Source organism: Meles meles, chromosome 13 (assembly GCF_922984935.1).
Source record: "Meles meles chromosome 13, mMelMel3.1 paternal haplotype, whole genome shotgun sequence".
Taxonomy (NCBI): Eukaryota; Metazoa; Chordata; class Mammalia; order Carnivora; family Mustelidae; genus Meles; species Meles meles.
In genome coordinates, this window is record NC_060078.1 from 41,845,400 (window position 1) to 41,917,488 (window position 72,089).

Below are 72,089 nucleotides of genomic sequence, written 5' to 3' on the forward strand. Positions count from 1 at the left end.
AGATTTTGATAATTTATTTTATTAGCAATTTTAATGGACACTTCCCCGGGTTGACTATTCCTAATTTTAACATAAAATATGCAACTAATGATTTTGGAAAAAAACATATTATTTTTTATATTCATTTATATTCCCTTTTGATATTATATATATTTTTGTGATGTTCTTAAATGTTAAGTGTAACTATGTCTTCATTTTTTGCTTTATTTTGTTCTTATGTAAGTAATCCATTCCTTCATTCCTGGGTTAACTATAACTTTCTTACTTTTCTTGCCCAACGTGCGGCTGGAACTCATGATCCCAAGATCCAGAGTTGCCTGCTCTTCCAACTGAGCTAGTCATGTGCCCCCAATTATGTCTTCATGGGTAACTTTTTCCTTTCTTTTGTAAACTTACTATAATATTATTTTTAAAAATACAAGTGTAAGCAAATTAAATTAGGGAAAACCTGAGAATAGTGAATGGATACTTTTTGTATTTATTCTTTTTTAAAAAGGTTTTATTTATTTATTTGACAGAGAGTGTGCTCAAGAGAGAATAAGTGTGGGGAATGTGTGGATAGGCAAAGGACAGAGGGGGAAGCAGGCTCCCTGCTCAGTTGGGAGTTCAATCTTAGGATTCTGGATCATGACTGAGCCAAAGGTAGACACTCAACCAACTGAGTCACCCTGGCACCCCTGTATTTATTCTTTAATGGTGACATACATATTTTTGTAAAGGCAGAAATCTTCTGTGTGCCATTACTCTTTTTGCAAAGGCACAATTAAGAATGGGTGCCTGGGTGGCTCAGTGGTTTAGGCCACTGCCTTCGGCTCGGGTCATGATCTCGGGGTCCTGGGATCGAGTCCCGCATCGGGCTCTCTGCTCGGCAGGGAGCCTGCTTCCCTCTCACTCTCTCTGCTTGCCTCTCTGCCTACTTGTGATCTCTCTCTGTCAAATAAATAAGTAAAATCTTAAAAAAAAAAAAAAAAAGAATTAATGAGAGCACATTACTTTCCAATGGTCAATGAGATTTTTTTAATACAAATTTTGGGGCTTGAAAATCATTAAAGGACAATTTGCTCATCATAATTAAGATGAAATTAAACTTTAAAGTGCTGCATCAAAGTTTGGAGACTGTAGTCAGTAAAAACAGCTATAGGAAAAGTCACCGCAACTGAAAATATGCTGAATAAATGTAACATGGAATTAAGTTGTTATACTCTTTTAGATAAATGGTTCAATTTCATATTAAGTCATGTCTTCTTTAACATATACATAACTAAGGTGATTAATATTAAACCAAACAGATTTAAACTGAACTTCACAGTGAGGATATAAGAATGATACATAGCTGATTCTCTTCTTTTTGCCAGAAAGAAATTTACAATACAGAATATTGGTTCATCCAACACTAACGAGGTCAATATAATGATCGACATTTAGAGTATAGCTAAGGGAGAAAAACTGTCATAGATCTTGACTGAGGACTTACAGTTTTCTTTGACATTATTCAAGAGAATATACAAGGCAACATGGGACATGAAATACTGAGACTGAATTATACAACTGACCCTCATTATTTATGAATTCCATATTTGTGAATTCATCTACTTGCTAAAATTTATTTGTTAAAACCCAAATCAGTACTCACAGAGCATTTGAGATCATCCATGGGCACGTAGAGCAGAGAGAGCCAGTGAGCAAAAGAAAGATGAAAGAATGAAAACAAGCTGCTACAGTTCCCTCTTCATTTTTGGTTCTGTTTCCTTTGGAGGCCTGCTGTACATGCTGGCTCTTGAGTTTTCATGAAACACCCTAACACCCTTGCAATAAATGGTCACTGTTTGCTTAAGATGGAGCATGTGTGCTTTTGTTACTTGTAATCAAATATCTGCTTTAATGAATAGACACACACACACACAAAGAATCCCAAAACTGTAAAAAATAACTGCTTCTCTTAGTAGTTTCAAGCTATTATTTTCATTTATTGGTTTCTAATGAGGCTATTGAGAAGCTCAGTTTATACAAAATTCATTTCCCTATAATTGCTTTAACAACCTTTTCTTCAGAGTTCTACAGTTTTATCATAGTATACCCACTTACTTATTCACTTTTATGCATTTATTTTCATTTATTTTGCCTAGTACTCATTGGCAACTTTCAATAAAGAAAATTTCAAGGTGCCTGGGTGGCTCAGTCGGTTAAGCATCTGTCTTCAGCTCAGGTCATGATCCCAGACTCCTGGGATCAAGTACTGCATCGGGCTTCCTGCTCAGTGAGCCTGCTTCTCCCTCTCCCTCTGCCTGCTGCTCCCCTGCTTTACTCTTTTTCTCTCTCTGTCAAATAAATATATCAAATCTTGAAAGAAGAAGAAAGAAAATTTTCATTCATGTCATTTTCTAATAATTATATATATATCTTCTTTCTATTTTCTCTTTTTGAAAATCAAATTCTTATTAAAGTGTGAATTTTTCATTTCATTCATTTCATTCACCCATTTATATATCCAAATTTCTATTTCAGATTCATAAGTTTTCTTATTGCATTCCGGATAATTGAGCCAGTTTTCTCGATTTTTAATTTCTCTCTCCCTATGTTTAATCTGCTGCAAAATAACCATTGAGTCTATAATTACAAATTTAACAATATTTTTTCACTCTAAGGAAATGTATATTTCTTTAAAAGATGTACCTTTTTTAGTCAGAGTTGAGAGTGTTTTATTCATTAATCATATTTCTGATTTTGTTTTTTTTTTTCTGCTATGGTTTGAATATTTATGTTTCCTCAAAATTTATTGTTGAAATCCTAATGCCCAATATGATGGTATCAAGAAGTGGGGCCATTGGGAAGTTTTATGTCATGAGGGTGAAGCCCTCATGGATAGGATTAATGCTCTTATAAAGGAGACCCCACGGAGCTCCCCAGATCTTCTACAATGTGAAGTCGGTCCGCAACTCAGAAAGGGGCCTTCACCTGAACCTGACTACTCTGGCACTCTGGTCTTGGAAATCCAGCCTCCAGGTCTGCGAGAAAAGAGATCCTGTTTTTTTTTTTTTAAGCTACCCAGTCTGTGGTAAATACATAGGTGTGTGTATGTGTGTGTACATACATGAAAATATATATGACAAGAATATTTAGGAGTAGAAATATCTAAAACTGTGGTTTAAAATATTAATGCAAAGAAACTAGAAGTGTGAATTTCTTTTCCTCCTCAATTCATAGCAAGCAGGAAACAGTGGAAATTGTTGCATTAGGACAAAAAAATAGCTTGCGAGCATCAGACTATAAAGGCAGACAATGACACACAAATAGAATGGGGATTTTTCACTGCAAATAAGTAAGACAGTAGAAGTTAATCAGTATAAGCCACATACTGATTCTTTAAGATTACTGTGGTCAGGGTTGGAAAAAATATATGATGTGAAAATATTATATAAGGAAATAGGGAATATCAAATAAAAGATAAACACACAACAAAAAAAGTCACAAAGTATTTTTAAAAATTATACAATGAAAGAAAGTTGACAAACTTAGCAATCAAAACTGGTATCTGAGAAAATGGAGTTAAAATAATGAGTTAAATGAATTAATAAAAGAATAAAATTGTTATTGTAAATGTGTATATCATATACAGGAAATAAAAAATTGCATTGTGCGAGTTTTCTTAGAAATGAGAAGTAAGAAAGTTAAAGCTAACCCAGGAATGAAGGAATGGATTAATATTAGACAGGCTGTAACTGTAAGCCCAAGTAATTGAAGAGGTTACATATTTTTAAAGCTTATTTATTATTTTCTTTGAGTCAATTCTCCATGGGTCATTCATGTTTCTGCAATCTTATGAGTAGAGACACAGACAGCTTTTATCTGAACACCTTCTCAACCATGCCAATATGGAGATCAGATAGACATACAGTATCTACCAGTAGACTCGTTTGCTATCCACCATATTAAAACATAGTCTCCAGCTAGGGTAAAATTTGGGTCATTTATTTTACATCTCATTATACAAGATTGAATTTCTTGAGCTTAAGAGTCTTTGTGATATAAACTCATTACATGCATAGCATCCATCTGAGTAGCTCTATGTTGCTGGGATAACGCCCAAGATCAAGAGGAACCAAGATGAATATGAAGCTCATGATGACGCTATGACATGACCAATGAAGTTCTCTGTTTTTGAAACAAGAATCTTAGATCCTCTGTCAGCATCCATGAAAACATGGCAGTCTAGCTTAGTAGCCTACAAGCAAGATGAAAAATATTCATGTTATGTGGATATACCTCAGTTTGCTTGTTATTAACCTGTAGAAGGTCATACTGGATATGTCTGGTTTTTTGGTGATTGTGAATAAAGCTGCCATAAACATTTGCAGTCAAGTATCTGCATGTTTTCAATCAGTTGAGTAAATTCCCGGGAATAAAATTGTCAAATCATGTAGCAAGGCAATGTTTAGCTTTGTAAGAAACTGTTTACTGTCTTCCAAAATGTCTGTACCATTTTTCTTTCCCACCAGCATTGAATGAGAGCTCTACTGCTGCTAATCCTTGCCAGCAATTGAAGTTGTCAGGTTTTTGGATTTTAGTCATTTTATTAGGTTTGTACAGGTATATATATCTTCTTTAAGGAAGTGTATATTCAAATCTTCTGTGTATTTTTAAATGCAATCACTGTTTTCCTATTGTTGAGACTTAAGAATTCTTTATATATTTTAGATACAAGACCTTAAACAGATACATGTTTTATATATAATTTGTCCCATTGTGTATATAATTTGTCCCAAGACCTTAAACAGATACATGTTTTGTATATAATTTGTCCCAAGATGAAGCTTTTTTCATCTTCCTAACTATGTTTTTTCATAAAGTTTTTAATTTTCATAAACTCCAAATTACTAGTTTTTTTTTGTTTGTTTTATGTGTTGTGCTGTTGATGTTTTATCTAAACTTTCACTGACAAATACAGTCATTTAGACTTTTTTCCCCATGTTTCCTTTTAGGAAATTTATATAACGTCTATGACCAATTGAAATATGTAATAAAACTTTAAATTCATCAGTTGAAAATGATTAGTGAACTGGAGAGTACAAAGTATTGACTGGATATAGAACACAGGAACACTTTGACTTTACTTTTTACCAAAGGTTTAAAAAATTAATTCCTAAAAATTATTTTATTCAAGTTTTATAACTTGATACTGTATATCAAAATGAAAAAAAAGCAGGGATGACTATAACTACCACTATTTTAGTATGAGATATCCATGCAAATATAAAAGAAAAAGAGAAAAATAAAAAATAATAAACATCAAAGGATAAGAAAAATTATATTATTTGAAGTGAAAATGATTACTTTTATAGAAACTTAAAAATTATTATCACGAGATACCTATACTGTATTGGGAATATATATATATCTATAGTATATATCAGCAATGACCAAGTCGTAAACGGAAAAGAAAAAAAAAATTATAGCTACAAACATTTAGATTAAATTAAATAGAACAGCAGAGAAAAAACTATGCTACTCTTGTGAATAATATTATTTCAATCTCAATAAGAATCTCAACAAAATAGTCAAGAAATTTGGATGGTTATACATATACCATGTATGAAATTCTACTGATGCCATGAAATCAAGATAAGCAATAAGGTCAGACAAGCACTATGATGTGAAAATGTTAAGAGCTGGAGTGATTTTTAACATTCTTGCACTAGCACAGGAATGGATAAATATATGAGTATACTGAATAAGGAGTAGAGAACTCTATTTGCTGACACCAAAGAATGCATTATATGACAACACTCACAGTTCAAATCTATGAGGGAAAATGCTCTAGCAAATAAAAGACTTTGGGAAATTCGTTAGCCACATTATTTCCAATGTTAATAAATCTTATTAAGAAATAACCAGTGGGAATGAAAGAAAATTTCACAGAAAAAAAATAAGAGGTCTAGTAAACTATAAGGTCAACTTCATTAGCACCCAGGAAAATGCAAAAATTGATGTAGGTGTTTTTTTCTCATCAGGCTGGAAAAAATATGAGATATCACAATGAAGATTAATGTGAATATAGTAGGATGCCCCAATACATAGTTAGTGGGAATATAACTTATATCGTCCATGTAACAAAACAATAAAACCATAATAACATGATTTTCTTTTTTACATTTTTATGGCTGGATATAAATACAGATTTAGATAGATAAATAGATACAAATGGTATGGAAATGTTTGAAAACAATACACACTTTATGCAAACACATATTCAGTACCATGAAACATAAATGTGAAGTTGATTGGGGGAAAACGATAGGCAGAATACCCCACAGAAAGTTTGGTTAGTTCTGGCACTGATGCCTCAGGAGAAGGAATTCAGGTGAGACAACTATACCCGATTACAGCACAAATTTATAGGAAAGTTGGAAGGCCTTGCATGGAATGTCTAGTCAAATAATAGAACCCAATGAAAGTTTCCCAGTGGAGCAACAGTCTTTTTCGAAAGAGGAAACTTTGGGAGCTCATTAGTTGATATTAATATCTACTTCTCTTGGGGTTGCTAAGATCTGATGGGCTAAATTAACACCATAAGGAGGAAGGAAGCAAGCTTTCAGGGCTATCCAGATCTGCTCTACTCACACCAAACTGATAATGATGGCCATCTCTGGAGAAAGGTGACGGAGGATGTGCGGGGCGGGATGTGAAGATAAGTTGGCTTCGTACATTACATATGCTACATTTTCTAGGTATTCTATGTACTCTCTGGTTGAATTTGTTTACCAGAATGTTAATATAAGACACTGCTCTTGCCTTGTAGTGATGGGAGGGATAAAAGCATGATTTTCTTTCTAATGATAAATGCTGTGAGCATAAAGATATTCTAAATGTCTGGGTAGATAAGAAATGCTTAAATACGAGGAAATGCATAAAGAATAAATTTAAAAACTTTCCTCAGGGCACTACAAAAGAATCCTTTCAGTGCTCTCAGCTAAAGTCACTCAGCAAAAAAACTGAACCGAACCAAACAAAAAGACCAAACCCAGAACAACCCCACTTTGCCGCCTAACGGGAGCAATCAAAGTCATTGTGTTACCAGGCCAGGCCTTTTGTAACTGTTTTGTCCTACAAATAAATGTATGCTGAATATTTGGCTTCTTGCCAATGGAGACCCATAACAGCTGAGAAAAGATGACAGAAAATAGCCCCTAAGCAGATAAGCAATCCATTGCCTTTTTGCATCTGACCACAGACACTAGACAGAAGTGTTTACTAAATCTGGCAGAATGTAAAACCTTTATGGCTTTTAATGGAAGCTGCATGTAAAGTGAGGTATTTGCAAACACAGATACACTTCTTCACACCTTTGGCTAACAAGCTAGGCATCTCTTGTCGCATCCCTGCTGCATCCGTACCCTGGTGCAGAAAAAACAATTTTTTTCCTCTAACTTTTATCTTTTGAAAGGGGATCTAATTAAATTGTGATTGCTGCATTCATTTTACAGATGTAATATCTGTTTTGCTTCATGGGCTCAGCAGTTGTGACAATGGACCTGCCATCCTGCTCAATAAGTGGATCTCATGAATGCTGTGAAAGAGACCCAACAAAAACCTCAGAACAAGAACAGCTCTGCTGGAAAGGTCCAGAATAATAAATTGTTCCCCAACTCCTAGCTGGGTCTCTGATCACAGTATCAACTTTCTGTCCCATTGAATCCTGCTGTTTTTCTTTCCTTTTTTTATAAATGTTGATTTGTCAACAAACCGTTTATAAAAGGGAGGAGGAGAAAATAAATGTGTGAGTACCAGAGCAAGAGCAAGAGAGTGTCCCCAAGGGATTCCATTTTTGAAGCTCCAGCTTCGAAAATATCAATTACATGACAGATGGGATGTGGTAGATTGTTGAAAAACTGACACTCAACCTATTTCATCAATAAGTGGTTTAGCAATAAACAAAAATAGTAATGGTGTGTTGTGGTAAATGCTATTGCTAATTGCTCTGTTCTAATTACCCAGAACTGTAATAAAATATGGTATTTTTATTTTTTTCTCCAAGGGTTTTCCTGCTGTTCTCTTTTTATGAATTGTCTCTTCTTTAACTCTTCACTTATAGAACTCTTACCAATCTTTCAAGCAAGAAATCTCACTGAATTTCCAGTCCCTGAGAGGCATTCGTTGGTCTTTAGTGTCTACACATCTTGTGTGCCTCTATCACAGTAGGGATTACAGGTGGGCTAGAGATCTTCCCTAGGCTCCCTCCACCATGTCTACTACTTATTTTGGCCCCAGAAGGCTGACTTGTATAAATTACAAGGAACAGTCATAATCTGTACTTTCTGGAGATTTAACTAATTGGAAGCCAGGGCAGGAGATCAGAGGAAGAAAAGAGAATAAGATCAGGGGTTTCATCCCCATGGATTCCTTCTTGGACTAACCATAATCTTCAGTCCCAAACCAGTACTTTCTTCAAGGTGGTCTCCTATAAACATCCACTCATTACAGGTCTATACTAAATCTTCCTCCCCTATCCTTTTAGCAGAGTACTTTTATAAGGCAGCTGTTACTAGCTTTGGGTTATGGCTTTATGTCTTATGATCATGCCACATTCTTATTTCTTTCTTCCTTTATTTATTTATTTTTTTTTTATAGAGAGATGGGGGGGGGACGACAAAGAAAGAGGAAGAGAAATCACCTCATGCAGGGTCCATGCTCAGTAGGCTCCAAGTCAGCATGGCACCTGACTTGGGCTTGATCATAGGACCCTGAGATCTTGACCTGAACTGAAATCAAGAGTCAGATGCTCAATTGACTGAGCCACCTCGGCGTCCCCACATTGTTATTTTTATAAATAGCTCCTCTTCGGGATATCCATTCTACATAACAAACTTCTTCAAGTTTAGCGGCTTTATCAACAAACATTTTACTTTTCCTCATAATGTTTTGAGTTAGGAATTCTGGAAAGTTTTGGTCAGCCAATTTTTTTGTATCATGTAACATTGACTGGCTTCATTTGGTGGCGTTCAGCTGAATATGGACTAGTCTGGGTATCTAAAAGGGCTTCGCTAATATCCCTGGAGCATTGATAATGCCAGCTGGAAGGCTAGGATAGGATGGGTGCTTCCCCTTTCCATGTGGTCTCAGAGCATTTCCACCTTCTGTTTCCAGCAGGGCAGTCAGATTTTTTACATGGTGGATTATACATGGATTGAAGGGATTCTCTCTTATACAGCTTGAATGGAACAAGGAAAAAGCTACTAACACTCTTAAAAATGAGGTGAGTATCTGGCTTCATTAGTTTTCTACTGCTACATGACAAATCTACCTTTATATTCATGTTCATTCATGTTCATCCCGATCACACTCAAAGGGATGAGATTATAAGGCACATGTACACCAAAGGGCAGGAATCTTAGGGACTGCATTAGAAGTTTGCTTAAGACAGTCCTCCCAAGGATTCATATCCCTTTGAAGTGAGAAATACATTCACCTTCCATCCAAAGGCTCTCAAAAGTCTCATTATAGAATTAACTTGGAGTCTAAGAATTCATCATCCAAATAATCTAAATTAGATAACTATGAAACTAATAATAAATAATCCATTAAATTCAGCTTTTAGAGCAAAGTTTCTCCCCATATGTGGATGCGTGAAACTAAAGAGACAATTCTGTAGCCCTAACACTCCCATCATACAATGGTGAGACAAATGTTTGATAAGTGACGGTTATTCCAGTTGAAAGGGGGAAAAAAAACAAGGTACTAAGGAACACCTGGTTCCTGGAAGTTCTGTAATACAGCTGGGCAAATGGTGAGATATTTTTGGACTCAGTTTCAAAGATTCAGAATAATCCTCTGGGCTCCTAGGCTCTGCCCTCTTGGTTATTGTTTCCATTCTGAGTCCTCCTTCCTTTTCCATGAAAAGTAGCAAGTATTTGGGAATGGAGTAGTTTTATCAGCCTGCTTACTGCCAATAAAATTTTGGGTGTCTATGTAAGCTTTCTTTCAAGTTCTGTCTGTCTGTATTCTGATAAAAAAATTTTTTTTTTTCTCAAGAACATTGGAGTCTTCAATGGATTTTACTGGGTTTCACTCCATTAGTCTACAGCTATACTCACCAATCTTTTTTATCTTTCTGAGATTTAGCAGAAGGTTGTAAAGTCACATATTCAGTGTACTGTTTATATTTTTCACTTTCTATATATTATGATGTTTTGACATCTTAAAAACCTTTCTGGTCCAGGAGAGCCTTCCCTTCCCAGGGCTTGCCAATTCTTAGAGCAAAGGAGCATGCCTTTTATATGTAATCTAACCAAGCCAGAGCTGTGCCTCCTCTATCTGGCTCCCACACCCCAGCAGACAATATTTCTCTGCTATATCATCCCAGGGCCAGGTACCAGTCAACTGGGGACCACCCCATAGAGCCCATAGTCTGCTGGACTTATTCAAAAAGCCACTCCTAAGATGTTGATTCTGTCCTGCCTACCTTTCCTGCAGAAATTCCAATGAAGGCTCTGGCCTAAACTTTCCCGTTGCTCCTCTATTCTGTCACCTGACTCAAACCTGGTGCTTCCCCTGTGACCCTGTGTGGCATGTGGTGACCCCCTTTCTAAGAACCCACAAATATAATAAAACTTTTGTTTTCCTGAGCTTCTTGTCTCCTCTTGGGGCCACACCTGATTGACCATCACATGAAAGAACACAGAACATTCAGCCATACTATTATGCCATACTTCTGGTAATACTATTTTACTTTCAGCATTTTATTTTTAGCATTTTTTTTTTTATCTAGAGAGGCTGAGTTTTCAAAATCGTTAAGCCCTGTTTCTTTTTTGCTTAACAAGTTTTCTTCAATTTTTGGCTCTCACATTTTACTATAAGCAGCAAGAAACCAGGCAGAATCTTCCACCATTTCTTAGAAATCTCACCAGTTATATATTTCCATTTATCACTTAGGACTTCTGTCAACATAACTGTAGGGACAATTCTGGGATATTTTGGATGCTATACAACAAAGGACTCTTTTCTTCAATTTCCAGTATTTTTCTCATTGCGCTCTGCATCCTTACAGGTAACATCATTAATGTCCATATAGCTATTAAATGTCTGTTCAAGGCACTGGAGAATTTCTCTCATTGACTTCAATATTCTTCCAGTCTCTACCCATTGCCTGGTTGCCAAGTTGCTAACTTATTTTAGGTTATCTGTTATAGCAGCAACCTATTTTGATGTTAAACTCTGTATTTGTTTTTTATTGCTGTGTAATCAATTACTATAAATTTATGCTGAAAAAACACAAACTTATTATTTCAGAGATCTGTAGGTCAGTCCAGGCACAGCATGGCAGGGTGTCTGCTTAGGGTCTCACAAGGCTGAAATCAAGATATTTTCTGGGTTGGGATCTCATTTGAAGCTCAGGATCCTCTTTGAAGTTATTAAGGTTTTTGGAAGAATTCACTTCTTTATGGGTATAGCACTAAGGTTCTTGTTTTCCTGTTGACTATCACTTGGGCTCATGAGTGCCATGGGTTTCATGTCATATGCCCACTGACAATGCAACTCGCTGTACTTCAAGAACCGGCAAGAGAAGTTCTCGGATGTTTTGAATCTCTTTCTTCATAAAAGACCTTTCCCTTTTCAGATTTACCTGATTAGCTCTGACTCACCCAGGATAGTGTCCTTTTGATTGACTCAAAATCAACTTAATGTGGTGTATTAATTGCATCGCAAAATCCCTTCCCCTCAGTATGTAACAGAATCACAGGCGTGATAGCCCATCATCTTCACAGTTCTCCTCACACCTAAGGGAGGGAAATTATGTATGGTGCCTATAGAAGGAAAGGCTTATATATCTCCTTCACTTACCAGTTGGCAACGTGCAATTTCTATCGAGCTTTTTCAGTCAAAGCAGTCACAGGGTTCACAGGTTCGGGGGAGGAGAAAAGACCTCACCTCGCAACAGCAGTTATCTCAAAGGATGTGTGGCCAGTTCAAACCTACCTCAGTCCACATTCTGGCCACAACTTACTCATATTCCTACAACCTGCAGAATGTTCTTCTAATGATGAAAAATAGTTGGAAGAAAGGCAGGCAGGGATAAGGGATGCTGCCCTAGGAAGAAACCTCCCTTAAGAGGGTTTTCTACCCACCTTGGAAGGAGATCTCCACTGAACACCAAAAAAGAAATAAAATAAAATAAAATAAAATACAAAACAAACAAAAAACCCTGATTGGATGACAAGCACAGGGAGGGTTAATCAGATTAAAACAGCCTGCGAATAAGCGCATAGAAACCCCTAGACTTAGGAACTCTGGTGGCAACCCTCTCGGGTCCCCTCCCTCTTGGAGCTTTATACTATAACTCCACTATCACTCAATAAACTTTGCTCTGCTGCCCACTCCTCTTTGTCTGATCTACCTCTTGGCGTGACCAAGAACCGTGGGCACTAAATGAGTAGGAAATTCTATAACACTAAGAGCCCTAAAGTCTCATTCCATTCTGGCATTGGCTTAAAGAATAGGATCTCATCATCATCTCATTTAGGCCCAGGTAAAGGAAGCTCCTTGAGTGTAGTTCTTTGAGTGTGGTCCCTCCTAGTAGGAAAATGGATATTTTCTACTCACATGTCAAAACTTATTATAAAGGGGTGACCCACCCCCCCAAAAAAAGATAATCATAATCAACACTTCTATTCTAAAAGAGAGGAAATGGAAGGCACATACCAGTTACTGATCCATAAAAATTTTAAAAAACCCAGCAGAGCACATTTGGTCAACTCTTATTTAAGGTCCAGTCCTACTACCTGGGGTTGATTCCCTCTAGCTTTTGTCTCCATCCTGTGAATCATCCATCCTTTCCCATAAGAAATGGTGTTTGCAGCTGAGAAGGTTTCTCAGCTTATTACCTGCCCCTAATAGAGAAAGGGTCTCTCTTTTCATTTTGTTCTGTCCCTGTCCCTTTCAATCTAAATCATTTAAAAAATGTTTTGGCTTCCATTCTTGTCCAGTTGTAATTCACTTCATCAGACACAACCGTACTCACAAATCTCTTAACAGATAACCTTTACTATCCCTGGGCTCCCTGTGAGGTTGGTGTGGGACTGTATTAATTTGCTCCAGCTGTCTTAACAAAGTACCACAGACCAGGAAACTTGAACAACACTTATTGCCCACAATTCCCGAGGCTGGAAGTCCAAGATCAAGGCAGCGTTGCTTCCTTCTGAGATAAGGTAAAGTCTGTTCCCTGCCTCTCCCCGCACTTCCAGTGGTATGCAGGCAATCTTTGGTGTTTATGATTTATATAGGCATCACTGGAATTGCTGCCTTGACATTCACATGTCTGGTGTGTCTTTCTCCAAATTATGTTTTTTTTTTTTTTTTTTTATTTACTTGACAGACGGAGATTACAAGTAGGCAGAGAGGCAGGCAGAGAGACAGAGAGGAGGAAGCAGGCTCCCCGCCAAGCAGAGAGCCCGATGCGGGGCTCGATCCCAGGACCCTGGAATCACGACCCGAGCCCAAGGCAGAGGCCCCAACCCACTGAGTCACCCAGGTGCCCCCTAAATTATGTTTTATAAGGACTCCAGTCATAATAGATTAGGGCCCACCCTAGTGACCTCATTTTAACTTAGTAAAGAGAGTATCTCCAAATAAAGGCACAGTCCTGAAGTACTGCATGTCAGGACGTCCACATTTGAGGGGACCACAATTCAACCCATAGCTGGAACACCGCTCAGTATTCTTACAAGCCCTCATTTATAACTGAAACCACCTAGACGGCATAACTTTAATGCTCTTAAAAGCGAAATCTTCTTAGGGTCTTAAGAAGGGCCTTGGAGCTACACCTTGATTTTATCTTTACCCTGAGTTCCTACTTTAATGCCCTAGATTTGAACTTTGCCTTGAGGCCAGTCCTTACTTCAAGAGCCTTTTGCAAGCTAGAAAGACCATTCCTGCCTTTTATATGCCTTCTAAATCCTGCTTAAAAATTAAAAACTAAGATTTTCTCTTTTTTCTTAAATTCCCCTCTTCTCATAGGTAGCCAGAAAACACAAGTTATCACGTTCAACCTCCACAAGTATGTGAAATATCTTGCATATTTTCCATGCTCCTGTGGGCAACGTGTGTTACCTACAGTCACAACATAAAAATAGTCTTTTTTCCTCCAGCCTTTGATAACATTTTCCTGTGTCCTCTAAGCCTTCATTAACAGGCTCCATGAAGCCCTTCCAACTTGCACAGAATCTCTTGAACTACTCCCAGCTTCCATTCTGCAATTTGTTCTAAGCCAATTTCAAACCTGATCTTGTTTTTTGTCAGGTCAGGGAACCATTTCTTGGGACCAAATCTGTTCCTCTTCTCTGGTTGCTGGATAACAAACCACCCACAAAATTAGCGGATTCAAACAACTATTATGTTATCCTACACAATTTTGTGCATCCAGAATTTGGGTAGGGCTTAGCTGGGCAATTCTTCCGCCCCATGTGACTTCAACTGAATATTAGCCTGGTAGCTGTTCTTATTGTTATGCCCAAATAATGGGTCCGTGATTAAAGGAGGAGACTGATACAAGGCGAAGGTCAAGCAAAGCTTTATTTCGGGCCAAGCATCAAGCATCTAACCGAACGTTTGGGGCCGTACCTCTTACAAGAGAGGTCGACCCTTCTCTGTTTCACAGACTGGCTTTTAAGGGCAAAGGCCATGCGGTCGGGCCTGGCCATGCACAGGTGACCAATGAAATTGTAACACACACAGGAAACTCCACAGTGCTGCTAGGTGAGCAATTGAATTACAATTTACCCTAGTAGACATTAGAACCAGCCTATTACACCTTGATTAGGATTGGTTCCAAAAAAGGCTCCCAGAGGGCGGGGGTCCCTACTCCTTGGTAACCAGGGAGACAGTATGCAAACCCCCACTGATCGGATGTCTCCACCTGGCCTGACCCACCCTTGTATCTGGGCTTTGTTACCTGGAGCTGGTTTCCGGGAATTGTCTCCAAGTAAATCCCCTGGGGGAAGGGGAGCAGGGACAATTTCTAAATAGGTCCTTACACTTATCTGGGATGTCTAAGGTTTTGCTGACATTTCCAACACTTTGACTGGGATGGTTGGAAAGGTGGGCTGACTGAGCCCCTCTTTCTTTCAATGTGTCTCAGAGCATCTATGTGGTCTTTTCTGCAGGCTAGCATTACTTCTTAAACAGTGGTTTGGGGTTCGGTTAAAGTAAGATGGAACCTGCTTATCCTCTTGAAGACCAGGGCCAGAACTCAAATAGCATCATTTTTGCCATACTCTCTTGATCAAAGTTGTCACAGGCTAGTCTAAGTTCAAAGAGAGTGGAAATGAGTGGAAACTCTCAGTGGAGTTTCAAAGAACTGATAACCCTTTTAAATCTACCACAGCCTCTTGTAAATAAACTTTTGAAAAAATGATCCTAATTTGAATATGCCATCTGTTTTCTGTTGAGACCTTGACTGATATAGTAATGGGTATCATAAGAGGCTTCAGGAAATGGATCTCTAAAATGAGATTTTGAATTTTAATTAATCATATATTTGAGGGTACAAAGTGAATCTACTTTTTACAGGAGGAAATGGGATATTAATTATCTAGTGCATATAATTACCACATGATTAATCACAATATCGGGGTAGTGATGTTAGAAGCAAAGCTGGTAGAAGGCAAGGTATTGGAGGATCATTAAATGTGATCATTAGTTCCTATGGCAAGAATAGCAATTATAAACTTGTGGAATCATAAGTTTTCTAATAATGCTAGGGAGCATCTATAAGAGCAAAGAGAAATAAAGCATATGAATAACTAAAAATACATATGAAAACTTTAGTGCTCCATGGTACCTTTGACAAAGTCCCTTATCTTCTACAGTCACATGACAGAAATGATCAAGTCCAGGGTTTGGGGACAGGAGATGCAGACAGTAAGACAAGAATGATGCAAGTTGCACCAGTTCAATCTCACCAAGTCTTTTAAACTAAGTCAAGGAAAAATATGAGATCCTGAAAAAGAGATGGAGATATTTCGGCAGACATAGATAAAGCTGGCACTTGAGTCTACAAAATTTTCTGTAAAACCCTTGTTGGCAGAAGCAACCCTTTCCTCATTTAAAGAAAGCAGCTCTCTCTTGCAAAAGAGCCTTCTAAAATCTGTACCTGGGAAGTTGCCTTACAAGCTCACCAGTATCATCCTTTTGCTTCTCCTTTTAAGAACGGTTAACATGGACTAGATTAAACAATACAGGAAGAAATCACCTATCCACCATAAAAGTTACAAGATCTTACTTTAAGAAATTTTCCAGTAATGTTAGTTTTAATGGCAGAGACAGCAGTGTATGATTTCTGTCACGTCCCAGAGCTATTTCAACATTCTAACTTCTATGTCAAGATAGCGTGCCATGACTTTAATCCTCTGGCTATCCAACAGAATTTAATGCTGGCCGACGTTACTGATGACATTATATATACCATTTGGATCCTTGTTGTAGATTACATTGTTGTCCCCAGTTTTTACCCCTCCTGTTTTGTAAGACTTTCGCCAGTGACTTTTTTGTTTCTTCTGTAAAAGTGGAATATTCTTTGCTACCTATTGACCTTTGACTCAGCCACATCCCTTACCTTGACACAGAAGCAGAAATGACAGAATGCCTGTTCTGACCTACAGTTTAAGAAGCCTTGTGTGCTTCTCCTTGGCATCTTGCTCATCTCCCATCACCAGAACATGCTCCCACTGGCACCTTAAATACCAGGGAAAGGATGAGACAGCTGTGTAGCAGAGGCTGCACTTCAATACTGACACCCTCAAGCTGACACAGGCCAAAGTCGAGCCGCCCCAGTTGATCCTTCAATTGAGCAAGAACGGTTATGCCCTGATAGTTTGTGGTTATTTGGTATGTAGCACTGCTAGGCAATATATTACCGATAGACTCGGTAGACCCAGAGAAAGTTAAGGGTGCTGTCATATCGGTAACATTTCTAAGGACGTAGTAGTCTGGAGCATGACGGAATATTCCTTTCAAAGTGAAAGATAAGTTACCAAACCCTGCTCTGTACACCATAAAGAAAGAGACCGAAGTGTGTGGTGGACCTCTTAATATTTTAGCAGCAACAGACACAGATGTTTCTGGTATACGATACTATATGTGATCTCAATAAAATATATGTTTTACAGAATTGTGCACTAAATACAGCAGATGCACTTTATGTTACTTGATGTTTCTATTCCAGTTTTCTCCCACTTCCATCCCCATGGCTCTTTGCCAAGAAGCCAGTAGTAGATGATTTAAGTTCCAGGGATTAGTAGAACCAAACTGATTCAACTCATAATGTAGAGGATGATGTAGGGGGAAGAAAACTTTTCTCTTTTTCTCTTCTAGATTCTTTGGCTGATCTAATAGTTAATTTGACATAATACAATTTAACAAGAGGAAAATTTAATTTCATAAGTATAGGAGCCACCAAGACCTGAGAGGCTTAAAGATAGTCAGGCCATTGGGGCTTATCTGCCATCCTTATCTAAGGAGAAGAGGGGAGGGATCTGTAGTTTCAGAGGGGAGGAAGAAAATTCACAGGAAGATGGAAAGAAACAATGTTTGGTGAACAAATGTTTGCCATGCCCTGCAGATAAGTTTGTGATAGAAAAAGCATCTCTAGCTTTGGCCCTGATCTAAATTCCTTCAGGCAGTTAAAGAAGAGGTTAAAAAAGAAAAACAAACAGGGGCGCCTGGGTGGCTCAGTGGGTTAGGCCACTGCCTTCGGCTCAGGTCATGATCTCAGGGTCCTGGGATCGAGTCCCGCATCGGGCTCTCTGCTCGGCAGTGAGCCTGCTTCCCTCTCTCTCTCTCTGCCTGCCTCTCTGTCTGCTTCTGATCTCTCTCTGTCAAGTAAATAAATAAAATCTTAAAAAAAAAAAAAGAAAAACAAACAAACAAACAAAAAAAGCAACAACAACAACAAAACAAGAAAAACCAGAAACAAAACAAAGCAACCACCACCAAAAACCCTTCCTGAGTCTATTGGGTTGAATTTGCCTTGGGCTCAAAAATACCCATATGCCAATGTGGTATGATTTGGGGTGACCATACTTTCCCTCCCTGGAACAGATTTTTTGTTGTTGTTGTTAATTAAAAACTTGTCTCCAGATGAGGGGAAAGACAGGATGTCAAGCAGTACAAGGGTAAACTATAAAGGATGTCTTCGATTGCTCTGCATACCTACTCCTCACTTTTCTTCCCTCAGCATACTTCCTAGGTGAAGGACTTGCACAGACACTTGGACCGGCTTTCTTATTCTCTCTTCTGGTCTGCTTCAGCCAATGGGAGTCCCTCCAGGAGATGAGAGGAAGAATGGCCTCTTTTTTATTCCCTGGCTTTCCTTCAAAGTTGTTTTGGACTCTTTTGTTTTACTTTGCCAAAGCCTTTTCTAAATGTTGCCTCTTCTGTGGAATTTTTACCTTCTGTTTCTGTTTGTCATTTACTCTTCTCATCTTTTTGGGTGATAAGAACTATCTTGGTGGCAGCAGGCTGAACCATCAGTGTTGTTTCACCCCGGACTGTACCTCTATAAATGGTCCCTCTGTAAATTAGCCCTCTTCAAATTACCCTAATTTGACTGTGCCATTTGTTTTCTTTTTTTTGTTTTGTTTTGTTTTCTTACAGTAATTGGCTGACTCAACAGTCTACTCTATGTGTTTGATAAAGTGGCTGTTTGATGCCTTGACTGTAAGCTTTTTATAGAAAGTGATCCCATCCTTCTGTCTTTGGTTCAGAGTTAGCATTTAATAAGTTATGACTGAATAAATGAAAGAAGGAATACATGATAAAGATCATCCAAAAACATTTAGAATCGATGTTAAAGGGAACATTTACATAAAGGGCTACAAGCTTCTTCTTTCTAGGGCTCTGGCTGGTATCCACATCATCCAAATAAATCTTTTTCTCTGTGTTCCTTTTCTTTGGAGCCCCTGTCCACTGGATAATCCTTACCCAGGCTTAGTCAGAGTTTATGCATCAGTTCTAATCTCACAGAGGAGGGAGATATAAGTACGCCTAAGGGAAAATCTGGATCACTGTGATTCTAACCTCCGCAAAAAAATGCCATCATTTAAAAAACACCTGGTAGAAGTTTTAGCAAACCAAAATGTTCTTCTTGAAACACTATGGAGCTCAGCAGTGCCACATGAAGTCCTTCTGTTCTGGTGGATGTTAGATAATACCTTGTTTGCATTTACACCAAAATGCTGGAGAACATAGAATGTGATGTTTACAAGCAAAGAGGCTTATGTCAGGATAAGAAATCAGCCAATATCTCTGAAAAGCATAAGACAAAGTTAGGATGAGCTTTTTTTCAATAAATATATTTCCAGAATTAGAGATGGCAAAGGACCTAGACTTTTATGTATGGTGACAACGAATAATTATCATAATAGAAGAACAGTCTGTGCATTTGTACTTCCAGGACATCTGTCCCAAGAAATCTTCCCAACTCCCTTCAAGGAGAGTGATCTTTTGTGGGACTCTGGAACTGAGCGAGTTGACTGTACAATTAATCAGGCATTCACAGATTTCACACATTCCCTCTAGATGGAATGCTCAGAACTCATATTACCTGTATGGGGCTGGAAGGGTACAACTTTGCTCCATTTAAAATATTTTAGGAGATGCTTCCAATTTTTTTTTTTCCTTTTTTATATTGTCACCATGAGAATTCAGTAAGAGCAGAACAACTCCTTAGGAGCTACTTTAAAGTGCTACACAGATCCAAAATATTTTGGATCAATACTTGAGTTATTTGGGGTTAAAAACCAAAAACCACAATAGAGGGCTTACAGAGCCCTTGAAATAATAACACGTGTGTGCTATAGCATCCTTTGTGATATGCCATATTTTTCCAGACACTACACAATTCCAATTTTGGGTTACCTTTGCTTCAGAGCATGCAAAAAGAACAATAAAAACTTTTTTTAAAAATTTTATTTATTTATTTGACAGACAGAGATCACAAGTAGGCAGAGCAACAGGCAGAGAAAGAGGGGGAAGCAGGCTCCCTGCTGAGCGGAGAGCCCAATGAGGGGCTCCATCCCAGGACCCTGGGATCATGACCTGAGCCAAAAGCAGAGGCTTAACCCACTGAGCCACCCAGTCGCCCCAACAATAAAAGCTTTTGACATGATAGTGCATTTATACTACACCTTTTAATGCCTGAACTGACTAAAATAAATCAGAGTTTAAAAATCCAGAGGAAAGTGATGGTGTGGAATCAGGTGAGAGAAAAGTAGAAAAAGAAATTGTAACAACAACAAAAATAAAGAAAACAAAAAGGTAAAAGAAGCCAGACATTCTCTTCCCAGGGGAGAGAAATCCAAGGGGAAAGACTCACGAGATTCAGATATTACATAATTAAGCAATCTGAATAGACTTTTTAAAGATCCAACATGGTAGAGGATAAATATGAATGCAGCCAACAAAGCAGTGCAGTGAGGGGCACGGATTGGCGGTGTGAATTCAGATGGCATCCTGCTTGAGAGGACACAGACTCTTCCTGGCTCTTTCTCTAATGTTTATCTAGAGACTCATCTTTATTTCCTATTTAATGTGTGTTCTTACATGAAATCTTTATTGATTTCAGATATGGCTCTGACAGATAATCTCATACTGGAATGGCAAAGCCCAAGGAACCACCATTATAAAACTATACTCCAAGAAGATGACCCTCCCTTATTAACAGGATAACATGGCCATTGCATGGGGGTATTCAGGTCTCTAAAGAAAGACCCCGCAACAGGCAGTCAACCTCATAACCAACAATTAAAAGTAAGTTGTATGGACCTTGGTATATTAAATGCATAAATTAAATTAATAAGGAACAATTGGCTCTTCTTTACAATTGTATTCTTCAACCAGCATAGGTCATTAAGTGCAGAATGGTTTAGACTGGAGATGGGAAAAGCTACAGAAAAGGGAGAAGGCAGAGGGACCCAGGTGAGTTGAGGGCTCGCTGGTTGAGACATGGGAAACTGGGAAGTAGTTAATGCAGATTCCTCCAAGAAAGCTGAGATGACAGAGAACATGAACACAGAGCCAGAATTTATACATGAAAATATATAAAAGATCATCAGAAAAGAGTTCAGGCAGTCACCTGGGAGGAGAGGAAACCAGAAGATAATTTTGCTTGTTTATTTCAGTAATAGGGAAGGTAAATGAAGGTATGTATATGTTGAGACAGAATCAGTAAGGGAGATGTTGACCAAGGTGTTGAGAGAGACAATGAAAACTAGCTATTCCAATTATTTTGATAACATTGGGAAAATTTCAAGACTTTCTGGTTGAGATGCTTTGCAGATGGATACTTTGTTGTACTATTTATTTATTCCTTATTTTTTTTATTTATTTGAGAATGCACATGCACATGAGCAGGGGGGAAGGACAGAGAGTGAGGGAGAAGCAGATTCCCTGCTAAGCAGAAAGCCCCACTCAGGGTTTAATTCCAGGACCCTAAGATCGTAATCTGAGCCAAAGGCAGATGCTTAACTGACTAAGCCACCCAGGCATACCACCCCTCCTCCCCCATTAATTTTTGTGTTTTTTTAAGTAGAATTTTATTGACTTCAGTTTTCAAAAAAGGCATTTTCTGACCTTGTCTTTCTTTCTATTTTACTCTGTGGTCAAGCATAAAAGAGAAAATATCTGATTTATTCCTGAGTAATTAGAATGGGATTTACAGAAAACTTAAATCATATCTATAATGCAGTTAAAAGAACCATAATTATTAATGGAATTTGGTTATAGAATAGTATAAATACTGGCAAAAATATTGAATAAAATAAATATATATATTATTACTTTTAATCAGGTAATATAAGTAATATTGATTTAATTATGATATCTATCTACTATGCTTAAAAGTGAAAGTGGTGTTGTCATACTTAAAAAATAAATTTTAAAAAATCATCCTGTAGCTTGTTTTGACAATATTCTGCTTTTAGCCTTATATCATCTTCAATAAGCATTTCATTTACCTAATGAGAAACATATTTAAAGTAATGAGTACACAGTGTTTTAATTTGCATATGCAAATATGTTTAATCTCTAGGAATAGCTGGCAGAAGGAAAGTGTATGCATGTAATTATTTCAGTGACTGCCCACCCTTCAAGTTTATGGGAATGCTTTATAGAGGGGGTTAGAGATTAATACTTTTTAAGGGAAAAAGACTAAATTCTTCAATGTGGAAAATGACCATAATGATAACAGCTGCCAGTTACTGAATAATTAGTGCTATGTGCAATCTATAAATTATTTCCATGCCACACAATACCTAAACAAGGCATACATTATTATCCTTGTTTCAGAGATAAAGAAACTGGAGTTCAGTGAACTGAAATGATCTGCTCAAGGACATATATCAAAGTAACAAAGCTGGGAAACAAACTAGATCGCTGACTCTAAAAAAAGTCAATCTAAAGGCTGACTTCTTTCCACTTTTCAAGGAAAGCCTTCAATTACTAATTCATGCTATCACATTCAAAAAAGTTTTCATTTGCTAATGGTTTATAATTAGTTTCCACGTGGGGAGATGAGATTGCCAATGGAAAGTGGCATTTCCAAGAATAAGTGAATGTTGATTAATACCACCTGTTTACATGGATACTAGGAGTGGTTGTTTTCGATCCAATAATATATGTAGAAAATTCCACACATAACTTCTAAATGGAACTTAAAATTAAATATGAATACATTATCAAAATGGTGTTCCTCCGCTCGGAGAATTTGTTCTTCCTCAGTATCAGTCCAATGGAAAGAAATGAAAATCTTTATGGATCAAGATCCAACTGTAGCTCCAAGTCAATGCAGAAGGTACTGTGAGGAGTAAAGGAATGTGCAAATGAGCTTGTGTCCCATTTAAGGAACTGCAGAGAGCCAGAAGGAGACACATGCCATGGTTCCAAAATTCAGCAACCATTTTCCTGTATTATTTTTATGTATTATAAAAGTGGGTAGTTGGGGCGCCTGAGTGGCTCAGACATTAAGCATCTGGCTTTGGCTCAGGTCATGATCCCAGGATCCTGGGATGGAACCCAGTAACCGGGCTCCCTGCTTGGCAGGAAGCCTGATTCTCCCTCTCCCACTCCCCCTGCTTGTGTTCCCTCTCTCGCTGTGTCTCTCTGTGTCAAATAAATAAATAAAATCTCTAAATAAACAAATAAATAAATAAAGTGGGTAGTTAATGTTAAAGAAAACAATTCAAAACCCAAATTCTTAACATATCCTATATGCTTTTTACTTGCCTGAGGGTGTCATTTTACCAATCCTCACCACACGGACTCTTTCAATCATCCTCAACGAGAAACATTTCCCCATTTATCTCTACATCGGTTTGACTCCATACCTCTGTACTTAACTGTTTTTTGTTTCAAAAATCATTCCCTAACCTTACAGGAAGAACTCCTGTACTTTCTTTAAGACTTAATTTTATTTGGAAGCTCTATATCTGACACACCAGTCTTTATTAAAAGTGTATCTCTGATTTACAATTACAACTTATGTAAAAGCCTTCGTAACAACTGTTATATATTTGTAACTGTTGTTGTTTGTCTGAACTGCTGATTTGCCAACTTCCTTAAGGTACAACTTGTATTTTTTTAAAATCTGATTCCTTAGTACCCATCATAACTTAGGGCACATGTTAGGAGTCCAATAAGAATTCTCGAGTTAAAAGTTAAATGAATAAATAAAATCAGAAATATCTGCTGCCTAGTATATTTTCCTTATGCTTATTTAATTTCTATTCCATTTCTATAGCCATATAAATTTTTGTATAGTTGTAACTAGATGCATTCATTTGTTTTCATATGCCTTTGCATCATTAGCATTCATGCATATAGTCCAAATTCTGGTAAGGTTATAACATATCAACTTGACGGACAGCTAGGTTCTATAAGAAATGATCAGGAGGAAGGCAACAGACTCCAACAGGCTTCCAGAAACTCAGGAAGGAAGAGTAAACATGCCAATATCCTTTTGCTGCTCAGTGGAGCCATTATAAGTCTGAATATCTAGAAATCATCAGTATCTCTCATTCAATATCTGGATAGTTTGGGTTTGTATTGCCAATGTATATTTGCCCAGAACCTGGGAAATTACATATGAAGATTTTTCCTTTCTTTTCTTTATTTTTAAAATTTGTTTTATTTTTATTTTTTTGACAGAGAGAGAGACAGCGAGAGAGATAACACAAGCAGGGGGAGTGGGAGAGGGAGAAGCAGGCCTCCAACTGAGCAAGGAGCCTGACACAGGGCTCCATCTCAGGACCCTTGGATCATAACCAGAGGTGAAGGCAAACACTTAACAACTGTGCCACCCAGGTACCCAAGACTTTTCTTTTCTTTTCTGTTAATTATCTCTAGGTTTATAGTCTCTGATTAAGACTATCTGAAAAGGAATGAGAAAGAAACAGAAAACTCCAAAAAAAAAAAAAAAAAAAAGGTGGGGGGGATGCCTGCATGGCTTTGTCGGTTAAGCGTCCAACTCTCAATTTCAGCTCAGGTGATGATCTCAGGGTCGTAAGATCAAGCCCCACATCAGGCTTCATTCTAGGCATGGGGTCTACTTAAAGATTCTTTCTCTCCCTTTCCCTCTGACCTTCTCTCTCTCTTTCAATAAAAATGGAAGGAAGGAAACAGAAAAGAAACATTTGTTCACAGATTCAAATAAGTGAAGAGGAATCTGTTTAATTTCTTCATATTCACCAAAAGAGACCAAATCACTCTTAGGAATATGACTCTTTACATGCCTGGTTAGGGTCCTCCTTTTATCTCTACCTGTCATAATGGTGTCAAATCCTGTGAACATGTTACCCTTACATGGCAAAAAGGGCTTTGCAAAGGCTATCAAGGATCTTGAGGTGAGAATATAAACTTGGTTATCCAGCTGAGCCCAGTGTAATCCTAAAAGCCCTTATCAGAGGGAGGCCAAAGGGTCAGAGAAAGAAAGAGATGTGAAAGCAGGAACAGTGTGTCAGAGTGGCGTGATACAGATTTGAAGATGTTATGCTGTTGGTTTTGAGATGGAAGAAGGGGCCAAAGCCAACAAATGCAGATGGTCTCTAGAAGCTGGACGAGGCAAGGAAACAGACTTCTCTGAGTCTTCAGAGCCTAAAGTACTAGGCAGGCTTAGATGACAGTTTTTGGAACATATAATGGAAAATCATGTACTTGAAGTCGACTGTGTCTGCTTGAGGGAGACTTCAACTTCTAGCTGTGCTCAGTAACTGGCACTGAACTTGCCCTTCTAGCATACACACTGGAAAACCAGACGAAACATATAAAGCAACTATTTCCATCTATTGGCAAAGCAGGAAGCGTGTATCTGTAATTCTCAAAGGAAACTCAGGAATTTTCCCTGTTCTCTAATTAGAGGTATTTCCCTTACTTTGTGCAAGGTGGAGAAGCCCAAGTTGAGGGACTCTTTGGTTAAATGGAGGGAGGATAGATTAGGTTTCTGTGATGCTGAAGCAGTCAGAATCTGTGTGGAATAAGCAGGATTTAGGAGAGCAGAAAGTTGCTGAGCTGTGCATGAACAGAGCGATACTCTGGGAAGCCCAGAAGAAAGGAGCTTCTACGAGGCTGAAAACTCAGTGCTCCAGCCAGAACAGAGAGACTTCAGTGGCCTGGGGCATTCCGTTGCAATACCACATGGGCCATAATCTTTGGAAAGATGAGACATGTCGTAGAGTTTGGGCCATTCTTTAAGACAAAGAACAAAACCAAAAGAGACCTCAGCAATGCTGACAAATAACAAAAACAGCCTTTGACAACTGAAAGCATCAGGCAGGGATACAACTCTGCCAGAATATAAAATAATAGTCTTTAAAGGAAACAATGTAATTCTACAACATATTTCTATATTTAGTATAAAACATATCATTGGTGGGGTGCCTGGGTCGCTCAGAGGGTTAAGCCTCTGCCTTCAGCTCAGGTCATGATCTCAGGGTCCTGGGATCGAGTCCCATATCGGGCTCTCGGCTCAGCAGGGAGCCTGCTTCCCTTTCTCTCTCTACCTGCCTCTCTCGCTGTGTCAAATAAATAAATAAATAAATAAATAAACTTTAAAAAAATTAAAAAAATAAGTGAAACATATCGTTGTATATGTATATAAATAGAGCTAGAAATACATAAAAAGATGCAGAAAAAGTCATAGACAATCAAAATAACAACAAAAAGTAGACAACAGAAACCAGTCCCTAGAAGGATCAGAAGTTCAATTTAACAGAAAAAACTGAAACCAAGAGTCGGATGCTTAGCTTAACCAACTGAATTACCCAGGTGCCCCGCCCCTCACCCCCAACCCCCGCAAAGTTTGTTCTTTGACAAGAGTTCAAAACTGTTAAGCCTCTAAGCAAGACAGATGAAGAGATTTAAAAAAATAATAATAAAATACCAATGTTAGAAATAAAAGATTCTACTGTTCCTCCGGAATAAAAAAGCTAATAATTAAATATCATGAACAGTTTCATGTTAATAAATTCAAAAAGTTACAAGAAATGCATAGACTTTTTTTTAAAACAACTTATCAAAATTAACACACCTAGAAATAGGAAACGGGGAGGCTCTATATCTGTTAAAGAAATTAAATGTCTAATTAAAATAAATTCCAATACATAAAGCCTCCAGAGACAGACAGTTTTGGTGGTGAATTGTATTGCAGGAAATAATGCTCACCTTACACAATGATTTCAAAAAGTAGAGGAGGAGGCATGCTTTCCAGCTCCATAAGGCCAGTGAAACTATGAGACCAAAAACAAAGATTATAGATATAACACCCTCATTACTATAGATGAAGAATAAACTTAAAATATTAAAAAACTAATTACACAATACATAAAAAAGATACAAAATATATAATAAAGTAAGGTTTATGCCAGGAATATAATTAATGTTGGAAAGTTATTTAGGGTAGTTATCCACGTTAACAGGTTAAAAAAAATCATATGATCATCTAACAAGATGCAGAAAAAGCATTTGACAAAATTCAACAGGCTTTCAGAATAAAATATCTCAGTTTCCTGAATGGAAATGCCTTCAGTCTGAAACACAGCATGTAAAGCCTATAGCTAACACTTTACTTAAGGCAAAAATAGAGCAGGCTTTCCTTGTGAGGTCAATACAAGAAAACAAATGTCTACTGGTATCACTTTTATGCAGCATTGTGCCATAAGTTCCAGCTAGGTCAATAAGGCAGGAAAAGTAAACTAAAGGAATTACAGTTGGGAAGGAAGAAGTAACTTTGTTTTTATTTGTAGATTATATGAAAGTGTATGTAGAAAATCCCAAGGAATCCAAAAGATGGAGGGCGGCGTTTACTAAAATTAAATCATAGTATTTAATAATATTACAAGACACAGTCTCAATATACAAAACCAATTATATATAAAATCAATTATATTTCTATATATTAGGAATAAACAATTTATAATAAGGAACTTAAATCTATAATATTCAGAAGCATTTAGCACTTAGGAATAAATTTAATAAAATACTTTTAAGAACTCTACATTAAAAACGATAAAACATTTCTGATTTAAAGTAAAGACAACCTAACTGAATAAGAAGGTACTCCATATTTATGGATTGGATGTCCAGTCCCTTAAATTGGTCTTTAAATTAATTGAAATACCAATCAAAATCCCAGCAGGATTTTTTTTTTTTGTAGAGATTTTGAAGCTGATTCTAAAATTCATATGGAAAGACAAATCACCTAAATTAGACAAAATAGCTTGGAAGAAGAAAAACAGAAAAACTTATACTACCTGACTTCAAAATTTAGGACAAAGCACTGTAATAGCAATTGAGATTAAGATATGGATTACATGGGCCAAAACTTATACTATACTCATAAGATATATGTAGTTCACAATTAGATTTTATCTCAATAAGAAAAATATTGAAAGCCATAAAAAGTAAATTATAAAGACTTAAACATGGTTCCATCTGAACCTTACTTAATCTATATATAGTGCCGTCATCTAAATGCCCTGTTTATTTTTTTAAATTTTTTTATTATTATTATTTTTTTAGATTCATTTATTTATTTGACAGAGACAGAGATCACAAGTAGGCAGAGAGGCAGGCAGAGAGAGGGGGAAGCAGGCTCCCTGCTGAGCAGAGAGCCCAATGTGGGGCACGATCCCAGGACCCTGGGATCATGACCTGAGCTGAAGGCAGAGGCCTTACCCCACTGAGCCACCCAGGCACCCCGCCCTGTTTATTTCTTAATCTACAATAAAATTGCATAATACCAAAAGTTGTTGTTGAAACTTATTCACAGAATTGAAAATGCAAATCCTCTTTCAGTTCTCATCCAACTGGTATACTATTTTTAGGTATATTTACTTTATCCTGACCCCAGAATATGAGATGATAGGCACGAATGCCAGCCCAATACATTTCTAAGACCCGGATATCTATTCTGGATGGCCCTATTTAACTTGGGCCTGGGCTTTAGGAATAGTGTCTCAGATTTTAATTTGGTTGCTGGCCCGGGGGGGGGGGGGGAAGGTAGTAATGTGAGACATGCTAAGGATGAAATATTGTAATGCATGTAGAGTATTTATCAGAGCTATGACACAGTGGAAACTAAACATCAGCTCTTATTGTAGTTATTGGGACTATTTTCATCCATAAGTTGTTCACATTGTGAAAGGAATTATAACATAAACTAAAGCTGGGGAGGAAAGGAAGACCTCGTAGGATAGGTGAAACCATTTTGAATTTACCTAAGGTCAGTGGCCTGAGCAGATTCTCCTTCTAGAATGATCACCTTGTCAGTTGTGTGATGGACAGATTAGAAGGGACTGGAGGGAGAGGCAGAGTACCAGGGTAAGTGACAAATGCAGAAACACTAACCATACTTAATTCTGACTAAGCTAGTAGCATCAGACAGGTGGTAATTGTTAGAAAGGCAAAATCATTATGATAATCATTAGGAACTGGAGTTTGATAGTGATAGAAAAAAGTCTACATGTGTTTTCAGATTTCTGGTTTGGATGTTCCATGCCATTGTCAGCTTGAGAATGAGATCAGATAATCAGTTTATCTGTGGGCATTTTCAATATTTAGGTAATACCGACTCGAAAGACTCAAGAAGTCTTTAAATGTGAGACATCTAAGGAGAGATATTCAGTAGGCAAATGAGTATACGACTGGAGTTTTGGAGTGAAGCCAGAGTTTGTCATAATCTAATTTCCTTTTTAATTAAACTGCTGTAACTAAATTGTGGGTAGGACATATCACCTACTGTCTGGCTTCCATCCCATGAATATTTTGAAATCCTGAAGTCATATAGATCTAATTTTCCCCCCTGTATTCGAAGTGCAGTTTCTGCTGATGGGGACCAAGATCTTCATGAAATTCGTGTCTGGCCATTTACCCTACTGTTCTTGCTTAATTCTGTGTCTGACAAACATCTCTTAGTCTCTCATGTATCTACTCTGTGCTCCTATTCAACAGTGATGTTCTGACTCTGTATACATAGAGATGCTTTTTCATGTGTTCACAGTTTCCTTCACCTCCACTCTTTCAACGATCACATGCATATACAACTATAGGCTTTAGCTCACTGCTTTTGTCAAAATTACAGATTAAAACTTTTAACTGATTACTTAGTGCTTCTTCCTCATCTTCAGTCTATGGGCACCTCACCTCATTTGGCCCATCTTAAATTAAGCCCACAATCACCTCCCAAACAAACCATTACTCCTACCGTTTTCCTAATCTAAATTAATAACATTTTCCTAGCTGTCCAAAACAGCTGTCTCAACATTCATCTGTCTCTCCCACCTCCCATAGGTCATTAAGTTCTGATCTATCTCACCCCTTAAATCCTTGATGTCAGCACACTCTGAAATACACTGTCAATGGGTCTCTTTGCCTCATCGTCACTAATTCTCACAATGTGATGACTGAGTCAGCAGCAACAGCTGCATCTGAGAACTTGCTAGAACCCTTACTGAATCAGAAACTCTGAGGGCTGAGCCTAGTAATCTGGGTTTCAACTCCAGGCGATGCTGAGTCATACTACTTTCAAGCACAAACAAAGCAGGGATCAGCAGCCCGGTATCTCAGTATTCTCAGTTAGGATTCAGACAACCTAGATTTAGTGCATGTGATTATGCATAAAGATTTCACCATCTGTATTTTAATGTCTTCATCTGTCAATTAAATGGGTTCAATCAGATCATCTCTGGGATAGCTACAAGAATGTTTCCGAATGCTTTCTAGGTGATAAACCCTATGCTAAGAGTTTGCATGCATTAGCTCATTTAGAACTATGCAAGAATACACTGAATTAGTTATTAGTTTATCCCCATCCCCATAGTTACTATTCATATGCATGAATACACTGAAGTACAGAGAGATCACTTCCTGAAATCACATAACCATGAAATCAATACATGATTCTAATGAAAGCTAATACTGGTAAACATTCCCTTAACCTTACAGACTCTTGTTTCCAAGGGTCTCTACTCTATGGAAAGACCAGCAAAAGAAAAGAATTGCTGAGACCAATGAAACACTGAATATAACATAGATATATATACATACGTATGTATATATCTCATATATATATAACATGGTTCACATATAATTAATATTATGTAATAAAGATAATAGTATAATGATATAATTAATAGAGTATATCATTTATATTATATATGTGAATTTTATATAACAAAATTATATATTAGTTATATAATATATATTATAATAATATGTTGTCATTAATGTTATATTATATTATTATTTAAGTCAAAACAAACCATGATAAGCCAAGTGAAATAGTCTCATGTTTTGATGGGCATTAAACCGCTCAACTCAGAAAACTGGAAAATTAGACCATGGTTGATATGTGGTTCCAGGGGTTTGATTCCCATTATATTTCTCACAGATAAGAATTTCTCTAGATAGATATGCCCCCCTGAATATTTAAAAAATACATTTGATCTCTCCTAGTAATTAGCCTGAAGATATGTACTTATGGATTGAGTAAATGAATTTAAAGAGTTTGTTAATTTTTGTGGAGAAACAAGGGCAAATCTGTGATTTTCAGAGGTTGAAATATAAAAAAGGCATTGGAACATTTTTGTAGCTTAAAATAAAGAGCATTGAGTTTCTTCAAGAAAGAAACATCTGAAAATTTAAATGGATATATTTTTCTTCTCACAAGCCCAGTATTTCTTTCAAGAAATTTTATATTTATGTGTGTATAGCTCTATATATCTAAATAAATGATAGATAGATAGATAGATGATAGATAGATAGTTAGATATACACAGTCAGTTAGTTAGTCCATAAGTTGTATGGCAGAAAATCTTTCCCACTCAGCTTGTGGTGCCTAGAGAGTACCCCTTTCCTTGGCTGAAAATAGCATTTACCAGTTGCTTAAGCCTGACACCAAAGACTAATTATGGACATGTTACTTTTCCTCTCTTAGAGTCTATGATCTCCCACCAGCTTGGAAGCTCCTACTTCCCAATGTTTAAATCCAGACAATTTTCTGTTTCTCTACTCCCATTATACTAATCTAAAATACTGTTACCGTTAGGCCAGGCTTTTGTTATATTACATTATTTAATAACACAAAGTTTCTTACATAAAACTAGACAGAGGGGGATTAATTCTCTAGCACTGTTGTAACAAACCCAGCGGCTAAAACTATACAATTTTATTTTTTCAGTTTCTGTTGGTCAGAAGTCCAGAAGTGCTAAACTAGGTCCTTTCATTAGGGTATCTCAAGGCTGAAATCAAGGTGTTGGCAGAGACTGATGTTTATAGTTATCCAGGTAAAAAAAAAAAAAAAATGATAGGAGTTTGAGTAGGGACACGTAGGGAATATTTTATAGAAGATTTTATAGAAGATAGAATTCTTAGGAACTTGTAACAAAATTATTCATTACAGGTACATTGGGCAAGGAAGCAATGATGCTCAGCTTCCAAAAACATCAGTCTGGGTTGACTAGATTCGAGCAAGCCTTACATTCCTTGTGGACTACAATATGGTCCTTTCACTCTGCAAATGTCCCGTGCATCTTTCTGCTATTTCCCTGTGTACAGTGTAAAATCTCACCATTCTGAATTTCACACCATTCCTTGAAGAAATGGGTAAAATGGATGACTCATATATTTATATCTGGAAAATAATATCCTGCCTCTGCTTAGAAAAAAAAAAAAAGAGCCACTGAAGTCACCTTCTCTATGAATCCTTCCCTGTGGACCCCTCAAATAAGCATTAATTTCCATTTATGGGCTCCCGAGGCACTCTGTTTATCACATGACTCACAAATAATAATTGATATAGGGTTAGGATTATGTATATCTGTACATCTCTACTGTATTAGGGTTCTCTAGAGGAACAGAACAAATAGGATAGGTAGATGATAGACAGACAGACATTATAAGAAACTGGTTCACCTAATTATGGAAGCTGAGAAGACCCACATGTGGTCTACAAGCTGGAGTTCTTGTCCAAGACTGATGGCCTGAGAATTAGGAGCAACATTGGTGTATGTACCAGTCTGAGTGCAAGAAAAGACCAGTGTCTCAGTTTAAAGATAGCCAAATGAAAAGAGAGAATTCTTTCTTACTCAGCCTTTTGTTCTACTCAGGCCTCCAGCTGACTGGATGAGACCTACCCACATTGGAGAAGGGATTGCTTTACTCAATGGATATTTAAATGTTAATCTCATGCAGAAACACCCTCACTGACCGACTCAGAATGATGTTTAACCAAGTATCTGGGCACCCCATGTCACAAGCAAGTTGACATAAAATTTACCATCATATCCATTGACACTGTGACTTTCAAGTTAGGGATAACTTTATTCCCTGCCAGTGCCAAGTAAATAGGATGTGTTCAGTAAATATCTGTTAAATAAAGAAATATATTTTATTAATATTTTTAGCTCTCCAGCCATTTTAGATAGACAAAGAAAAAAAAATACCATGAAACATGAACTCACTGAGTAAGAAAATCATCTAGCACTGATCTGCTTGCTAGTTTAAGAGCTACATGTTTCCCAGATATACAACTGGAAATCTTAAAAATCGACAAGGAGAATAGCTACTTTGTCCCATAATATGTTTTATGGGATGAATAAATGAAAGCTCCATTAAGGAAAGATCTGTTAATGTGCATGCTGACCACATACTCGATTGAACTGCAGCTTCTTCATCCATCTAGTCTTGTTCTGTTCTCTCTGAAATGGTTGGTTCCTGGAGTGCAAAACTCAGCGAAAGGATTCTGGAATCCCTCAAGAGTTCCAGTTATGCAATCTTCTAGTCTACATGTTTACAAGGAATTCTTGAGAAAATAATAAGACTTCTTGTTCTTGTCCTCCTCCTCCTCCTCTTCCTTTTCTTCTCTCCTCCTCTTCCTCCCTCTCCTTCTTTTTCTCCAACTCTCTCCTTCCTTTTCTTCTTTCCCTCTTTTCCTCCCTCATTCATCGAGATGATTATTACAAGATGTTATGTCAACCAAGTAAGTAATGGGAGAAAAAATTCAGAAATCCTTTGAGACCAACCATTACCAATCGTTCCATATTGTGCAGTCTAAGTACTCTCAGGAAGGTCTTTTCCGACCTGCAAAAGCCCTCCTTAAACAAAACTGGCTTTTGTAGATTTGATTTATAGTAAGGCAATTGGTGTGCATTATGATCCTGAGATTTAGGGACATAATTATAATCTGGAGTAGACATTCAAGAGGATAAATAGGGTGGAAAGAGAGAGGTAAAATCTATGAACTGTATATTAATATGCTAAGTTAATACACTGCTATATAAAGGGAACAGCCAGCCAGAACTGTACTGAGCCCCAAACAATGAGCACTTGCATCTTCCTACAGACTTGTTGAACAAAAATGTTATAATATTCCCATATTCAAAATAACTTACAAAACAGTCCTTGTTTTTTGAACAGTATAAAACACTGAGTTTTACCACATTGAGCAAATACTACTAATGAATTATCAGGATGAACTGCCTATCCAGCAATTTGTGGCTTTCATGAAATATTTACATATAACATGTAGAGTGGGAACGGAAGTAAAGCATCTACAACTTTCTCACAATGTACTGAGCCAGACTGAACTTCATTTTTTGGTTGCTGAAAAAATTAACACTTTACCATGATGGATAGAGCCACAGAACTTAGAGAGCTAGAAGATGACGAGTAATAAATGGGCCCAAGTACTACATTCCACAGATGAGGCGTCTGAGGTTTAGAGCTACAATAAGAGTCATTGTAGGTTAGAAAAATTATATATGTATAATATATATGATCTAGAATGAATATGTACTCATATATATAAAAATAACCATATGTTCATATATATGTGTATATTTGTATATATTATCTATTCACACATATTATCTATTTGTATATATTATATTTTCATATATATTATATGTAGAGAGAGAAACTAATGAGAATTAGTCCTTTTGGTAAAAACTTAATGTTTTTATTCCTATATTTTAATCACTCACATGCTAATTTTGCTTTTCTATTAAAAGGATGACTCTTGTAGCACATCCAGAAAGAAGGAATCAGTATTTAGATGCTCAGGAAATGCAGCCCTCAACTTCTGACAGATTGTACCATGTTATTTCTCACAGAATAGCAGGGAGGGGAGGGTTTATAGGTATTGGTCCAATCAGAGCTGGATAGAAGAAGAACAAAGAAACGTGGTCATATCATGTCTATTATGATAATCAAAATAAACATCTGGCCCAATAGTAGATTGAAAATGTACTATATTTTTTATATAGTAGAAGAAATACACATAACAACTGAAAAAAAGTTACAAAGAATATCCATATGCTATGTTCTTAAGATGAACACACTCCTAATATCTCTGCCAGACCTACTGAGAAAATCAGATTCACTTGATGTTTTCTGTGGTTCCCACCTCAGTGTTTAATTGATAGAAGTCAATAACTCATATTTAAAGTAATAACATTTAGGATTAGAGAAACCAAAAGCAGATGAGTTCTCAGTAATTTCTCTTCCTCTAACTCATACATGACCTGGGTAGGTATTCACATAGGTAATTCCCCCTTAGGTATCATTACTGCTCTAGGTCAATTAGTTCCTTCTGACTGCTTACAATTCCAGTGTATGCATCTCTTACCTCTTTCTTCACTCCAGGACTTTGCCAGTTATTTAAAAATCTGAGAGAATGAAGATTCTGTAGCATCTGTGGTGGAAGAAGATGGGAAGAGATCATAAACCCAAATACCTGACCAATTGAGAACATTGCTTTAGCATGGAGCAGAGAACTGTGGAGCCAAAATCTCCATTAATATGAGTATAAACGGATACCTTATTTTGCATACCAAACTGTACAACTGTTGACACTCATCCCTCCAAAGCTACATGATGGAGGCTTTCTTCTCATAAATTCAGAGCACCACTCAGTGCAATAGCTCTCATTGCCATTGCACTCTCAATACTGTGAGACTGAATTAGCCTTGCTCTGGGAATGAGGTCATTTAGACTGTCACATAGGCACAATGAAATAGACCTTTTCCTATCCCTTGTTCCAGAATAGAGAAAAAGACTAGTCAAACTTCTGAAAAATATCAACATAAATTTTAAAAAGGAAAAATTAAAAGAAGGCATATGAAAATAAAAGCGGTATAGAGCCTTGACCTTTTTGTCCTCACTGGACTCAGTGCCAACAACAGTCACAAAAGAAATACAAGAGGAAACCATAAAGGTTTAGAGGTATACAAGTGTATGAGGGGTCTACAGTACTAGCTCAGATAAGGTATGAGATTAGTAATTTCACAGATACTCCTCATATCTTTGGGCAAGAATGACTAAGTAATGGCAGCTTATACTTATATAGTATTTACTGTGCTAGGCACCATTCTAATTACTTTTTACATATCAACCAATTTAATCCTCATAACATCATATGTGTGGAATTTTTATTTTAATTTCAAAAATAAGGGACTGGAGATACAGTTAAGTAAATTCCTTAAGGTTGCACAGCTAGTAAATGGAGAAGTTGGGATTTGGAAGCTAGCCTATACTGTAATTCCCCTACGTTTACATCTTTAAGAGTGAGTTCCCAGACCACAGCCCCCATCTTTTACGGAAAGGGATACCAAAGGTTCCCAAGGGTTGCAGTTAGGAATGGCAGGGGAGAATATGGATCTATTGTCTTTCCAGAGATGATTAGGGTATTGGCAGGACTCATACCTAGCTGGTGTGCCTAGTATGTCTCAACTGGTTTTTAAATTGGAGATCCTTCTGATTGATAGAAAAATAGCAGCTGCCCTAGGCCCTGAGTGCCTGCCACTCTCCAGCCTCTCTCTTAGCACCATTTGGAGAGGACTTCCCGTGAGCCATGAAATAAAGTGTTATAATGGGCACAGACTCCATTCCACTGCTCTGGCCAGCATCTATCTGCTCTGTTGTCAGTAGCTGCACCATACTAGTTGGAGTACTGTTTTGAATATAGCTCTGGGTACCAAACAAAGTGAGGTTCTTTAAAGATTATTTATTTATTTACTTATTTGACAGAAGAGAGAGACAGTGAGAGAGGGAACAGAAGCAGGGGGAGTGCGAGAGGGAGAAGCAGGCTCCCCGCTGAGCAGGCTCCATCCCAGGACCCTGGGATCATGACCTGAGCCAAAGAGAGACGCTAAACAACTGAGCCACCAGGTGTCCCAAAGTGAGGTTCTTTAGAGAAATGTTATGATGGGATGCTTGTCTTGAGCTATAATGAGGTTCCATATCAATCTCCCAGATGATCCATAAAGTAGAGGGAACTAAACAGGAAATAAGTCTGTCTTTGAAGAGCCCACCATTACCCATCCATCTCCACCAGTAACAAAGATCTATGGGTACATGAGCTATGGGCTAGCACTGGGCATCCTACCAACACTCAGGGAACTACTTTCTCTAGAGAGCCAACCCTGAAAGCTAATCCTCCAAGCCTAGTGCTTACTGTTATGGCTGGCAGAAGTGGCCAATTGATGCCTACAAGAGATCAATGACCAGTGAAAAGGAAATATCAAGTACAAAGAAGCATAGAACTGAAACTGATTTATAAAGCATAGAACTGAATCCCAAGTTGATGAAGATTCATTGGCATAGATCACATCACCTGGAAGTTTCAAGACTAAATCTCTTGGTGGAAAGCAGGTAGGGTGCTAATAGAAAGCAATTACATTTGTTTCATGATCAAGAGTCTATTTGTTGAAATAGTATTTCTCCCACTCATTTTATAATATATTATGAAATATCAGAGATGGAAGGAATAATGGAAGTGATTTAGGCAGACCTCTGACCCTTCAAGGAACTTTTTCTATACCATTATTAAAACATGTCCGTCTAGGCACATTAAATAATTCCATAAAGAGGGAGTCATAATTTTACAAAGAAATGCTAATTTTTAGAGATAGGTATGTGTTAAAAGGTCTTCCTGATATTTGTACAGTGTACTATAATTCACAAAATGCTTTCACCCACATTATTTCATTGTCTCATCATTTTAGCCCATGTTGGGGTTCAGGATCATCATTTAGGACATCTACTTTGATTGTCAGAACTTGAGAAATAGAAAATGTAGGTAATTAAGTGAATATATTCTGACCTCAGTAGAGTCCTCCCAAGAATTAAAAAAGGATTTTCCTGTGATTGTTTTCTTCCCTTAAATTTCTCCCTTTTGAATAAAAGCAAGATGTAGCAAAACTTCCTTCTCACCACTAACAATCCACTTAATTGAAGGTTCAATTAAGATATTTTTCTATCACTAGTCATTATTTGTCCATGCCCTCTTTTCACCTCTTAATCTTTATTCATGTTTCAGATTCTGCTAATGAAAGAAGAGAAATAGCTGTCCCGAAGAGATCATGCATACACACGCACACACGTACATTCATTTACTCATCCACACCATCAAGCTGTTTGAAAACTATCAATTCCTGGTACTTGAATATTTACTGTATAGACATGTATTTGGGTTAATAATGGACTTTTAAAAATGAAAATACTTCCAGGTGTGTCATTAACCTTGGTGAGCACTTTATAATTTAAACAAATTCTTCTACATTTTTTGGTAGCAATTAGATATTTAAATAGGAACCTGAGTTAGGGAATAGAACAGGGAAAAGAAAGAGTAGAGGTGGGAAATTTTTCACCCTATAGTCCTTTGGGCAAGAGAAGACCTGGTTTGGAATATTTTGAAGCTAGGAAAAAGGAAAGGAATAACAGAGTAGAACATGGGAGGGGGAGAATCAGAGACAATCTTTTATATTGGCAATGATAATATGGGAAAATCCTGAGAAAAAACTTCTAAACACAGTCTTTACTAAAAATATATTGCAAGTTTGGTTTCTCAGAGACCACTGCAATAAAGTGAATATCACAATAAAACAAGTCAAATAATATTTTTTGTTTCCCAGTGTATATAAAAGTTCTGTTACCCTGTACTGTAGTCTATTAAGTGTGCAGCAGTATTATGTCTAGAAAATATTGTGCATACCTTAAAAAAAAGTATTTTATTCCTGAAAAGAGCTAACCATCATTTGAGCTTTCAAGGAGTCATAATCTTTTTGGTGGAGGAGGGTCTTGCCTTGATGTTGCTGGCTGCTGACTGATCAGGTTGGTAGTTTCTGAGGTTGGAAGGGGTGTGACAATTTCTTAAAATAAGACAACAGTGAACTTGGCACTTTGATTGACTCTTCCTTTCATAGAAATTTCTCTGTAGCTTGAGATCCTGTTTGACAGCATTTTATCTACAGTAGAACTTCTTTCAAAATTGGAGTCAATCTTCTCAAAGCTTAATGATATTTTATCCAAGTTTATGGCCTATTTTTAAATCCCTTCTTCTCATTTCAACCATCTTCAGAACATCTTTACCTGGAGTAGATTTTATCTCAGGAAACCACTTTTTTGCTCATCCATAAGATGCAACTCTTCATCTACTAGGCATTTATCATGAAGCTGCAGCAATTCAGTCACAGTCTCAAGCTCCACTTCTAATTCTAGTTCTCTTGCTATTTCCACCACATTTGTAGTTACTTCCTCCATGAAGCCCTGACTCTCTCAAAGTCACTCAGAGGGTTGAAATAAAATTCTTAGAAACGCCTTTTGATGTTGGTATTTGACATCTTCTTATAAATCATGAATGTTCTTAATGACATTAAGAACATTCTTAATGGAATGGTGAATCCATTCCAGAAAATTTTCAACTTATTTTGCCCAGGTCCATCAGAGGAATCACAATGTATGGCAGCTATAGCTTTACAAATATATTTCTTTTTATACCATACATGAAGATAAACTTGAAATGGATAAAAGACCTCAATATGAGGCAGGAATCCATCAGAATCCTAGAGGAGAACATAGGCAGTAACCTCTTTGACATCAGCCATAGCAACTTCTTCCAAGATATATCTCCAAAGACAAAGGAAACAAAAGTAAAAATGAACGTTGGGACTTCATTAAGATCAAAAGCTTCTGCACAGCAAAGGAAACAGTCAACAAAACAAAGACGCAAACCACGGAATTAGAGAAGATATTCGCAAATGACAGTACAAAGGGCTGATATCCAAGATCTATAAAGAACTCCTCAAACTCAACACACACAAAACAGATAATCATGTCAAAAAATGGGCAAAAGACATGAACAGACACTTCTCCAAAGAAGACATAAAAATGGCTAACAGACACATGAAAAAATGTTCATCATCACTAGCCATCAGGGAGATTCAAATCAAAGCCACATTGAGATACCACCTTACACCAGTTAGAATGGCCAAAATTAACAAGACAGTAAACAACAGGTGTTGGAAAGAATGTGGAGAAAGGGAAACCCTCTTACACTGTTGGTGGGAATGCAAGTTGTTGTAGCTACTTTGGAAAACAGTGTGGAGATTCCTTAAGAAATTAAACAATAGAACTTCCCTATGACCCTGCAATTGCACTACTGGGTATTTACCCCAAAGATAGAGATGTAGTGAAAAGAAGGGCCATCTATACCCCAATGTTCATAGCAGCAATGGCTGCAGTCGCCAAACTGTGGAAAGAACCAAGATGCCCTTCAATGGATGAATGATAAAGAAGATGTGGTCCATATATACTATGAAGTATTATGCCTCTATCAGAAATGATGAATACCCAACTTTTATATCAACATGGACGGGACTGGAAGAGATTATACTGAGTGAAATAAGTCAAGCAGAGAGAGTTAATTATATGGTTTCACTTATTTGTGGATCATAAGGAATAACACAGAGAACATGAAGAGATGGAGAGGAGAAGGGAGTTGGGGGAAATTGGAAGGGACGACAAACCATGAGAGACTGTCAACTCTGAGAAACAAACTGAGGGATTTGGAGGGGAAGAGGGGTGGGAGGTTGGGTGAGCCTGGTGGTGGGTATTAAGGAGGGCATGTATTGCATGGAGCACTGTGTATGGTGCATAAACAATGAAATCTGGAACACTGAAAAGAAATTTTAAAAAATAAATTAAAATTTAAATAAATAAATAAATAAATCTTAAAAAAAAAGAACAAATTATTTCTTTAATAAGTCTGGAACGTTAAAATTACTCCTTTGTCCATAGGCCACAAAATGGATGTTATGTTAGCAGTCATGAAACAGCTCTTTGGTGACCAGGTGCACTGTCAGTGAGCAGTAAAATTTTGAAAGGAATCTTCTTTTTTTCACAGTAGCTTTCAATATCAGGCTCAAAATACTCAGTAAACTGTGTTTTAAACAGATGTGCTGTCATCTAATCTTTGCTTTCCACTTATAGAGCACATGCAGAGTTACCATTATTTTAAGTCTTTAACATAATTCTTAAGGGCCCTGGGATTTTTAGAATGGCATAGTTTTTAGTACAGCCAATTTTTAGAATAGCCACCTTTATTAATTATCTTAGATCTTCTGGATAACTTGCTGCAGCTCTAATGTTAGTACTTGCTGCTTCTCCTTGTACTTTTACGTTATGAAGATGCTTCTTTCCTTAAACTTTCTGAACCAACCTCTGCTAACTTCAAACTTTCCTTCTCAGCTTCCTTAGCTCTCTCAGCATTCATAGACTTGAAGAATTAGGGCTTTGCTCTGGATTAGGTTTTGGTTTAAGGGAATGTCACGACTGGTTTCATCTATTGAGACCATTAAAACTTTCCCCATCTTTGCAATAACACTGTTTTGCTTTCTTATCATTCATGTGTTCGCTGAAGTAGTAATTTTAATTTACTTCATAAACTTTTCCTTTACCTTCATGATTTGGCTAATGGTTTGGCACAAGAAGCCTAGCTTTTGAGATGCTTTCCTCACTAAGAATCATTTCTAGCTTTTGATGTAAAGTGAAAGACGTGTAATTTTCCTTTTCACTCAAACCCATAGAGGCCATTGTAGGGTTATGAATTGGCCTAATTTCAATATTTTTGTGTCTCAGGAAATAGGGAGGACTGAGGAGAGGAAGACAGAAGGGGTAACAGCTGGTGAGTGGAGCAGTCAGAACACACACATTCATTGACTGAGTTTGCTGTCTTACACGGGTATAATTTGTGGGACTCCAAAGCAATGATAATATCATCAAAGATCACAGATCACTCATCACCATAACAAATAAAATACTATTGAAAAAACTTGAAATATTGTGAGAATTACCAAAGTGTGACAGAGAGACATAAAGTGAGTGGGTGTTGGAAAAATGGCACCAATAGACTTGCTTGATAAACCCTCAATTTGTAAAAGACACAATATCTGCAAACCCCATTAAAGGAAAATGCAATAAAACAAGATATGCATATACTCAGCAGCATTCACTGGGCAATTACCACAAGAGTTTTAAGGTCTAAATGAGGGACTAGGAGCATGATTAAAACGAATTAAAAAGCACATACCCTACACCATATGTATGAGCACTTTAAATAATAATTTGTTAAATGATAGCATGTCCAAACTAAAAGACATCAGAGAAGTTCTAGTCAAAAAGATAAGCACATATAAACAGAAAAAGTATATATACTCTGTATAAGGAACAATTTGTGAGTAAAAACTCAACTCCACTTATTTCTCCATCCAATCCATATTTGTTGTATTCCTACTATGTACAAAACACAATGCTGTTAGTGTATACTCATAGTAGTGACCCACCAGGCAGAGAGGGAGAAAGTTTCCAGGGAGATGGTGAAAAGACTTTGGAATGGTTATTTCCACACCACCTCAAAAGGCCTTTGAAAACCAGACTAAACACTTTGAATTTCATCCGTTAGACATTAGGAAGTCATTCCATATTTCTTCTCTCCCTTTTGAGAACAGACCCTGTACCTAAACTTCTTTTCTTAAAAGAAAACTGTTTTGAAACTACAGACTTAAGGTGGAGACATTTCTGAAAAAACCATGTTATTTCCTTCTAAAAATTTAATGTTCCACTCTTTAAAGGGCATTTTCAGAGAAGATTTTAGTAAAATGAATGTTGCCAAAAGGAACCTATAATTCCCTAAGGAAGCAATATTAATTAGAGAAATATGTGCCTCTGAATTCATCCAATTTGCATTTCATTTTATGGTTTATTTTTTGCAAACAGTTTACTAAATGATTGCAGTTGCAGATGGTTAAATTATTACCATCAGATGGCTGCCATGGCTGATATTACAGAAAAGGATAGACTCTGGTTCTTCATAAATAGAGGAAAATAAGTCTTCAGCTTAAAAAAAAAAAAAAAAGGGTGACTTTCCACTACTTTGATGGCAGTAAGCCCAACAAAAAGTAAGAAGGGGTCAATCTTTTGAAAGGTCCAGATTGGCCAAGAATACCTCTCAAATCAAATTTCTTCTTTGTGTCAAGAAAGCAGCTACTCCAGCATTTGTGACTTTCCTTAACAGTCCTGGCTATTACATACTTTGGAGTTAGGTGGGCATTAGAAGAGGATGCTAGATCCCAGATCTAGCCAATACTGACTATTGTGCCCAACTATTCCAGTTTACCCAAGACTGTCCTTGTTTTAGCATTGAAAGTTCCCATTCTAAGAAACCCCCAAGTCTTGGGTTGACAGGGATAGTGGATTGTAACTCCTGGCTCACAGTCTTCATGCCAGCACATTTAAAAAATTTTTTAAATTTATTTATTATCTATTTTTTTTGATGTGAGCAAAAATAAAGTGTTTCTAGAAAATGATATAGGTCATCCATCCTGTATGTATCAATAAAAACTAGGTGTCAGTATAATCATTTAAAATCTAAAATATGTTGGGATGTGATTAATGCTTTATTTTTGTAGTTAGAAGCAAGTGAAAGATTTTATATGTGAATTCTATCTACTAACACTATTCAGGTTAAAGCACCATTTTAAAAGATTTCATATATTATTAGAAAAAGTCATTTTTAATGATCTCCATTTACATAAAAGCATTATAACTGCAAAATAATTGTTGTGATAAGCAACTAAGGTTAGGCTTCATTCCAAATGAATGTCAATGCAATTCACCTAGACACAGACAGACAATAATAAACAAAGCACAGGTTTTCAATATTTATTGAACATTCAATAGATTCTTATTAGACATTTTTTCTGTTCTAGACTCTGCTGGTCTTGGCAGTGAGAGTGGAAAATGAAAATATAAAAATATATATATTGATATATATCAATAATCATAAATATGCTAAGATTAAGAGAGCTGAAGCATGGGTATTTTGAGAGGACTGAGAACAAGGAGCCAACTGGCTGGGTATTGACATGGCTATGGATGTGGGTCATAAGGAAGAAGAGGGAGGTTCATTGGAGGAAGCACATTTAACTTAACTTCTGCAGCATGTATAATACTACAAGGTAGTTAGGAAGGATCATCATCAGGTCTTGGCAATAAATTCGTTGACTAAGGATATGATGTGGAGGGAAATATTACGTACCTTCCAAATTTTTGGTCTTGAGCACTTGGGTCTATGGTGTTGCTTGGAGATAACAGATGAGTGCAGGAAGGTAGTGAATTTTGCTTTAAAATTTAAAGGCTAACTGAAACCAATGGCAGTGTGAGCAGGTTGGTTCAAAGGCTGCCCAGGGTAATGGAAGATAGTAAGCTCTATTTACCTGAATGGTAACGTTCACGCTCTTAAGAACATACAATATGGCTAAAACAAAACGAATGAATAAATGAAAAACTGCTCTTGACAGATTACAGGAAAGATGATATGGCTTTTCCACATGCATAACAAATTTGTGTCTTATATTGCATTGACAGATGAATAGTACTCGGAATGAGGAAAGTATATATTCTACTCTGTATTCTTAGACCATCACTACTGAAATGGTTGTTGGTTAACTAGCAGCTTTAGCATCTCAGGTCAGCTTACTAGAAATGAAGAGTCTAGGGTCTCACCCTACTTAGTAAATCAGAATTTACATCCTTACAAGACCTTCCAGTGCTTAGAACACTAAGAGTTAAGGAGTGCTGCTTCAGGCCATCCTTAAAATATTTCTTTTGCTTCAGAGTATGGCTCTCTTAAGAAAATCACAGCCACCTGGAAAAAGTTGAACAGAATACAGTTGGAATAGTGAGGAAACTCGATATATCACAAGGACTAGAAATGTTTAGCCAAGAGATAAACTGATGTACTGAGAATATGGATTTTTTTCCTTCAAACTCCTCAAGGTCTGTCAAGTGAACTCCAGAGTTAAAATTAGGACCAATGAATAAAACAAAAACAAAAACAAAAAACAAGAAATGTGTTTTAGCTCAATATAAAGCAGAATCCAAAAGAAAAATGTATCTAAAAATGTATAGGAGATGATGGTTGGTGGTATCTGTAAGTTCTCTAAAACTAGAGATAAACAGAAAAGGAAGGAAAAAAAATCATTAGTATTTATTTTGTCAACTAATATGACTCATGTACTCTATTGTGCTTTGTAGATTTCTCATTTTTTAAAAGATTTTATTTATTTATTTAACAGAGAGAGATCACAAGTAGAAGAGGCAGGTAGATATAGAGGGGAATGCAGGCTCCCTGCTGAGCAGAAAGTCCGATGCGGGGCCCGATCCTAAGGACCCTGGGATCATGACCTGAGCCCAAGGCAGAGGCTTAACCCACTGAGCCACCCTGGTGCCCTAGATTTCTCATTTAACTGCATATCTGCTTTAGTAATCATTACAGAAGATAAAAAGCAGACAAAACATAGTACAAATCACAAAAGTTAAAACACTGAAAGCTCTGGCTGGTTTCATTAACCCTATTGGCTCAATTCCATGGCAATTAGAATGGTCAGAGTGAGCTTTTCTCTTCCATTTTACTGTTTATATCTGGTGCCTTGTCTTGGGCCCTCCATTCCCTCCCCCTCTCCATGCTAACCAACACGTTTTTCACTCAGTTTTTATCTTTATTTCCTACATGTGGATGCACAGGTTTTCTTCCATTTTATTGGGTGGCAATTTTGAAATCTTTAAGTGTTAACGGGATTTGAGCATGGTTTATGGTGGCCATTAGGCCTTGTCTGAGTTGCAACTAGGCAAGGTGTGAGGATGTCTGCAAGGTCAAGCTTCAGAGCTTTTATTAGCCTCAGGTCTCATTTGGTTTCAACCTGCACACCGATAGTGCCTGTCTTCTCTTTAATATTTCCTTTTGAAAGAAGATGCTTTCCATATTTCAGATCTCAAAAGTGTACTGCATGAAATAACACAGAGAAATGAATCACTGGTTGCTGTTTTATTACTAAGACTCATTACATAAATAATATGGGTTTTATGTAGTAAATATGCACAATGGTGTTTACAGTGAGTTGACCAGTAAGCATGTGGAACTTCCATGTTACAAATTTTCATAAATGCCATTAAAGAAGTAATGACCTTGTAAAAATCAAATGAGAAATAGAATAAGTACTGATTTTTTTTCCCCTTCTTGTAATACATGCTTCTGACTCTGGACTGGATGTACAAATTTTTACTGCAGCCTAATTGATCTAATACAATTCATGAGTGCTCTCTTGTCACAACTGGAAGAGTGAAAGAACTTCTCAGCTCTAGGGATCCAGTTTTTATTTAAGTTGCATTGTCAATTTTTTTTTCCTCAGTAGCTCCTTAATTACCTAATCACAAAAAAGATCAAAATTCTGTCTTTTGAAGATTAATGAGAAGAGAAGAAAGAAAGCTACCGATACTTAATATTGCCTACTGTGTTCTGGGAACTTTAAGCATATTTTGTTTTATCCTCCAGTGACATTACTTTGAAGCATGATTATGCCATTATTTTATGGTTAAAGAAACTGAGCCACAGTGATGTGAACTGTTAACTCATTCTGTTTGGCATGTAGCACACATGTTGGATTTTTAGTCTTTTCAACAATGTTATAAGGAAGGAATCATTAACTCCATTTTGTAGACAAAAAATGATGATTGATATAGGTGGTTAAAAAATGTTTATTTTTTAGCTATTTGAGTTTTGGTTACCAACATAAAAGAGCTTCTTAGTCTTGACAGTATTAACATTTGGACTAGATAATTTTCTGTTGTGGAATCTATCCTATGCATTGTAGGGTATTTAGTAGTATCTCTGGCCTCTATCTGGTACTAGATGCCCATAGGACTCCCCACCTATCAACAATTGTGACAATAAATATACATTGTTAGATACCTCCTCAGGGGCAATATCACCCCAGGTAAGAACATCAATACATAAGGATAGCCATTGGAGATAAGAGGCAGTCCTGGGATCCTAAAAGAGAACCAAAAGGATACAAATTCCTTGATCACTTAAACAATTTAATAATTAATTTAATAATTTATAATTTAGTATAATATATATCTATATAATATATAATAATTTAATAACTTAATTATTACTAATAAATAGTAATTATAGCTAACATCTATTGAGTACATACTTAGGAGGTGAATATTATTATTCTTTATTTCATAGATAGGGAAAATGAGGCACAGTAAGTTTGAATTATTTCTATAACGTTGAAGACCTGTAAGTGGTAAAGTGGTGATTTTAACTCAAGAAGCATGGGGTCAACCCACTATTTATACATTTATATTTATACATTATACATTTTATACACACACACACACATTATACATTATACATCTGATGTCCTCTTCCTCATATGTCAGACACTTTTATGGATCTAGCCAGTGGCATTCCCAACTCCTACTCCTGGTCTCTGTCTGTCGAATAAATAAATAATTAAAAAAAAAAAGATTCTTTCTCTCCCTCAACCCTTCGTCCCTATCTCTCCCCCCTGCCTTCTCTCCCTTTCCTAAAAATAATAATAATAATAATAATAATAATAATATTTCTTTTATTTTTTAAAGATTTTATTTATTTATTTGACAGAGAGATCACAAGTAGAGAGGTAGGCAGAGAGAGAGGGGGAAGCAGGCTCCGCACTGAGCAGAGAGCCCAATGTGGGACTCGATCCCAGGACCCTGAGATCATGACCTGAGCTGAAAGCAGAGGCTTAACCCACTGAGCCACCCAGATACCCCGAAACACAAAAATATTTTTTAAAAATTCAGGAAGGCACCTTCAGATCTACATTTCTGTCCCTGCCTATAAACACACACAAACACACACACACTCAATCCATTTCATCACTGCCATGGACACCTAAGAAAACTACAGAGGCAAGAGACAGAGGGGTTTTTGCAAGGAACAACAAGCAGCTCAGTGTTGTTGGAGCACAGAGTGTGAGACAGTGGGGAGACAGGAGAGAAGAGATGGGAAGAGCCTCGGGTGCCTTGGACGGAGCCTGGACTTCACTATATTGCTGATGGGGAGCCAGTGAAAGGTTTTTAAAGGGAAACCATTTGATCAGAATTGCAGCTCAGTGGATGATGGGATTTTAAGTGGATTTTAAGGGGATGGATTAGAAAAAGTACAATAGTAATTCAGATGACCAACAATGAAGTCCTAAATAGAATAGTAGCAAAAGGCATAGAAAAGAAAGACTGATTGAGGAAATAACATCAGTAGGATATGTGCTTTGAAATACGAGGAGCCTTAGTGGAGAGAGATGGAAAGGAGACAGTCCAAAATGGTCTCAAGTTTCTTGAAATCACAAATTATAGTGAGAAGAAAAAATACAAGGAGGTTGATTTTCCAAGACAGTTTACTATTCTCTTTGGCCCATCAATCAGGCAACAAGGAGTCCCAATGCCACAGAATTAAGAGCCAAAGCTTTTACAGCCGGCCATGTCTGACCACTATTGTAAATTCTTTGCACAGAGTAACTCGTTTAATCCCTGAAACAACTCTGCTACAGAGGTCCTATAATAACCTACATTTTACGGATGAGAAAACCGAAACATAGAGTTTAGGTAACCCACCAAAAATCACAAAGCAGAGAGGTGAGTCAAGCACAAGCAGTGTGGTTTTCAGAGTCTGGGTTCCAGAGTCTATGCTCTTACTGATTACACTCTGTGCTCAGAGTTCCAGCTGGTTAGGCCTTGCAGAATAAACATTAACCCTATCACTCCACTCACCCCCCAAGCGAACCTCTAGCACCTTTCTCCACCTGCCCTTGTTTATTTATACCATGGAGTGCACTGCAACCTGTGTGAAGGCTAAGGCAGGAAAGAATAGAAGGGAAGGGTTTCTGGGCTACGGTCCAACCATGTGGTCCTAGCTCTATTGATGAAGCCTTGACTACAGTCCTCAGAACAACCCTGAATCCTGAAACCACATCTGCAATACATGTTTTTGTGGATGCTCCCAAGTTGGTGTCCACCTGAGACCTGACACTTTCTCCACGTGCCAGGAGAGAGGCTTAGAGTGTCCTCTTTTTTCTTAGAAGAATGAACAGTATAAGTCTGTCTGATCAAATCTATTCTCATGTATTAGTTCAGGTGGAAGAGAAGTACAAGCTATAGAAGATATTATCAGTAGTCTTCTAATGTGAGAAGACTGCCTACGTTTCTCCAACCTACTCTTCGGGGCTAGGAGATGGCGTTAGGCAGCACAGACAGAGGAACATGACCAGAGCAAAGCCCTCTGGTGGTACTGTCTTCATTTGCTCAGGAAAGGAGCATGGAGTTACATTAATGGAATTGACTAAAAACACTTGGCAGCCACCACTTAAAAGAAAGAATAGAAGAGGAGGTAAATGCTTGTGGGCATGAGATGAGAGGTCAATTTTGGATGTTTTGGATATGAACACATCTGGGACAGCTGGATGGAAATTATATAGCTGGCACATGTGTCAGAACTGAGGCAAGGGATCTGTGGTGAAAAGTGCCTTGGGAATTATCTATTTCTTATTATGCTAATTTCTGTATATTTTCGATTTTTCTGTGATGATGGTCAATTTTTTTTATTTCCTGTGTACAAAGAAGTCAATGACTTCCATATACATATTTTAGCATCTAATGATGGTTTAACCATGTTCTTCAACAAAGACATTCACAAAGTAAGGAAAAGCACGTGGATAGAGGAGACTGGCAGGGGTACAAACAGAACCCTGATAAAAACCAATGCATGAAGGTTGCAGAATGGAAGAGGAATTAACTCAGTAGGCTATAGAAGAGTTGCTAGAGAGTCTTCCTGGATAAAAAGGCATAGAGCATCAAGGAAAAAAAGACTGATTGGGGTGCCTGGGTGGCTCAGTGGGTTAAGCCTCTGCCTTTGGCTCAGGTCATGATCTCAGGTCCTGGGATCGAGTCCCACATCAGGCTCTCTGCTCAGCGGGGAGACTGCTTCCCCTCTTCTCTCTCTGCCTGCCTCTTTGCCTACTTGTGATCTCTGTCTGTCAAATAAATAAATAAAATCTTAAAAAAAAAAAAAAAAAAAGACTGATCGTGAATGTGTACTGAAGCACGTAGAAACAGTAAGTTTAGGACCAAAAGAAAGAAAGAAAGAAAAGTCCCATTGAATGTGGAAATATTAGGATGATAGGTTTCTTAATCACAGGATTTGACTGCTGATTGCTGTGGGCTGGGGAATGAAGGAGCAATGAAGTGACACAATGTTTGATCAAATTAGGGGGAAGAGTTTGACATTATTAAAATAATTTAACATTCTTCTACAGTTTCCAGTGCAATGAAATAAAACAAATTTCAAAAACCTGACTGATGTGGAAATGTTGGGGTTTGGAGCTGACAGCCAAGAAAGAATTCTTTAGATGTCTTGGGTGCAAAAACATGGTTTTCTTAAATCACAGGGGCTGTGGGCAGAAAGAGCTGCACTGGGGTCATGAGGAGTGGCCCATTATATATTTTCAAGTTGGAGGGGGATAGTTAGGAATAGCATAAGTCTCTAAGGAATTTTGGAAGCAAGGTTTCCAGGACCTTGAGGGGACTAGCTATTGTTGGGAAAAGGTCATTTATCACTGTCTTATAAAACTTGAGGCATGAAACCCATCAGATATATATCAGTGGGTCATTTCTTGGGAGATTATTGCCAACATGTATCTTGGGGGGTAGAGACAAAGGAAGTTTCCAAAGGTATTTTTATATATTAAAGACTTACAGGATCTGGGAGGTTGGGCTAAGATTGCCCTTTGCCCTTAGCAAAGTATTAACATTGAGACAGCTGAGTTCCTGGAGTAATGTCACTCTGCCTGTTTTGAGGACTTACCAATGGGCTGTAGGTAGTAAGGAAATTTAACAATTTTTCTTCTGTCTTTGTTTCACCCATCAGTGAGACCCTTCAGATACATATTGGTGAGCCATATGCTTAGAAGAAGACTGCCAACATGTATTTTGTGGGGTAGAGACAAAGAAAGTTTCCAAAGGAATATCCATATGTTTAAAGTAGACTCACAGGATCCTGGGGGCTTGGGACAATGTTAAGCAAGATTGCCTTTTGCTCCTGAGGAAGTGTCAACATTGAGGAAACTGAGCTCCCAGAGGGTCATTCTGTCTATTTTAAGGACTTGTCAATGTTTATAAGTAGAAAGGAAATTTAATTTTTTCTTGCCTTTGTTTCCCACATCACTGGGTTAGCCAGAAGAAAATGTAATAGCCTCTATCAACAGAAAAAAAAAAAAATATTCCCAGGATATCTGAGAAAATTAAGGAAATACTACTGAAAGTATCACAGTTGAGTAACATGGCTGAATATACATTGTCATGTTAATGTCATGTCAAAACTATGTTAATGGTTTTCCTATTCAGAATGATCTGTTGTGTGAATATATTGGAAAATTAGCCAAATCAGAATAGTACCACAAATATAAATTATCAAGATTTACCATAATAAGAAATTGATCAATGAAGATATTTTAAAAATAAATGATACTTTTGTTTTCAAGATGGTATAGGCATACTTTCCTATATTCCTCATGATAAACACAATAAAAACCTTGGACATTCTTTAAAACAGACATAAGAAGACCCCAAAAGATCAAGAGAAGGCAGACTGGCTAGAAACCTCTGGATGTGAAAAGTGACATCCTGGTGAATTTCCTGCATTTTCTTTTGGCCTCAGCCCAGAGTTGGAGCTGAAAAAGACAAGCTGGAAATGCCAACATGGCATCACCACCACCTCAGGGAAAGCCTGTTTTCTCTAGTAAAAGAACAAGAAAGGGGCAGCCTAGCCCTTTTTAGACTACAACTAATCTTCCCTATCAAACCCTATAAAACTGTTTCCCCTAGCTCCACCCCCACAACAAAGGACATGGGGGAGCTTTGATTTCTGCCACTGTGAAGCTCTAATGAGGCACCCTAACAACAGCAGTGTGGGCTCAAAGGAGACCAAACAGACATCTGGGACTTTCATCTCCATTGGCTGGCAATAACCGCTCCCTCATACAGTGGCAAAAGAATTAGAAGCATAAATAGTGAACTTTTTCTAAATTTGCTGCAGGGAAGGACTTTGTATTTATTTTTATCTATTTAATTTTGAATAGATAATGAATTAACATTATTCTTGATTTTCAATGCATACAAGGACATACATCGATAAGTTTCTTTTCCTCTTTACTCCAATCCAATTCTCCCCGCATGAACACCAGGGTTAATGGTTCCCTGTATAACCTTCACTATGTACTACATGGAAACAAAAGTAAAAATGTGTACTTGTATTTCCCATTTTTGCATAAATAGAAGCATACATTCCCGTTGTTTTGGCCACCCCCACCAACTAATTTGTCTCAGGAATGTATATAGTGCTAACCTCCATGTCAACTCCTATTCTAAGTCCTCTTCAAGGATTATTCATACAATCCTCACAACAACCCTATGAGGGGAACAAGATCACCGTCTTCATTTTTCAAATTAGAAAAATGATAAACAGAGAGGTTAAGTTTCCCTTGTTCAATATCCAGATTTAAAGTCCAAACTTTTTTTTTTTTTTTTTTTTCTGGGTAAAGTCCAAACTTTTAAAAAATGTTGCTTTAATATCTTGAGAGGGTGCCATATTGGTATGGCATTTGTATCCTCTTCTATGGATACAAAGTACTATATTATATGGATGTACCATATTTATTGAACTGACTGTTGATATTATTTCCAAAAAATGTGGCACTGCATACCCTTGTAGATACTGTGGGGGAGGGGAGGCCACCAAGTTGTGGGCACCTTCATCAGGTGGAGGCTGGCTGGATTAGAGGTGACAGACTTCCCCCAAGGTAGAACTAAGGAGATAGAAGTGTACTGAATACACCACAAGGGAGCAGTGGGCAGGACAGCAAAAGAGAGACTGTGAGGAAGCAGTGGTGGGGGCTGTGGTTAAGGGGGGAAGTGAGAAGTATGGGAATGCATGGAAATTTCCTTTTTTGGTACCTGTGTCAGGGTGTAATTAACCCATTGGTCAGCTAGGGTTAATGGATATTTTGAGGTTGATTGCCTAATGAGCCTATTTGTATTCAGCCAGAGGGATAGGGGTCACTGTCGATCCTTCTACCTTCTTCAGGTTCCCATTGTACAAGTTGGTTGCCTAAAAGCAGACTCCACAGATACTTCCCTTAGTATTAACCTGAAATGCAAAATGAATTTACTAGAGTAGAAGTGCCAGGTAAAAGCATGAACATTTATAATTCAGACAGATATTTGCCAAATTGCTCTCCATTCTGCATTGCATTTTGCACTGCTATATGTTCCACCAGCAAAGGAAAACAAATGGTCAGAAGGATATAAAACCTAATTAGTATTATGCTTTTTCTGCCCCTAATTGGATAACTGATAATTTTTAAAAGTTGCTTATTGTATTTTATTTTTCATCAAGATAAGAGGATATATGAGGGACCAATTTTTGTCTATCTGTACTTTCCCTTTCCAATCTATCGTACCCTATTCACAACTCATTCCCTAAATTTATATGTTTTAAAGCAGATTTTTATTATGTATTTTTTTTTTTAAGGTTCACTTATTTATTTGAGAAAGAGAGAGAAGAGAGAGCATACATACTCCTGGGTGGGGGAAGAGAAACAGAGGGAGTGGGAGAGAGAATCTCAAGCAGATTCCCCTTTGAGCACAGAGCCAGAAAAGGGTCTTGATCTCATGACCCTGAGATCATGACCTGAGCCAAAATCAAGAGTAGGATGTTTAACCAACTGGGCCACCCAGGTGACTCTAATATTAAATTATTCTTATCTTGCTCTTTTCTTCAAGGTAGAAGAGGAAAAACACTTTGAAGTCAATATACACTCCTACCTATGCAAAACCTATGGTCATTGAAGAGATTGATATTTATCATGAAGACAGGCATTTTGAGAGAAACAGGGAGCAAGTGGTTCTTTCCTGCAGTAAGATGAGGTGAGGGCGGCTGAAGGTATCACACTGCAGGGGAAGGCTCAAAAACTCTTTGGTGGCAGCTCTTTGGTAAGATAGCAAGATTTCAGAGGCAATGAATATATAATGGCCAGAGAGAGGGGGATCCAAGAACCCAGAGGACCTAGCATCCCCAAAGATGCCTATGACACAAATATAGTTCAAAAGGGGTGCCAGCAGCAGTGGTGAAGTGGCACAGAGTGGAACAAAGTTTACCTCAAGAGTTTGCAATGAGGATGAGTAACCACAAACAAAGAGGGAATTCTCCACAGTGTGGATGCGCTATGAGACCCCTGGGTATATTTTTGTCTTGGGAGGATTTCCAGTCCCAATAGTGATTAAAAAGTTAATTTGCATTAGTTTAGTGGAACGCAGAGGGAGCTCAGAATCGTGGTTAAAGTATATTGTAAAGCTGTTTTATACATAAAAGGCAGAAACTCAGTAGAAGCAGAACTCAGTAGAAGCTGCCCTTCTTCCTTTCCCCTGCAAGTGGCGGTTGGAGTTTCCTGCCAACTGAAGGTTGCATCGACATCTAATGAAGAAACCACTGGATCTAGTATCAATTAATGAAGAGATTGATGAAAAAGATACTAAAAGGAAGAGTTCTATTTGGAGATTATCTTTGGAGATCAATAATTTTAATGGATAACTCTTTAAGAATCCTACTTCCTGATTCTAAAATTGCTCCTTTTTATCAGTGCCAGCCTGTTGTGTTTGCGCTAAGCATAAAAGTTTTGTCCTATGGGGACGGGGACAGAGTTAAGATCCTTCTTTGCTTTAGGATATTGTTCTTTTATTACCCAGAGAGAGTATTCGCTGAGCTAGTAAAGATTTTCTTGAAGATGTGGGGGGAAATACTGAATGTGTAGATATTGAACCATTTCTCTAGCTCTCTCAACAGTTAATGTGATTATCAAACCCCAGGACAGGTTCCCGGGAAATCCATATGAATTTTGTTTTCATCAACCAATAGATATTTGAGGAAGATGATTCATCTCCTCTTACTTTAGTGCCTTAGGTCTGTCTTTTAAAAGGAATACCATCTAGTGAAATTGGAATGATTTTTGTCCTATTCAATCTTGGTAGAATTTTACTAGGAACTGCTTAGAGATATCTGCTGAAAATACAACAATTGATTCCTTGGAAAACGCTGTAAATGGATTATTTATTTTTAGTTGGAAAACAAAGTGCCATGTGTCTCAAGCACTTTAAAAGGCAGAATTCCATTTATCTGGAGGATATTAATTGAGAAAATATGTATTTTTGTGAAATGCAAATACAAAATGCTGATCTGTGACGAAATAATTAACAGCCATGATAGCTGCAATTTGAAAATCTTCATGAAAACAACAGAAAGAAAACAAACCTAGTTCTGACACTGATTTCTGCCTTTTTTTTTTTTTTGTACTAACTTTTTCCTTGTATCTGCTTGTCACAGTACCACACATGATAGATCAGAGTGAGCACACACAGGAAGCACACTGTTAATATCCTACCTAGAGCCTGTTGAGCAGGCTGGTGAACCGTCTGACAGCTTCTATCAATATTTGTTGCTAAGAACTCACCACTGTCCGAGGGCGCCTGGGTGGCTCAGTGAGTAAAAGCCTCTGCCTTCAGCTAAGGTCATGATCTCACGGTCCTGGGATCAAGCCCCGCATCGGGCTCTCTGCTCAGCGGGGAGCCTGCTTCCTTCTCTCTCTGCCTGCCTCTCTGCCTACTTGTGATCTCTGTCTGTCAAATAAATAAATTAAATCTTAAAAAAAAAAGAAAAAGAAAGACCTCATCACTGTCCCTTTTCTCTCTGGCACTTCCCTCAGCCTATAGGCCCTTCTTTACCCAGGAGCCATTCCACCGCCAAGGGCTGACCATTCTGAGAATAAAAGAACACCAAACCCTTTGCCTCAGGTGAAGACAGAGATCCAGATTCCCAGTCTAACAGGACATTCTGGATTACCTGAGACCATATCCTTGCTCAAATCTTTCCCCTTCATTGAACCACCACTTTTCTCACTCCCTTATAGATTTTACCTCAAAGCCACCCTTTAGTAAATGATGAGCAACCAATCCCCTTCTCAGGTTCTATGTCTAAGCAACCAGAGTTGTCATTTTGTATGTTCAAGATGAGTGGGTATTTCAGAGAACAAACTGGTAATTGCCAGAGGGGAGGGGCGGTGGGGAGGATGGGCAAAATAGGTGAAGGGGATAAAGAGGTGTAAACTTCCAGTTATAAAATAAAAAAGTCACAAGAATGAAAAGTACAGCATAGGAAATATATGCTGTGTATTTCAATAATGTTGTAATAACTTTATATGGTGGCAGTTGATAATGACAATCACCATGGTGAGCATTTCATAATGTGTATAATTGTCAAATCACTGTAGTGCACCTAAAACTAATATAATGTTGTATGTCAACTATACTTCGATAAAAAAAAAATACTTCAAAAAGTTGTTCAGGTTAAATGAAGACTTTAGCTCACTGTGTATTTACAATAAATATCACCATTATTAAAAAAAAAAAAAGGTGAGTGGGTATTTCAAAAAGAACAAGGTGGGAAAAGACATTTTGCATAGAGGACCAGCATATGCATACTCCCCCCCCCCCCCACCCCGCCCACGCCCCCAGAAAAAGCTTAAAGCTGCCATGCTCAGGAAGGTGCTCTTTGGAACTTCTTGTGTCAAATGGAAGAAGACAGGAAATAGAGTCCAGATGAAAGATAAGCCTGTAAAGCTGGACTCTACCCAGCTAATGAGGGAGGGACCCTCTATACATGATCCTCCCTAGAAGACCACAGAGGCCCATGCTGGTGTCTGAAGTTGGGGTGACTCCAAATACCCACCCTATAAAAGGGCTAAGTCTTCCCTTCTTTGCGATTCCCTGTGTGTTTCCCTTTTGTGTGTGTGGGTTTCCATGAAGAACAGCAACAGTCACAGGTGCTATAGCCTGACATTTTGATATCCTAAGGCAAAAGGAGTCTTTCCTTTTACTTGTTATAGGTACAACTCAGAACCAACCCATCACTCTCCTTCACTGTTTGCTCAGATTATTTGACACTTGTGTCTGATGTAACATGCGTGTCCACAAGACAAATCCAGAATGCTGGATATAAATTGGGGAGTCACTGTCTAGGATGTAAATAATAAATTCTGCAAAGTATCAATGACAACTTCTGATTCTCACTGAATAATCCCCCCAAATGCCTGAGCTTTCATATTACCTCCCTCAGTGAAATTTCACGTGCTGCTCACAACCATTTCTCAAACTCTTCCTCCAGGGAGCTCTCTGTGGAGCCTGAGTGAGGAATCATTAAGAGCAGCAGACCTGGGACTCTCTCCTCAGGCCTGAGCTATGGCCACCTGTCCAGTGTGAGAAGTGGCTGCGAGCTTCTGTGATAGAGGCAATGAGCTTTGGAATCATAGATGAGACCAAACTATAATGATTGTATTTCAAATGTCTGCAGAGGTTGGGAACTGGGGTAACAAATATGAGCCTGTGTGCCAACTTAGTCAACCTGAAGTCTTTACAATCCTCCAAACAGGCAGCTCTATTCCAAAGAGATATTTAAGTGAATAGAACCAGATTTGCCTCCAATTTACTTAAGTTGATCATCCTTCAGAGTACGGGTGGGTGGTGGGGGATGCAGAGGTCACAGCTCACCAGTGTATCTCTAGACTCTGTCTTTACAGTCGTGCAATTTCGCAGGGCATTTTTCAATTATGATAGGAATACGTGATGCTAGCAGGAAAAAAGCAAAGCACAGAACCTCCCAGAGGAAAGACAACCCATAATAAATGCTAACACCAACAAGGGCGACTATTTATGTTGACAAAATAGAACATTTTGATGTAGCTGATCGGAAGCAGATGTTTTTGCAGGCTTTGTTATTGCTGGAGATACTGTAAGGAAACACTCTTGAAGCAAGTGTTTTGCTCTAGTTTTATAAAAATAGCTACTTTAAAATGTAAAAGTCATGTGTACCATAGGTACTGCCGTATAGGGGTAGGATCTGAGTCACTGCTGTAAACTCCCATTTCCTCACATATACTCATTTCAAGAGATTACATGAGGGCTGGAAAAGTAACGGGACTAGTTATAAACAGATCCGCTTTGTATATTACTTCAAAATACAATGCATCTTGGGGGCAATGTGGTACTAAGTGCCCATGTTCTTAATGCTATCAATTTTAAATGTGGATTCTGAGAAGAAGCTTCCCCCCTGCCCCGATAGAAATGAGGTCTTGGAATTAAACTGGCACTTTCTGTATATGTGTCTGAGTGTGTTTACGCACACATGCTTATATATATATTTGCACACACAACCACTTCTACTTGGCTAAACTGCTCATAATAGCAAAATGTTACACAGCCTAAATGGCAATCAAGTAGGGATCAATTTAACAAATTTATTGTTTCATAGAAAGAAAGTCTGCATAATAAATAAAATATTTATACACATGCATGTATGTGTCGTGTACGTATGAAAAGTACAAGAGGTTAAACATCTATGCTATGATTATAGTTTCTCATTTAACTTTTTTTTTTATTTTCAGCATAACAGTATTCATTGTTTTTGCACCACACCCAGTGCTCCATGCAGTACGTGCCCTCTCTATCTCATTTAACTTTTTCATTTAAAACTTTTATGAAATTTAGTGATACATAGTATGATAGCTAATATTTCAAAGCAAAGAGATAGACTTTATGAAAACATCTAAGCCAAACAGAAAAAGCTTTCACTAAGAAATGTGAAACAAATTTTGAATAAGACAGAAAAGTAATGTTCCTAAATTTAACTTTGTGAAAAATAAATTCTCTGCCAACTGGTCTTGAAATTATTTGCCTTCTGATCTTTCTAAAAAAAAAAATCACAAAGTGTATTTTGGAATTTAATGAAATGAGTCTAAATTTCATTTAAAACCTTCAAATAGCATAAACATTGAGACTTTGTTCTTTGAAAACAGTGACTTATGCCTTTTTCCAAAATGTGTATAGAATATTCATGTTTGTGAATAATAAGATGCAAATAAAGCCTCCACGGATTTCAAAGTAGAAACAATAAGTATTTTTTGATTATACTGAACTGCAACCAGAATATAACAACAAAACAAAGTATCAAAAGGTCCTTAAAACCAGGAGCTTGTGAAAATTTTTCTGAAATAATTTAAGAAAAAATTATAAAGCCAAATTGTAGAATGCCTAAAAACACCAACTGTGAAAGCCATTCATATCAGAAAATATGAGGTAAGGGCATAAAGGTTTTTTTTTTTTTTTTTAAGGCATAAAGTTTTAATTGAAGTTAGGAAAAATGAAAACAATGAACAACCAAGGGGAAGCAGAAGGATGGAGTCAATAAATATAAAAGCAAAATACAATCAATTAGAAGAAAAAAATGGCAGAATAAGTAAATCGAACACTGAAGCTTTGAGCAAACCTAATTGGTTAGTAGAAAATATAAAAATACAAATGATGAGGAGTAAATCATCATATTTGGAGGAAATTAAGACATTGACAAGAAACTATATTGTTCAACTCTGCAAAAGCAATTGAAATTCCAAGAAAAAGTAGAACAAATTTTTAGGAATTTTCACTAGATCAACTGACTCCAGCATAAACAGAATACCTATAAACCACTCACTAAGAAAAGATAAAGTTGTGAAAATATTATCCCTTTATCTAGAATTAGCAAATCCAGATGTTTTCAGGGAAATTTTACCAAAACTTTTATAGATCAGAAAATCACAAAGCTATTAAATTTTTTTCATTAATATAAAGAAGAAACCAAGTAAGTCTCTTTTAGGAAGCTAGTCTTACAACGACATCAAAAGCTAGCAAAAAATATATAAACAGACCAAACCAAACATTATTTAGATTATTAATGAAAATGCTAAGTAAATATTATCAAACACAACTTAGCCACATATTAAAACAATAATACTATGGCATCACCAAGTGAAACTTATTCCATTATAGCAATAATGTTTTAGTATTTAGAAACCTATTAATTTTGCCATCATGATGGATAATGAGAGAAAGGCATAGATCATTTCATAGATGTTGAAAGGCCTTTGATAAAATTTAGCATCCTTTTTTGATTACAAAAATAAGGATACGTGGATGTTCTTTAAACATGATGAAATATAGCCATCTCAAACTCCTTTTATTTTTATCATGGAACTACTGGAATCATTCTCATTAGAATTCTAAGACAAGGATGGCCACTATTACCATAATTATGATAGCATTTTGAAAGCAGTAGCCATTATAGATAGACAAGTGAAAGAAATTAGATATACGAAAATGAGAAAGAAAATCATACTTTTACCAGTTTGCCACTGATGTGAAGGTACTATTGAAAAATCTGTGATTCAACTGGTGAAAGAAGTTACAGTGAAGAAATTCAGACTGATTTCCAGTATGAAATCCATAGTTAGAAATAAAAAATTTTCTTTTTTACAAACAAAACCAAAAGCATATAATGGAAAATATGCCATCAGATTTAAATTCAAATAATTTATAAAACATTTATAATAAACTTATATTATTATAATTACATATATAATTATTTGTTATAATTATATTATGATATATTATATATAATAAATTTATAATAAATAATATAAGTAAACCAAATAATTTAAACAGTGATAAAAATATCACTTAATAAACTTGACAAAAATATACTCTCTGGATATGGAGAATAAAATATTCTTGAAAGTCTCAAAAAGAGACTTGAACAGATAGAAAGTAATTACTGTGATCTGGAATAAGAAGACTCATACTTGTACAATTGTTAATTCTTCCTAACTTAATGTGATCTCAAGAATAGTAACTGATATTTAACTTAAAAATACAAACTAAATAAGATATGAAAAAGTTAAGTGACAAGAGGTTACCTGATTACTGTATTAAAATGCATTATAAAACTAGACAAAATACAGGAGTGTGATACAAAGTAACAGAAAGTAATGGAAGAAATAAAATCAAATACATACTAAATATTACTATTAGAGAAATATAGAATTTTTAAAAAACATTTAAAAATCATGAGTTAAATAGTAAATGTGTTTTTTTTTTTCCCTCAAATAAGCCTTTGGAGGAGAAAATATTTATATATAACTAACATACTACAAGAAACTTTGAATGGAAAAGATGCAAAGATAAGGAAATCTGTAAGTATACTTAAAGTAAAAATATACTGTACAGGAAAAAATGTTTTATAATAAAGGAGTGGGAAAGTCCTGTCCAATTATGACAACAAAACCCAGAAGTCTTAAAATTTGGTCAATTTTACTACATTAACAATAAGTTATGAATGCAAAAACATAAAAAAATAAAAACATAAATGACCAACTATATTTCACAAATCATATTACAAAGAATTAACTGCTTTAGTAAGAAAAGAATTTCTATCAATCAATAAGAAAAATGACAACTAAATGGAATAATGGACAAAAGTTTAGCAAGTTTCAATGAGCAAAATTTAGGTGGCTTACTCTCACTAATAATATAAGAAAAGCAAAGACTGACTCAAAAACCATGGGGTCATATTAAAAGGCCACAGAGACTAGAGAAAGAAACTCTGAAATGTGAAAAGAAATAGTGAGAAGAATGAATTCCTAACCATAGAATAATATAATATTCCTTGAGTCCAGACTGATATGAATAAGAGAATCAATCAATAAGCACTGACTAAAGAGGAGGGGAAAGAAAACGCGTCCATAGAGTAGAATTCCAGTACCCAGTGCAGAATGAATGGTGGCAATCACCCTTTATCTTCAGCACATTTTAAAATTAGTGAGTGAATGCATGAATTTAAAATACGTAGATAGTCTCAAAGCATCCCACAGAAAACACTCAGTAATTGGGAAGGGGGAATTCCAACATAGAGGAAAACCTACCAGGTACCATCTGAAGGAAGTGAGCAAATTTGACATAAGTAGTGGAACAAAGCCCACATCATGTGCCTTGTGGTACAATGAAAGACACAATGTTACTTCTGCTGTATTCTTACCATAGAATTTAGTGGTAAAGAGACAGGCAAGCCAAAATTAGAGACATTATACAAAAAATCTGGCTAGTCCTCTTTAAAAAATGTTAAGGTAATAAAAGAAGGGGGGGAAAGATGTAGAAATTTCCAGATTCAAGGAAACTAAGATATCACAGCAACTATGCACAAAGTATGGATCCCAAATTTAAACTAGCTCTTTATAAAGATATCAGTAGAATATTTAGTGATATTTTGAAAGGGTTTATAGGGTATAGTTTTGCATCCATATCAATTTCCTGATATTTGTAATTGTACTGTGTTTATGTAAGATGTTAATATCAGAGGGATATTGGTGATGTGTATATCAGATATTTAGTAAATTTTTGCAACAAATGTGTGTCTATCTTTTTTAAGTGAAAAGTTAAATTTTAGTAATTAAAAATACTGATTTTTTAATTATAATACCAGTAAAAACCCAATAACACAGTGTGGGTCAGTGTATGGGAAAAGAGAAACCTTGTTATATTATTAGTGGGGGTAAAAATTGGTACAATGTCTATAGGGTGAATCAAAATTCAAAGCTACTTGCTTTTATTGGCAAAATATAATTTTTTTTTAACTAACAAAAAGATTTTGTTTCAGAACTCACACTAGTTTGAGCATATGGACTTAATAAGTACATCGATGGTTACAGGTAAGATACAGGCTCAAAATTTCATTAAAACTCCGTAATTTTTATGTAGAACCATGTCTCCATATTTTCTGTACAAACAAATTTCATGAAATTATTATCTTGTGAATAATTATTTAAAATGGAGAGAATTCGCTGACTATGGCCTATAATAAAGTATGGCTTGATGTAATAAAATGCATTTAACTAATTTAGCTAAGTTAAAAAGCTTTATTATCCTTAATCTTTGATTCTAGAACTGGAAAATGAAGTAGGGATTTCAATTTGCATAAAAAGCTATATGAGTATGTGCATATACTCACGGGGCTTTAATCTCATAAATTCTGCACTCTCTGCCAAGACCAACACTATCACTGAAAATTAATTTGATATCAAAGCTCTAATTGTGTTACAATTAAAACCCATCATTACCTCCCTTTTTAGGAAGGGAAAGTATCCAAGCCCTTCTTGCCAAATCTGAGTTCTACAAGACATTGTATTAGACTGACTGCTAGACACACTTAATAAATTCTGAAAATAAGGGTTGTAGCCCGAAGCAACATACTATGTCCCTTTAGTTGTATTTTTAATATCCTCTCTTTGCTGCAGGACTATAAAGCCACCAAACATGCTCTTAAACTTTCAAGGTAAGAGGAAAGAAAACGGCATTAATGAGACCTTATCTCTTACATGTCATGTACATTGTTGCATGTGTAACACATATTACTGTACTTAATACTCAAAATAGTCATAAGATATAGGGACCCCCTTTTTTTTTCAAGATTTTATTTATTTATTTAAGAGAGACAGAGAGAGCATGAGCAGCGGGGAGAGGGAGAATCAGGCTCCCCACTGAGCAGGGCTGGATTCCAGGACCCTGGGATCATGACCTGAGCTGAAGACAGATGCTTAACCAACTGATCCATCCAGGCACCCCCAATATAGGGACTCTTAAACACATTTACAAATAAGGTAACTGTCAAACAAATAAATATCATCGAGGCTAGGTTAAAAGCACACCGCAAGTCTCCTATGATAATTTCTATTTCTCCAGTTCTATAATCTGTGCCCTCTTTTTTCCAAGCCTTTCTTCCTTATGTCTTTTCAAACTCAGTAATTTAATGCAACTAGGATTTATGCTTTGGCATAATAGTTATTCTCCAACTGTAATATGTGTATGAAATATGTTGAGACTCCGTTGTTAAAAATGCAGATTCTGTTTTGGTAGGGCTGAATCTAGAAATTCTGCCTTTTTGGGGCACCTGGGTGGCTCAGTGGGTTGAGCCTCTGCCTTTGGCTCAGGTCATGATCTTGGGATAGAGCCCCACATTGGGCTCTCTGCTCAGTGGGGAGCCTGCTTCCACCCCCCCCCCCACCTGCCTCTCTGCCTACTTGTGATCTCTGTCTGTCGAATAAATAAATAAAATCTTAAAAAAAAAAAGAAATTCTGCATTTCCATCAAGGTCTGGGGAAATAATCATGCTGCTATTCCATGGACCACACTTTGAGTAGTAAAGCCCTAGTGTCTTTTCACCTTTTGGTGGAACATCCCAGTTGCAAGCAAAGCCTTATTAGTCATCAGTCATGTAAATTGCTTTTCCAAAGTTTCATACTAAGGCCTCATTGGGTTGGCCAGTCTAACCTGATTATAATGTTGGCTAATTTTATAGGTGATAAAGAAAACCAATATCCAGATATGTTTGTCTTCCTCTATTACACAATGTGTATTTGTTATTAACAATCAGAAAATAACAAACAAAATTGAACAATAAATTATAAAATATTTACCTGAAAACTACATTCAGAAGAAAAAAGTACTCAGAAAAAGATTCTGATATATATATATATATATCATATATATATGTATATAGATATATATATTCTGATATAGATACAGATATAGATATAGGTATAGATATAGATATATAGATCTTTCCAGAATTATATGAACATACCACTTCATATCTTTGTGGAAAGTAGTTTTGCATTAATAAATATACATCTGCCCCATCAATTAACAGTTAGAGGAACTGGTTATCTTCTGTGTAAACCCGCAATCTGTAAGTCACTTTCTCTCTTTGGGCCTCAGTGTTCTCACTTACAAAATGAGTTGAACGAGGTAATCCAGTAGATCCTTTTCCAGACCACTGGTGGAAATTGCCATTCTTCACATCTTTATCTCAGTGTTTTAAATTGCTGTACACTAATGACTCTATCCCATTTCTCATGAGGTTTCACAAGAATAAGGTCAAGAAAATAGCAGCTATGCAGTCTTTGCAATCTCAAAAGGTCTGGCCTGAAAGAAATCTGCATACAGCAGCAGTGCATTTACACTTTCACAGCATGGATGAGTCCACAATATCCGCCTGTGTCTCTACCTGCTGCTGCCTCCTCAGTGAAAGGTAGCCATGCCTTCCATTGAAGAAAACTTATATCTTGGTTTATGTGGGGTTTGCAGAGGAACATATAAAATGTACAAACCACCACAATGAATTTTCACTTCTGCAAAACACCTCTAGGTATTCAAGTACTCATTTTGAGTTATTTAAATGGCATTTTGCCCATTATATAGAGCACATAAATATCGAGCCGTCCCATCAGAAGTAATTCTTGTTAAGAACTGTTAAACCCTGCTTAATGAAAAAGGGACAAGTTCTCATGTGTACTTGCATGAGACTAATACAGTCAATACTAAACAGGAAATTTAGTTAGTTGGGGACGGGTGAAGGGGAACAAGTAGCGGAGCCCACCTCCCTCTCCCTCTGTGGATATTGTATGACTCCCATATTTAAGACTCATTTGAGAAGACAGACTTTTTGCCCATTTTTATTGCTTGTTTTAGAGCCTTTCTCCATCATGGACATGACTAGTACTCAGAAATTTTTCCTACCAGTTGAACACCAACTGCCCTAGCCTGCCCCACCTGGAATTACCTGTCGATGGGGAAGATTTATTCTAAGATATTCAGAGGTTACTCCACAAATACACCAGTTGGTTTTTAAACTTAGAGATTTGGAAGGAGATTTCCTTTTGTTCTTTCCTTCTTTTTTTCCTTCCTTCCTTTGATTTACTTGTTAAATTTAGTTGAAACTGCTAAAATTTCTGCCAAATCTTGCAATTTTATAAGACTAGGAATCTCTTTATTGCCAATCTAAGAGACATAAGAGGCAGAATACATGTTTTATGATATGGTCACTGTGTTCATGATATGAAGCATCTTGTTTTCCCTTTGAGACTCTTCTACAAGGATCCAGTAGGATACACATAAGCCACGATACCCCCCTTACTGTTCTTCTCACATTTAGAAAATGCGGCCTCTTGTTTCTTTAAGAGATAGCCTCAATCACACACTTCTGAGTATGCCCACATGTTGCAGTCTAACTTAGGAGCCTTATAAAAATGTCTTGCCTTTTTCTCTTTCACTCCCTCAAAATCACATCTTGCACAGAAAAAGCGAGGGCCAGAATCTGACTCTGGAAACAGATAGCCAGGGTTTAAATCCTAGATCTGTGCAACATTTGGTAAATTACTTAATTTCTCTGTATCCCAATTTCCTTATCTTTAAAATGGGCTAATAATATCACCAGTCTCAAAGGGTTGACTTGAGTATGAAATAAGGTAATATGCATTAGAGCTGGAATAGTGTTCGGCTCATAGCAAGCCAAATATTGGTGTGTTTTCTATTATAGTTACCTTCATTATTTTAGAAGAGAAGAGAAATACATTTCTGTTTACTGTGATTTGAGGCTTTTTTTTCTATGTCCAGAGAAATTTAATTCCAAAATTACCTCATTAGTTCCAGTTTAGCTTTGACATTACCTTCTCTGTGAACTACTTCCAGGTCCCAGCAGACTGACTTCAACAATGACTTCATTAAGCTGAAAGAGTATATTAAAATATCTCCCTCAGAACCCGTAGCATATTTGTACTTTTTGCTTCTCTCTTTGGTTTTCTTCACTTCATTTGATCCTTGCCCCATGCATCCTACTGTTCCTTGTAATAAATACCAGCTTATCCTCTGTTGCAATCCTAGCACCAAGAGAGTCCTTGGTTTATCACTGACATTCATGAATGTTCATTAAAGGAATGTGTGAATAAATGAAAGCACAAAGAAATTTGTGGTCACCAAAAGCAGGGTATCATTCCAAATCCATTTATATTCAATGCTTCTTTCTTTAACTGCCTGTTTACCTCTTTCTACTCTGTGTTTGTTGTTGGTTAGGCAGCTCACTCACTGAGATGTTGCTGCAGCAAAGCTAGTCAGAAGCAGCAGAGGACATCATGCAGAGTGTGTCCACGACTAGGCTCATTTCAGTGATAGGGACCATGGCATTCTGGAGGCTTATCCAATGAGGACCACCGAGAAAGGAATTCTGAAAACTTTTCCCTTCTCCTTTTGAGCATGCTTAGGAGGTAGCTAACAGGACAATAGCTAGCGAAGTTCCAATTTTCCATATTTTGTCTCTTCCTCTGAATTTCTCAGACTTCAGCCCAAGGCTGCTTACCAAATGAAAAAGATCAGAACCTAATTTCTTTAAAATGCAAACCATTAATCTGTCCCATTAAGGAAAGGCCTTGAGATTTATGGCGGGGGGGGGGGCAAAATTACACTATTAAGGAGGCAGTTAACCTTTTTTGAGCCTTGATTAGGGAACTACATGAACATTAGAAATATAAAGGAGGAAATAAAATATTACTTTACTTGTATTCTAAAATGAGCTTTTTTCATTATACGAAGGAGACATGTTTTATTACCTCTTACATTAACTAGATTCACATATGTCCTGTTTTATTTCTAAATTGGCCAGTTAGCACTGTTGCTGTACTTCAACCCCTGAATTATGGACTTTCACTTACTCTTCCTTAATAATAAAAAGTGGAGCGCAGAAAACAGTGTCTATAAAATAATGAATGTGTATTTGCGTTCTGATACTACCTGACAAACCTAGGTGAATGCCAAAATGACAGTGTATGTGGTTTTTATTTTTAAACTATAGATATGTCATAGAAAGTTGTCTATGGATTGTTTAATTATGTGATCCAGGAGACATGAGGCTCAATTAATCTAATCTGGTATTCACTTCTGAGAAGACCTTGAATGAAAGGACCTGAGTGAGGCAATTTAATTGCAATTACAGCCAGTTGTAGTTTTGTTTCTTTTTTTAGTTTCTTCTCCTTCTCCTCTTCCTCCTCCTTCTTCTTCTATCTCTTCTTCCTCCTCCTCTTCTTTTTCTTCGTCTTCCTTCTTTCTTCTTCCTCTTTCTTCTTCTCCTCCTCTTCCTCTTCTCCTCCTTCTCTTCTTTATCTTGAAGGATGGAGAGCCAGGGCAAGTGGCTTTCATGGGAAGGCTGCAAAACTAGGTCTGCCCATAGGAAGACACCGGTGATGTGTAAGGAAGGAGGATGTGGGGAATGAGGCTGAGAGGGATGATTTTCGATACTCATGTTCAGGAGCATGTGTCCTCCAGGTTACTCATGACTCCTTATTTAGTTGCACAAAAAACTATAGCTAATGTTCACCATCAATTTTTTATTTTTTAAATATTTATTCATGTGTGTGTGTGAGAGAGAGAGCACAAGAAGGGAGAGGTAGAAGGAGAGAGAGATTCTGAAGCAGACTCCATGCTAAGCAAGCAGTCCGATGTGGGGCTGGATCTCATGACCCTGAGATCACGATCCTGAGATCACAACTTGAGCCAAAACCAAGAGTTGGCTATTTAACCGACTGCGCCGCCCAGGTGCCCCTGTTCAACATCAGTTTTTGTGCAGATGTCTCTCAAGTCACTTCAGTAGTTTGAAGTTCATTTTCTAGCAGAATCTTGAAGAAAGTCTCATGGCAAAAATGTTTTCTGAATTTTCTACATAAGGAAGACAGATCTTTTTTTGTGTGGTGTAACACAAATTCTATTTTTTCTGCAATAAATACTATTTTATGTAGTTTGGAATACTTTTTATGTCAAGTAATAATAACTTTGAAGATAGAGCAGTCGCAGAGTTGGCTCATTTGGGGACTCAACCAGGTGAAATCCCTAAGTCATTTTCAGCTTTCGGCTCTGCCTTCCTCAGCATATTTGCTATTGTCCTCTAACTGACCAATTTTCCCCTTTATTGTTCAATTTATTTAAACTAAACAAGCAAAACAAACACCAAAACAGTTTGCCCTTTTCTCCCACCTCCTCGCACCACACCTCTGGCAACAACCAATTGGTTAACTGCATCAGTGAGCTTGGATTGATTGATTGATTGAGTTAGATTCCACATATATGGAAGATTGTATGGTATTTGTTTTTCTGATTTATTTCACTAAGCATAATGCCCTCCAGATATATCCATGTAGTTACAAATGGCAACATTTCATTTTTTATGGCTGAATAATATTCCTCTGTGTGTGTGTGTGTGTGTGTGTGTGTGTGTGTGTGTGTGTATCTCACAATGTCTTTATCCATTCATTCACTGATGGAGCCTTAGATTGTTTCCATATCTTGGCTACTGTAAATAATGCTGTAATGAACATGGAGGTGTGCATATTTTTTCAAGTTGCTGTTTTCTCTTTTGTCAGATAAATACCCAAAGTAGAATTGCTAGATCATGTGATATTTCTATTTTTAATTTTTTGAAGAACCTCTGTAATTTGTTTTCCATAGTGGCTATATAATCCCAGCAACAATACACAAGGATTCTCTTTCTCCACATCCTTGCAACCCTTGTTATTTCAACCTTTTTGATAACAACCATTCTAACAGGAGCAAGGTAATATCTCACTGCATTTATTTGATTTGCATTTATTTGATGATTAATAATGCAGAACATCTTTTCATGTATCTACTGGCTATCTATATGTCTTATTTCAAAACATGTCTATTTGGATGTTCTGCCCATTTTTAATGATTTTTTGTTATTGATTTTTATGAGTTCTTTACATATTTTGGATATTACCCCTTCTTAGATGTATAATTAGCAAATATTGTTTCCCCTTTAGTAGGTTGCTTTTTCATTTTGTTGACGGTTTCTTTTGCTGTACAGGAGCTTTTAAGTTTGGTTTAGTCCCCCTTACTTATTTTTACTTTTACTTCTTTTGCTTTTGGGGTCAAATTTCAAAAAATCATCACCAAACTTCTTCTACGAGTTTTAGGGTTTCAGTTCTTACATTTGAACCTTTAAAGTTTCATTCCTTTGCATGTGGCTGTCCAAATTATCCCAGCACTATTTATTGAAGAGACTGTCTCTTCCCTTTTGTCTATTCATGACTTCTTTGTCATAAATTATTTGACCATATATTCATGAGTTATTTCTGGGCTCTCTATTCTGTTCCATTACCTATGTGTCTGTTTTTATGCCAGCACCATATTATTTTAATTATTATAGTTGTAATATAGTTTGAAACAGGATGCATGATGCCTATAGCTTCGTTGTTCTATCTCAAGAATTTTTTGGCTATTTGGGGTCTTTAATGGTTCCACAAAACTTTTAGGATTGTCCTATTTCTGTGAAAATATCATTGGAATTTTGATGGGGATTACACTGAATCTATAGATTGCTTTGGGTAGTATGGACAGTTTAACAAAATTGATTCTTCCTGTCCATGTGCATGGGATATCTTTTCCATTTATCTGTTTCTTCTTCAATTTCTTTCATTAGTATCTTATAGTTTTTAACATACATATAGGTCTTTTACATCCTTGGTTAAATTTATTCTTACGTGTTTTATTGAATTTGATGCAATTGCAAATGGGACTCTTTACTTAATTTCTCACTCTGATAGATCATTATTAATGTTTAGAAATGCAACACATTTTGTTTATTGATTTTGTACTCGACAACTTTACTGAATTTGTTTATTAGTTCTAGTAGTTTTTCTGATGGAGTCTTTAGGATTTTATGTATAGAATATCATGTCATATGTAAACAGTGACAATTTTGCTTCTTCCTTTCCTATTTGGATGCCTTTTATTTCTTTTTCTTAGCTTATTGCTCTGGGTAGAATTCTATATTGTGTTGAATGAAAGTGGGAAGAGTAGTTATCCTTGCCTTGCTCCTGATATTGGATGGAAAGTTTACAGCTTTCTAGACTACTCATCCAGCAATAGCAGAATATACATTCTTCTCAATTCACATAGGAATTTGCCTACATAGAAAATATTCTAAGCTATAAAAAACTCACATCAATAAATTGAAAATAATATAAATCATACAGAATCTACTCTTGGATCACAATGGAATTCTAAACAGAAATAAATAACAGAAAGATAACTGGGAAACCACAAAATACATGCAGACCAAACAACATACTTCTAAATAACACATGGGTCAAAGAAAAAATCTCAAGAGAAATTTAAAAATATTTTGAACTAGATGCAAATGCAAATGCAAATGATCAAAATTTGCAGGATGCTTTGAAAGCAGTGCTTAGAAGGAAAATAATAGCATAATTACTGTGTCTTTTCAGACCCCCCAAGAAAATGCATTAACTGTTTCTGCAGAAGCCTGGACTCAAGGTCAACTGACACATTCCAGTCTATGAATAAGCAAAGCCCTGAATTTCTGACACAAAATAAGGAGTACAAGACCCCCTTATATTTACACTGGCTCTCAGACCATGCCCAGAGCCCCTTCTTCTTGTCCTAAGATAAAATCCTGAGATCAGGAGCTCACTTTTGCCTGTTTCTGATGTTAAGTCTCCACTCTAAAGTAAAAACACAATGTATGCTACATATATGTATGCTCAGTGCACATGTTCCATCTTTCTTCATAAATAGGCATAAATTTCTCTGTCCTTTTCATCAATTTGTATGTAATCTCCTACCCTGAATTTCCTTTTGAAAACTCCACCCCTTAACTTAGAATCTTGGAAATGGTCTTTGGACATCAGTCTGCCATCTCCCCAGGTTGCCAGCCTCCTGAATAAAGCAAATTTTATGTTCCAACACTTGTCTCTTGAGTTGGCTTTCAAGTGGCAAGCAGTCAAACTTGGGTTTCAGTAACATTAGCATGGTCAAAATCTGGAACACTGACAACAGCAAATGCTGGCAAGGAGGTGGAGCAAGAAGAAGTCCCATTCACTGATGGTGAGAATGCCAAATGGTATAGCCACTTTGGAAAACAACTTAGCAGGGTCTTACAAAACCAAATTATTGTCTTACTTGGTGATTTAGCAATTGTGCTCCTTGGTATTTACCAAAGAACTGAAAACATATCCACAAACAACCTGCCATGAATGCTTATGCAAGCTTTATTCATAACTGTCAAAGCTTAGAAGCAAAAAGTTGTCCTTTAGAAGTGAGTGGGTAGATAAATAAACTGTGGTACATCCAGATGATGGAATATTATACAGTACTTAAAAGAAAGAACTATCAAGTCATGAAAATAAAGATATAGAGGGAACTTAAATGCAATATTACTAAGTGAAAGACAGCAATATGAAAAGCCAGTTGTACGGTATGATTCCAACTATATGACATTCTGGAAAAGGCAAAACTATGAAGATAGTAAAAATACCAGTGATTGTCAGGAGATGGGGCAAAGGCGGGATAAACAGCACAGAAGACGTTTAGGGCAGTGATACTATTCTGTATGATATTATAATGATGGATCTATGTCATTTAACACTTGCAAAAACCCATTAGAATGTACATTAGGAGTGAGCCCTAATGTAAACCGTGGACTCCAGGGGTTAATGACGTGTCAGTGCAGGTTCATTAGTGCCACTGTGGCATGAGATGCTGATAGTGGGGGAGGT